A 71,826-nucleotide genomic window follows, 5' to 3' on the forward strand; every position below is an offset into this window, starting at 1 on the left:
GTCAGCAGGCCGGGCTTCGACTGTGGGGGGAAACAAAACAATTTAAATTATAGCGAGGCTCCCTCTTTGTCTGGCCACCCTTTTAACGGGATAATTACTAGTCTATTCATTCACGCTCGACCAGGGCGATATATCACCTCACTGCGCAGCGGCCCGCTTGCCGTGATAAACGTCCTTTACTGGGGGTGTGGGGGGAGGACGGGGAGGGGTGAGGCTGAGGGTTAACGTTTTGCCCGGTTGATATCTAGCTCACATGTCTTGCCTGCTGGCTTTCAACCCAACGCTAGATTGAATGTCCTCCTGCCAGAATCTGGAGAGCACCAGGAGCGCCGCACCTCGGTTTCCGGAGTGACACCTTCCCATGGGGCCCCCGTCGGTGAGGAAAAGAGCGAGAGAGGGAATGAAACGGGCGAGAGAGAGAAAGGGAGCGAAAAAGGCATCTATTATTCAGCACGGCCCCGACCCCTGCATACGCACGCCATTAAAAATAGGAAATCCATAGCGGAGACAAATGGCTTCTAAATGAAGCGCTACAGGAGGAGAGCGGAGATAGGGACCCCTGTCACATGCTCTTTAATTGTCTCCCGGGGCGATAAGAGGATTTATCAAACTCATCGTGCCAGCCAGGGCTGTTAGGCCTCGGACGCCGAGCGGCTGGAGAAGCGGCGCAGCACGTGTTTGTTTCGTTTCGAAGATACGCGCCATGAGACAGCAGTGGCGAACAATTAGAGCCATCATAAATTGTGCAAAGCTGAAACAACTCCAGCCGGAACCGACTGCTATTGTTAAATAAGAGGCATCACACGGCCTGGCCTGTTGTAAATTAAAGAAAGACAATAAAAGCCGGGGAAGGAGTTTCTCAAACACTCAACGTAAACAACAAGCGGTAGGTCAGGTGTGTGACTATTGGGTCAGGTCCACTTCACACACAACAGGTGCTGACATTATTAAATGACGCACAATCATCCCCCATAAACAGGGTTATTATCTTCCCCGGCAGCAGAAATACTGCCATGTCATCCGCCAAGCAGCTTCCAAACTCTGTGATGTGAGGAGACTCATTTGACCTTTCTGAGATCAGGAGAGAGAGAGCCCTCCCTGTAGAGAGCACACACAGAGAGGGGCAGAAGGAGCCACCGAGATCGATGGGTTTGTGAATATGCCAGTGCTATTAGTGTGGCAGAGTGCGACTTCGAGCAAAAGAGGACGGTAGTGTGTAAGTAACATGCAGGGTTCAACTCTAAGAACTCATTCTTCAAAAGTGACATGGAGTTGTGCGTCCGGGCTGTTGTACGCCTTGTTGACACAACTGAGGATAACTTATTCAACAGATGTTTCCCCTACAATTTTGAGAAAAGCTCTGTCAACATAACCAGTATTTTACTAAATATTTCCATTCAGACGAGAACAACTTCAAACACTGAAACAAGCATCAGTAGCTGCCGATAAGGTGAATATCAATCATCCCTCAAATACCAGAGAAGAACGCTGTCGTCCAAGTAATACTGGGCGAGGCAGAGGCCTGTGAACTCAGGTGATGTTCAGCAGCAAACTTGTAATTAGACCAAACAGTGCAGACCAAATGTAGAGAAACCGGTATATAGTGTCTGGCGCATGCACATTTTTGAAAATCAACCGTTTGGAAGGTGTTTGTATGAATTGCCATTTGAGTATGAATGAGAGGGAAAAAGTCAGTTTTTGCTAAAACATCCGGATTATATATAAAATATTGCCGAGCCGTGCAAAGTCATTAACATAAACCCCAACGGCTTCACTTGTTTTATTTTAATGCACAAAAGCATCATGTCAGTTTTGGTCGTTAGCGGGATGTGGACTCATAAGACCTTGATTCCATGTGCTGATCTATATAAACGTTGTTTTTCAAAAAACAAATCCCTGCTGTCAAGCTTGTCTCCAATTTCCATTTTCATTTCAAAAAGGTTACGTGAACTCTGCCGAGATTCTAATTTGGTCTCACGCTGTTTTTTGCATTTCATCTCCAGAGACACATGCATGCATTTACCTATATTTGCTTCCACAGAGCCATGCAGCACACATGGCTCTGTTGTTGAGACGTTATAAACGACCCCATTAAAATTAATGACAAAAGTAATTAGAATTCAATTAGATTATGAGCACTTTTTATGATCCTTACAATTAACCCTAACTGATGTTAGAACTGACCCTAGCTGTGGGGTGGATGGTGCCATTGTTCGGCTCCGGCTTTAGACGCGGGTGTGTTTTCCTCCGCTGCGATGACACAGTATGCCTCGAATCACACGGATATGAGTGCTCAGTATCAAATTTGAAATGGCTGAGATAAATAATCACAAATTAATGGGGTGATAAACCAATTGCAGCTCTCACTTAGAGGTGGATTTGGGAGGCAGTTCCTTCTCTGTGTTGCAATTGTGACGATTATGGTCAGGGGAAGGAGAATTGGAGAGAGAAATGTGTCGATAAAGTCTGAAATTGTTTTTGTTTTAATTGGAGATTTAGATGAAGGCATTAAATGTGTGTTTTGTTCTGTGTGTGTGTGCGTGTGTGTGTGCGTCTGAGTCTGAGGCGGCGCTCTGTCTTTTGTGATGGATGAATGACACTCGGCATGGCAGCTCATCTCCTCTCAGGCGGCTGGGTGACAGAGAGAGATGTTACAGCACAGAGACAGCGCAGTCGCCACACAAGCAGGCAGGTGTCAGACCCACACACAAACATGCACACACACACACACACACAGGCTCTCACACACACACACACACACACACACACCTGCATGCAACGTCACGATCCCCTTCTTTCCTTCCTGGCTCTCTCCTGCCTCCTACACTCCACAACCTCAGTCCACCACCTGTGTCTACCTGTCTACCCGTCTCCTGGACCCCACCCCCCTTCATGTAAAGTATAAGTGAGCTGTCTCTTTGTGGGCGGCGGCCTCCCTGTCCTCTTTGAACGCCTCAGACCTGAGCCTGTCAAACGCTTACTCCCCCCCAACAGCTCCTGTCCCAATCAATGGGAGTTCCATGAATATTTCACACACCCCAGGCAAGCAGGAGGAGAGGCAAGGGTAGGAGGAGTGTCCCCGGTCGCCTGGGGGTGGAGGAGAGGGAGACAGGAATGGGGGGGGGGGGGGGGGGGATGGAGGTGGAGGGCTGGGGAAGGATGGGTGATATAGGGGCGCCAGTGTGGTGAAGAGATGGGGCTTCTCTTCCTGAGTCAGACAGGGCCAATAACTCATTAGAGAGAGAGAGATGTAGAGGTGAAGATTTGGCAGAGGAGACGAGAAGAAAGGAGGAGGAGGAGGATAGGAGGGGAGATCTTCTCGCTCCAAATAGAGGAGGAGGGCAAGGAGATTTTTGTATTTTCCTCCATCTCTCCTTTTGCCTTTGTCAGTCCCCTTCCTTATATCTCTCCTCTTTTCCTTCTGACCCCATCCTCCTTATCCTTTTCCTTTTTTTATGACACACACCACCTTTCCCTCGGCAACTCCCGCTAACCCCTCTCCTCCTCCTCATCCCCCCCCATCTCCCCCTCTTCCCTCTCCCCTCCTCCTCTCCTCTCCTCTCCTCCCTCCTTCCATCTGTCTTTCTTGCTGCAGTGCCCATGCTGCCAGGCAGTATAAATCACATCTCTGGGCTTGGTTGCAATGGGCCTGAAAATAAAAAGGCATAAAAGTGTCGGGATGAGCTACGGGCTGAGGGGGAGAATTCCTTTATGATGGGTCTAAATCCTCCACCCACCCCACATCCTCCCCCCTACACAGACACACACACACACACACACACACACACACACACACACACAGATTGCTTGTAGACACATGCACATGCACAACATACGCCTCGACTCTGAAATTATCCCCCCAAACCGCAGCAGTTTGGATCGCTCACGCTCTTTCTTTCCCTCTTTCTCTCTCATAGACACCTGTGTTACCGTGCCAGTACACACACAAATACACACACACACGCATGCACGTGATAAGAATTGAGACATCTTCTTCTTGTACTCTTTCTTTAAAGGGACAGTTCAACTAAAACTCCAATGTGATGACATAACGTCTGTCCCTGTCTCCTGTCTTCTGCCCTTTCTCACATTTTTCTACAAGAATCTCAATCTACCCTTTTTTCTTACCCTGAAATTGGCTCCAGCTTAACACAATTGATTTGAACATTCAAAAGTAGAATGAAAGAGGAGCTTTGACTTTATTTTGTAACTTTGAAAAAGTGAACATCATTGCCTGCAAAATGATGGAGAAACTAGAAGACACTGGCGACAGTGGGATAATGCCTCCGCACACAGGAACTTTAATATTTTAGGGTCATCAAATGATGGATGTTGTGCACCTAAATGATATACAAGCGCTCTTCTAAGGTTTATACTAGTATTAAGGAGGGGTAAATAGATTTGAGAGTAAATGTGACGTGCATCAAGTACCCAGAGCGTCCCCTTTCGGTCTCAGATAAATTCTACAAAGGTTTCCACCCTGGATTATGGCACCAAGGAGAGTCACTTCACTGTGTATAATGGTAATTGTGGACAATTTATGATCTCTCTCGTCTCCATCTATGTATCGTTCTGAGTAAATAAACCAATAAAAAATGATTGAGCTGGCCCTGTTACATATTGAAATGAACCTGCTGGCAGAGATGCATTGTAAAGGTTGTCTAAATGATTACGGGAATGAAGATGGAGGTGAGTGAGAGCGGAGCGAACGGGCAACTCCATCACCTGCTCAAATCAACCTATAGCTGAGGGTTCTCCTTTAATCTACGTCCTGGTGTGCACTTTGTCAATTCTATTAGATCACGCTGTGTGGGGTTGGAACACACACACACACACACACACACAAGCACAGGGCAATGATGATAACGGAGAGCGCCTCCCTAGGTGAGGCCTATTCGGTCGCAGCGGGAGCCATCTCAGACCCAATTATGCTTGGTTTGGTGTTTTAACTGTATTGATCAAAACGCTGAAACAAACGAGAAATGCTTATCAAGCTGGAAAAGACGAGCCCTAAGGAGTTGTGTGTGTGTGTGTGTGTGTGTGTGTGTGTGTGTGTGTGTGTGTGTGTGTGTGTGTGCTCCCCGGGAGTGAGTGAGAATGATGACACAGGTCGGAGAGGTGGTGAGATATTGGTGGTTATAAAAAATTGCAATTCTGAGGTTTTGAGTTATTAATTACAGTCTCCCCTCCTTCACCCCTTTTTACCGGCTATTAGAAATACTGCCTCACACACAGACACACACACACACACATGCACCATGTACACCCACATATTTCTACACATTGACGCTCACATATGCAAGCCTAAGGACATGCACACACACACACACACACACACACACAGACACACACATCCTCTGGATAGTGCACGCACTCCCTCACTCAAATTAGCTCGTTCATACCAGCACTAAGTGCACAATACCCTGCTCTGATGAGCAAGCTCCCGTCGACCTTGGAACTCTCTGGAAAGACAATGCAAGGGGAGCCACGCTGCGAGAGGGAGGAGGTAGAGGTGGTGGGAGTAGATATAGGGGGGAGGGAGGGAAGGATGGAGAGAGGGGAGACAATGGATGAGAGACGAAGGGAGAAAAGGAGAGAAGGAGAGAGAGAGAGAACGAGTGTGAGTGGAGCTGCTCAGTATAGGGCAGGAGGGCACTGCTCCCTCCCTCCCCTCCATCTCGGCTCATCTTGAATGCAAATGTGGTTCCTATACGGTTCCTTTGTGCTGCTTCTAACTGCTCCAGAGAGAAGCAATTACAACTGCTCCATTCACTCAGAGAGGGAAAGACACGCATGGATAGAGAAGGGTAATTAATAAAGAGATAGGAGTGATGAAGGAGGAGGAGGAGGAGGAGAGGAGGTGGGCACATACCTGTGGAGGATCTTCACATATGGATTGGAGCGGGATATCGATTGTAAAGCTCTGCGATATTGACGGGCACCAACATCGACACAAGGCCGACCGGGCTCATCATTTCTAGCCAAGTGTTCTGCGAAAGGTCAAAGGTGAAGGGTCATTATCATTACAGTGTTATATAGAGTGTGTGAAATACAGAATTACACTCTGCAGCCCTCAGTAAATATGCTACATTTAACTCTCGGTCGTTATCCCCTGATCGTTTCTTCAGAGAACCGAACCCCAGAGAATTTATTGAATCAAAAGAACTCCATCCTGCATGACATCACCCCTCCATTCCCCTCCGCGTCCTTTTGCAGACGGATAGTTGCAGTGCCAGTGCCGTATCCTATTGCAGTCACAGTGGCCGGGCGGGCGCTGCAAGGTATGGTGGGAGTTTTTATGGCAGTCATTTGGGCCGCTAATATGTCATCTCCATTAGCCAACTTTTAACACTCGCAGATAGATGGCCCTGTGACATTTATCTGCGCACGGGTCGTATTTTAGCTGTTAAATGGCTGGTGATGTGCAAAGTGCGTGCAAAATGACTGTGTGCGTGCGTGAGTGTGTGTGTGTGTGTCTGTGTGTGTGTGTTTTAGGTGTGCCAAGGTGGGGTGGCGTAGGGAGAGTAAGACGCATTGACTTTTAATGATGCACTGTGCAATAGCACTTTAGAGGCAATAATCACAAATACAATGCAAGTCATAACCTTTGACCCCCCCCACCAGCGCCTCGCCTGGTGCAAAAAAGAAAAAAAAGATGGAGTAGAGAGGAAGGGGAGCCGGCGCTGAGGTCGAGACACAGGCCTCCTTCCTCAACAGCCACGACAGCTGAGATCCGCTGAGCCCGGCCTGCAGTGTCAGCAAGAATAAACACCCCACTACAAAAAGACAACAGCTAATTAATGTAGCAACCTACAGAGAGCGAGAGAGGGAAAGAGAAGAAACTTGAAATTGGAAGAGTGTAAAGAGGAAGAGTGATGGGAAGACACAAAATAAGCACACAGGCAGGTTGAGAGCCACACGGGCTAATTGCTCATATGGATTTTGCTATTGTTGGCTTTTGCAGGGTGAAGAGGGTGAAGTCGTTCCCTGCAGGGGCTTCAGGTGAAACTCTAAATGGGCTAATAAGTTAGACCCATAAACTAATGCTAATATTGATGGCCGCCACATATATCGAAAAGCATTAGAAAGAGTCCCGGCCGTAAAACAGCTGTAAATATGATATAAGATCTCGTCATTTAACTCGCCACATACGGCGGAAACCTTTCCCCCCCGCACATAAAACCGGCCGTCCAAAAGCGGAGGACGTGCTCTCAGCCCGTTTTATGTGTCGCCCGCGGGAGCTCGGTCACCCGTCCGGAAGCACATGAGTTGACTTACGTGACAGAAAATTCAACAATTAAAAATATCACACGGGCCCAGAGCCACCGCAACGTGGCCCGTTCACAACTCACTGGACACCCTAATTGCTTTGAAACACAATTGGGTTTGGGCTTTGTTTGGTGTTTTGGAGGTATGAAGCGCATCGTTGCACACTGGAAATTGAGTTATAAATTACCGAGCTGAAATAGACATGTACCGTGAATACTCAATATCCAAATGTGAGACGCTCTCTCTCCCCACCCCCCTGCGAAAGACAAAAGGCAGATGTGTGTGTTTGCCACAGCGTTTCATTTTGTCAGAAGAAATTGACTGGCTCCCAACCAAACAATGCATGTGTGTGTGTGTGTGTGTGTGTGTGTGTGTCGTGCTGTTCAGCTGTCAGGGGGATGTGGTGATAAGGTCAACCTTAACAGCAAAACAGAGATGGAGAGCGGCAACCACAAACCAGTGGGACTCGGAAAATGACAGAGGATGAGGAAAAGAGAAAGTGGTCATTCATCTACAGCTTTGCCACCAGGGTATGTACCATGTGTGTGTGTGTGTGTGGTCACAGCTGTCAGTGTGTTTTCATACACTGTGTGTGGCTATGTATGTATCTGGAGTGTGTGTTTGCCATATGAGTACAGCTGGGCGGCTGAGCTGTGAAGTCACTGACAGCTTCATTATGGCTTGTGCGGCACAGGGAGACAGCACCATCCAGGGGACGGAGGGAAGGGGACAGACAGACGTGGGACAGGCCAGGTTTAGTGCTGGGCCGGCCCACGTCACTCCAGCGGTTTAGGGTGGAGGGGCGGCTGCTGTCTCCTCTAATGAGTCTTTGCTTCTTTCATCAGCTTTCAATTTACAGGCCTGTCCGGCACTCCTGCACTGCCCCCCTCCATCCACACACCCACCCTCCCACCCACCCTCCCACCCACCCACACACACACACACACACACACTCACCAGCTTGATGCTGTCTTGTTTTATCTCAGCTGATTCCCAGGAGCAGTCTGTAATAGTTAAATTAATTTGCTGTCTTTCTTTAATTAGTCCGTCTCACCAGGGAAAGCTGTGACAGAGCTGAAATGTGACCAGTGCTGGACGACTTCTTGACAGTATCACAGTGCTGAAGACACTTATATCTACTAGATATGAGACATTAACAACTGTCCCCAGTAGCAAGAGAGAGTCCAGATGACAATAGCACAGCCTAATCTCATCAATTTAAAAAGGTCCAGTTCAACACCATGGAAAATTACAACAGAAATAAATAGACTGACTGAACAACATTATCTTTATAAAGGTCAAATTTCCAGTTGAGCTGTTTTGTGTCTGAACATGTTGGCGCCTCAGGACTTTTAGAGATAAACACCCGGTGGCTAAACATGGTCGATTTCCAAAATTTGAAGGTTATTTACCTCCAGTCTGAGTCACCTGCTACCTTGTAGCTATAATGTTAATGAGCTACAAGGTCATCTTCTGATGTATCCCAGGCCTAGGCATGTCCTGTTCATTCTTCAGGTCAGGGTAGTCACCCCAATGACAGCCTGTGTGTTTTGATAATTTCTATGAATTAGCCACTAATAAAGGCTTTTACATTCTTTCACTTGATTAATTTCCCTTTTGTATCAGTACTTATCTTTAGAAGTAAAATTTACAGTTGAGCTTTACCTTATAAAGTGGCCACTAGAGGTAAACGTTGGTATGGGCCTGTGTTTTCCTGTTGTATAAAAAGTCACATTGACAGTTTTGTGCACTTGTGATAACATAATAGACAAGAGTGCATCATGACTGATGGGAACGTAACCAGTATCATCTGATATTTTACATTTTAACCAAGCCGCAGTCTTAAAATGCAGTTGCAGTACACGACAGTGAATAGTATGACTACAATAAATGTTTGTGTAAAAGACCAATGTTTTTAAATGAAGTACATCAATAACGTCCACACGCCCCACAGTGCAAAAGAGGTGAGAATAAATTTTGTCAGAATGGGCCAACATCCCGCTGCTGTACGTTCAGCAGCTTCAGGTCCTGTGATGTCCTCACTCCCTCTACTGGGCTGTTGAAGCAGTGCGTGGCAGCACTAACTCATCAAGGTGCATGTCTTAAATTAGGATTAAATAATCCTACATTAGTCCCACTTTATGTAGAAATTTGACTAGAGCTGAAGAATAGTTATGTACTGGCATATAAAAAAGGTGTAGGACACAGTTCTGTGTTTCTTCAAAAAGTTTATTTATCCAAACAAATCATAAAAACCCTCAAATATTTTACTAAAAAAAAAAACCTGTCTGCAATTGAAAATAGCCCTCACTACAGTGCTGATAAAAATATATACATAGGAAATATTTAAGAAGTTGTGTAACAAATGTACAATCAATTTTTTAAAAACATGAATATTTTTTTCAAATACACACATTAACAAATGCCACTATACTCAAATGAATAAGGTACTGCTTTACGAGAAAAATAAACGTAATGGTTAAAACAAACTTATAGGGGGATTCATGCAGTCAGCAAATGTCAGCAAATGTAAAAGTTTTTTTTGCTCTTTGGAAGTCGACAGTTTGTAGATTGATGGTGTACATCCAAAGAAGAAGGAAGTTCAACTGCAGTGCTTTTCAGAATGGCCACCACACGGATTCAGTCATAAAAAGCTCTGGGTCGCTAATAGGACCCGAATATGGGGACTGGGCTACATCTCGTTACAGTGTCCACACTTCGTCCCAGACCTGACGATGAAGAGCTGCAATCAGAGAGAAGAGGAGGTGAAAGGGTCAACTCAAGAGTTCCAGACAGGGAATTGATTTATAACGCAGGTCAAAGCTCATACCTTTCGCAGTCTGAGTCACTGGAGCCCTTCTCCAATACTCTACCAACATAATGCCTGTTGGAACTCTGTATGGCCTCAGCCACCGTGTACCTAGTCTTACCAACGGCACACCTTTCGATCTTTGTGATCCTGAGGTCCGACTGGAGGAACAGATGGAGCCGACTGTCTGACAACAACAATGGTGTGTGAAGAACGCTAGAGAAGAGAGGATATGAGACAATGTCAAACAGGAAACTTGCTAGAGTCAAGTAGTTTGTGTAAGGTTGTAAACAGAGAAACAAATGCAGATGAAAACAACCTCAGAAAGAGTTACTCACTTTTCCAAAAACTCTTTTAGGCCCTTCATTCTCTGTGACACCTGTTCCGTGTTCTTCAGACTGAAGAAAGGGTTCCACGGTGGCAACTTAGGTAATTCTCTGGACAAGAATATAAGAGAAAAGTTTAAGAAAATCCACTTTGCATGGTTTAGTCAAGTGATGAAGGGAAATCGCATTAATGTTCAATGTCATGCAATTCACACAGTTGCCCGTTTATTAAGGTACAAATGGCAAAAACTAATGCAGTTTAATACAACAGTCCTGGAAGATATCCTACAATGAGGTTTAAAAGGTTTAGTTTGTGTTTTATCGAGGAGTCAATTCAACTTGACCATTTGAGGCTGTTTATTAAAATGTGTTCTAATTGATGGTCGACTAAATTGCAGACATCTTTTTTTAAAAGGCAATAGAGTTCAACAAGGTTATTGAAATACAAGGTGGAATCAACACGGTATGAACATACATGATCAGAGCATTCTGCTCCAGGCAATGACGCAGCCAAACAAATTCGCTGTAACGCCGTCTCACACAGGAGGTCTTCTTTCGAAAACACATGCTATTGGTCTACAAGAGAGAAACAGAGGTTAAACATAACTCAGACAAAACTAAGCAGCAAGCTTCCACCCCCCCCCCTCCATTAAAAGGTGGCACTTACATCTAAACAGATCTCGTAGTCTGCATGCTTATACCAGAGGTTGTCTTTTTGGAGCCTTGGATCTCGAACACAAATGCTGATAAACTCCTGCAAGATTAAAAAAATCACAGACGCATCCAGGTATTAAATGTCGATTTCTCAACAGCAGCTCATCTCTGATCGACTCGTGGGTGTATTGCTGAGGAGGTGCAGTGTGACGGAGCACGCTTGAACACTTACAGTTTTTGAGAGATTCTCTAGCATACTGTCCATAATGGGTACACACCTGGAAGAAACCAAAAAACAAAGTGTCAGCTGAATAGAACGATCAGGATCGGTTGCAACGTACAAGCCTCTTATTTTAGCTTTAAAAATAAATCCTACAGTCAGTGCTGGCAAATGGCCACACGCCATTTCAACAATTGGGATACATTTCTATTACCAGAGAACCGTCAAAGCTCATTGTTTCAATCCAAGATTAGTTATGTAAAGCTGCGGCCCAGTTGGCAATTAATACTTTAAGACTCAAAAGTACAAACATTTGGAGCTGACGCAGCATTAAGGGGAACAAAAGGGCCAACAACAAGGATTTTTCCTGCGAGGAAATCTTGTTTAAACACATTAACAATCACACAAATGACGAGAAAGCCTTTCCTAGCACTCCAGAGTCCGCTCTTTACACCCAGTCGCTGGGGTCACACGACATGCATATCTAAAGGCTTCAGCAACACATTGGCTCATCGGATTATTCATTCTGCAAAAAAGATACAACGGCATTTACAAGCTTTAGGTCCAAATCATCAACCAGTGACAAAGTCCTGGAGATTACCCAGAGAGAGACTCTGAAACAAAACCGACTGATACATCGCCTTTCTGGCCACTATGTTACGCAATATTATGAACACACTGCTTTTGGCTGCAATTCCACCCGGTTGGTGAAATAAAACGTATGCACAAAAAAAAAAAAAAAACAATCATCACTTCAACAAGGCATTGATGTCAGCACAAGCCACAGCAGCTATTTAGTCCCTTTTTCCACCAATGACTAAACTTACACAGCATATGCAGTTTCTGACACGTATGAGAGGATCATCATCAGTCAATAAATATCCTCCTCACTGTACTGTGAATATTAATCCTGTATGCTGAAAATCTATATACACGTGGGTATAGTACATAATGTTCATATCCATCCCCTGTTCAAATTTTTATACAGTTTTCATACTTTATCACATTGTACTACTTTAGTGGAACTTGTTCAGTTGATTTGTGTGCATGTACTCACACGGTGTTCTGAAATACTGCATATTTTCCTACTTTCTTTTCACATGCCATTTGACGGTACAGTTCACATCATCCACCACTTCATAAGTATTTTTGCACTTTTTTTTTTTTTTTTTTTTTTTTTAAATTGTGTTGGTGTTTTGTGTTGTTGAGCGAGATGGAAACATCCAAATGAACGCAGTGTAAAATCAGAAGCCAAATTCCCGGCGTGTTAACACACACATGGCCAAACAAAGCGGATTCTGATCAGTGTTACATCTGCAACCCTCCTGACACATTGTATATACATAACCCGAAAATTCAATTCAAACCTTATTCGAAGCGAATTAGAAAAAACGTGTTTTGTTCATGATCACGACAAACAAACTAACAACAATCGCGACAGGACCAGAAGTGCATCAGAAGCTCAAGAGAGACGAAAAACAAACTACAGCCTAAGTAAATGATTCAAAAAGTCCCCCCTCCATGTTTCCCTGAAGCCGCCGCTCCGTCCTACCGTTCCCGGTCCCTCCGGAGCTCAGTGATGCGGAGCAGGGCCGTTGCTCCTCGGCCTCAGCTCGGTCTCAGCTCGGCCTGGTGCGGTGCGGACGGAGCTGCACTGACTCGCTGTGACCTCCCGCTCAACACGCTGTCGCCGCTGCGCGTCACGGCGCAATAAAACTCTCTCGGAATAAAAACTGTGTTGTTGGTTGAAATAAATATAGTTACATGAATATTACGGGGAAAATGCTTTCTACCCGGTCGAGAGAACGACCTGACGTCCCGCGTGGTAGAGTCGTGTGGCGTGCAGCTTCGAGGCGCGCACCTGTTCTTCATCGGTTTAAATGCTCTTACCTGGTGGGGGGAGGAGGAGGAGGAGGAGGAGGGAAAATGGTGGTTCAACTGGAACCGTGAATATCCCATGTAAGATAATGTCTGACATCGGCCGAGCCTAAGAGGTTTAGGTGAAAGTGATTTACAGGCAGAAATTTTATTTAAAAATAATCCCGGTGATGTTTTCACTCGTGTGTCAATCATCAAAATTACATGACTTGTTGTTTTTCTTGACCCTAGAATGGACCCTTTATATTTGATCACTTTATATTTACATCTGGAGCTGGTCATCTTTAAGGAGGCCGCTGTGTTTTTTACAGTCGTCCAAACTGGACAAACAAAACACCTTTGGAGTTTTTAGGACAACTCAAGGCTGCCACAGGTTCTCTGTCATGTTTGGAAGGGGAGAGTGAGGTAAAGGGTATTCAGCTGCAATATGCAACATCACCACTAGATATCACTACATTCTGCACACTGAACCTTTAACTGTAAGTATAGCCTTACTTTTAGAGGTAAAACAAAAGCACGGGGCCAGACTTGGCCTGTTTTCCGTCTTATGTTCGAATCCCAAAATTGTGTGATGCCTTCTTCTTCTTCTTCTTCCACTTTTTCATGTTTTATGGCATTTGGAAATAACGTTATGTTGCATTACCCCACCTATTGGTAAGGAGTGTGGATCGGGAAACATTCACTCATTCTACCAAAAAATTTAGTAAAATAAAATAACACAGAGTTATATTCTCTCCATCAATTGTGTCCTTCTGAGCTTTTTAAAACAAAAAAAGATAACTTTCACTCCTGAGACTTCTTCGTGAGCAACTACGTAAAATATATCTTAGCTTTATTTCTTTAAGCTTCAGTATTAGTTCCCTTCTCTCAACTTCATATTTTGGACAGTAGATTATAACATGTTCAAAGTTTCACACTATCCTGTTTTAGGTTTTCCTATTACTAAAAATGTTCTGTTCCACCCTGAATGACCAAAACACAGATAGTATTGTTTCCTTTCTTTGGGTTCTACTCGTGTTCCGCATCATACCTCCGTTTCTTTGAATGCTTTAAAACCACCTTCCTGTTGCTTTTGCCACCTTTCTGTTAACTTATGCTTAATTGTGGTCTTCATTTCAATTTTACTACTGTGACATCAATGTGTTCCCAGTGTGATCATGTGAATTCTCAGACGCTAGACTGAGAGACTGAGGCAATCTACTTAAACTCACTTGTATGAACTAGTATTTACATGCTTTTTATTTTGATAGTATTTATCTTTTCAAATTTTAAATATTTTGGTCTGAATGTTGTTCTTTTATTGTTTAATTGTGGTTCTTGAATCTGTTGTTGTATTGCATTGCTGAGTATGATGAGGCTTTTCTTGCACTTTGAGTATTTAATTTGGCGAAGCACCTAGTAACTGGTTTTTGAAAGTTGCTTTATAGACATAAAGTTTATTATGGTTGCTGCTATAGCCTGAATTGCCACAAAACATAAATCTCATCTTTCAGAAAACTTAGAAATTCACAGATGGTATTCTAATAATTGTAAATATAATGGTTTGTAGAGCTTTCTAATTGTCTTTGTTGCTGATTTAGGTGCTAAAATATAATTTTGCCTACAATTGACTGGCTAGTAAATATCTTCCTGTAAGTGATTTATTTTTACCTGTTATTAATAGCAAAGGAATTGTGGATATAAAATAAAATCATTATACAGTATTTAAATCATAATGAATCACTTTATAAAACTTTTTGTATTCATACATACATTATCATTAAAAAAAATATATGACTACTTTATTGTGTGATTCTAGAATTTAAGAGAAGCTAACAAAGTTGCAAAGTTTAACTATGATTCATTCAGAGTTGCATTATCCATGTTGTTTTAACAGCTGACAATGGACAGGCAACATGATTTCCCACATGAAGAAGGGGACACTGCGAAAACAACAGCCAGAGGCCTTAAGCTTCTTCAGACAGACATTCTATCATCATCGGATAATGGTTCTCCCAAACCAACACCCACAACTTTCACAGTCTTGCCATTCATTTCTGTAGTTATCATCACTTTTCCTCTTTCAACAAGTTTCACACCAGCGGTTTCTCTCCTGAGGCCCACAGGCCAAACCACACAGCACCCTACCACCACCACAATGTAAGGACAACACATGTAGACATGGCTTACACTTATATAACAATAAAATCATAGAGTTCTTACGTATGTCCAAAGAGGTTTAATCCAAGTCCTGCGAAGAATGATCCAATCAGTGCGATGAGACCAGTAATAAAGACTCCGAGGGGGTAGGTCTGACAGAGGGGCAAAGGTTAAGAAGGGGGAGGCTAATTTGCATATAAAGGTCCCTTCATCACAGGGGACATCAGCAGATAAGTCCCTTCACTTGCTGCTGTTACAGTCTCAAACTGTAATAATTGGCTATAGAGCAGCAGTTTTTATTTGTTTATGAGCCTTTAGATAAATGAATTGGCTTTAAGTGGCCTGATTAAGAACAATCTGAGAAGAGCTGAAGGAGAAAACACAACAAACACAAAGTCTCAGATTATGTCCTGCTAGTTTGTTTAGAGAACACAAAGTCATCTCCTTCACTCACATTGACTGTATACATATTTGAACCAATTATTATATATGTAGCAAATTACATATTGTAAAATCAAGGTAATTCAAAAGCTTTGGTGTCCATTTTTCAACCATTATACCAAGCAGCACCATGAAGACAACCCGATTATAAACCTAAAGAATGCAGATTTAAGTGTTTGATCATGGGTAACTCCTGGTGTAGAAGATTTGCATACAAGTGGGGATTGCACTGATAAGACTTGACTTAATCAAGACATTCCAGAGTTATGATTTCATATGAAAACACCGGATTTGAATCCTGTCACCAAACTGAAAGTGTTAACATGAAGATGCAGCCTGTTATGTCATGCAAACACTTTCAGTTTCGTGACAGGATTCATGATGACTAGATGAGGACCAGTAGAAAACACTCTGAATATATTCTTCTTTACAACATTTTAGGCATCTGCACATATCATGATAAAAAACATTAAATTAGCGCTGTTCATTACAAATGTCAATCTTGAAAAAACACCTGTAAGATTCAGTCCGTTGAGGGATGATCCATGACTTTTCCATGGAAAGAAAAAAAGCCAGTTATCATGGAAACATCTGCACTAATGCACACAAGGTCCCAAGTCCATCTCCCACAGCCTGATACCAGTCAGGAGACTGTTCTTCATAGCACAGTGAAGGTAGCTGTGCCGTCTGGTGACATGGTACATTACTGCAGAGCTCAGTTGTTTTATAGGTTATGAGGTGCTGCGATTTAATACTAACCTAAAATTCGCCCTAAGCAGAGTGCATACATCCATCATGATCCATCAAACCTCCATGAAACCAAAATTAAATTCAGTAAATCCAGATTTGCAGACCTGCCCCAATAAATCTCCTAATCTTGCCTAATTAGTTTAATCAATAATCATGGTTTATTCAGAGAAATTAGGAACAAATTAAGGCCAGATTTACTGGTCCTGGATTTGAAAAAAATGAATGGGTTCTTCCTCGGGTGATGCCTTAACACTCCACAAATTGTTTTGGAAATCAGTTGAGGAGATTTGACATAATCATAACCTCCAAGGAACTGTGGGGGTTGAAATGATTTATTCAAAGAAGGCCAAAACTGGACATACGAACAGAGGAAAGTCTTGCATTGAAAATCTTACAGGAGTAAAGGTAAAGATGTGGTGTAGATTGGACTATATTATAAACCTTCCATGTGCAGGAAAGAGAAGAGAAAGACTTGCTTATCAAAAATTATTCAGGAGACGGCAGGAATATGCTGCTGAAACTCTCAAATCACACTATTAAACTTTATTACATAAACTATGCTTTACTGGCACCATTTCAACATCAAGGTTTCAAACCCTCACTAAAACGAAATGTTTCTGTAATGCATCTAGAAAAAATAAAGTAATAACTATAGTTAAATCTCAATATCAATTTTACCTTCTAAACCGTTTGAGCCACAACTGATGCGTGGGATTTGGTCACATAAAACCTTTATTAGAACTTCAAATGATATATACAAACAAAGTATACAAAAAGCACATTTAGAACCAAACATCACTTGAGTGAAACAAAAGCTTAAATGAGACAGTTATACCAGAGGTGGTTGACAGCTTAACAAAACCAAAGCTTATCAAATTTACAAAATTTGACCAGGTATGATTATAGGCAGTGGTGGGTATGGCTTCTAAACTGCCATCAACAAACTAATCAGAATATGAAACCGGAAGACTTATGACTAATAAGAAACACCATCACCCTTTTCTCTCCATCAGTTCAGCAAATATGTACAAATAACATGGCTCTCATCGACTTCCAAACAGTTCAAGTCTTCAAACATCAAAATAAAACTAAGCAGGCTAAAACTAGAAAGCATGCCAGAGAAGAAATGTCAGTCCTGAGGAGAAGGGCAAAAGTGGTGCAAAGGACTGCAGGGACATCAGGGGAGGGTTTTACTGAGTTTCATCCTCTGGACAGGAATGCCATGTCAGTCTCTCCTCGTAGAAGGAGATGACCACCTGAGGGCAGCGAGTGTTGGCCTCGCGGGCTGGGACCAAGTCTGCTTCATCTGAGTCTTTCCTAAAAAACAAAATTCATAATGTTTGATGTAAAATGCAACACTGGCAGACGAGTACAAGATTAAATTTAAATTAGAAATTGGGCTGTTTAGACAAATTAGGATTATTTCATTCTGGACTCACCATTTCATTAAAAACATCAACTCCCCGCTGCTGTCTGTTGCACCAATGATCCGCTCTGGGTCGAGGCTCCTAGCAAAGCCACGTGGTTTTTCAGCCTGTAAATGGTGAAACCAGAACAAGTGTGCACAATCAAGAAACTGGAGCAGTGGTTCATTGTACCAAACATAAAATATTGCGCTGGACCAGCGACATCCTCCAGGTGAAGGTGAATGAATATCTGGCTGCAGTTCAGACACTCAGGATGGAAAGAAGTAAAGATTCACTAAAGCCGTTTTCAGACATGAACTCTGGAGAATAGCTAATGTTTAAAACCCTAATGTACTGTGTTTTTTTCTTGTAGATTGTATATGTCCTCTTTGATACCTATACTTAAGAAAACATCAAATTTGATAGATTTTCACTAGGACCCTTAAAAGAATAGTTCACCCAAAAATGCACTCTTTATCTACTCACAACTATACCGATGGAGGGGTTGGTGAAGTGTTTGAGTCCACAAAACACTTATTGAGTTTCAGGGGTAAACAGTGTAGCATCCAGGGAACAATCAAATACAACTCATGATATTAGGGGCTTGTCTTAAGAAGTCAAAAAAACTCGAAACAAGTTTATTAACACCATGTTTTTAAGCATCGATGTCTGCCGATATCTTGAGGTGCATTCAGGGACTGTCAGAAACTTCTGGTGGATTTTTAGGCTGAAAACACAGTATAAATTACCTTGTTTCGAGTCGAATATGAATGGCGGGGCTTTCGGACATTTGGATGACGACACAAACGCAGTATGGAGGGATATAATGGGGGGGGGGTTCCGCCTGAAGATAAGCCCCTAATATCTTTAGCTGTATTGGATTCGGCTGCTTCACTGTTTACCCCTGAAACTCCATAAGTGTTTTGTGGACTCACACACTGTACCCACCCCTCCATAGTTGTGAGTAGATAATGAGTGAATCATCATTTTGGGTTAACTATTCCTTCAAGTTATTTTCGTGCTCCCAAACTTTACAACGTTGAGCAAAAAGTGTCAAGCCCAGTTGGTGAATTATTTTGTATTTGGTTCTGAGACGGCTATAAACGATCCCATGGTCACTCTAGGATAGGGCCAGGAGCTGCTGAATGTCAGTAACAGGTCTTTTAAATAAAGGAGTAACAGACTGGTGACTATTTACATGGAAAAACACAAATTAGAGTTTAACTATGTGTTGAACCACATTCACTCATCAAAATGTCCTACATGTGTTCAATGGACTTGATAAGGCTATAGCATGTGCTTCACAACCAAACCTTTCAGTTAACTTTGGTGCCCTATGGATGGGGCAGGGAGTCTGGTTAGTCCATAGATCCCCCCCCACCCCCCATTTGTCACCTTTGCTCATCTTACCAGGTGTGACGTCACAATGGTGCTACAACATTTTTGTGTCTGGTGCAACAAGGTAATGTGACACGTGGGAGGCGATTGTATTTGATCATTAGTTTGACAAATGCTCTGCATAGAAAATAATAGTCATCGTTAAGATTAATATGGCTTCCTCATAAAAATTTAAGTCAACTCACCACATCTTTCTTCTTTGCTTCCGTCTCTGCTGGCTCTTCAGTCGATGCCTTCCTCTTGACGGGGGCAGGCTTCTCTGTGATGTTCTTCTGTGCTTCCAAAAATCCTGAAATCAGCTCGGGGCAGTCCAGGTTCTCCTCTGGCTCCCAGGTATTATCAGCACTGAAAAGGAGCAGGGGAGGGAGGACGTTCAGCATTCAGATCTCAATACTTCCACCAATGAAGGCACAAACCATGTTTAATTTTTTTTTTTAACTAACTTGTATGCAGAACTGATGTTTCAATAATATGGACAAAAGCATAGCACTTTCAACTCAGCAGGGTTGGGGGCAACAGGTGTCGGAGGCAACTCACTCTGTAAATCCTTTCCACTTCAAGAAGAACTCCACTTTCCCATTTACAAGACGCTGGTCCAGCACTTTCTCCACCACAAACTCTTCAGGTTCCTCCTGTGGATCCTGAGAATCTTTCTTCCCCTTCATAGTCTGCTTTTTGCCCATGTTGTGCACTGAAAGCAAAAAGGTACAGGAAAAGCAAACAGTTAGAACAATGTACTTCGAGTCACATGCAAAACTAGTCCCGCTCTTATCCTCAAGTTTCGTATCGAAGCCTGTGACTTAAAACACGACGCAGACGAGGAGGTGCCTCTTTGTGTGTCCGAACAAGCCAACGTGTATAACATAAACACTGGTGTAGTGTTCATTTAGGAGCCGCGCCAGCTAGCTTAGCCGAGCGCTGTGCACAATGTTAAATCAGAACTAGCCCACTCAAGAGATAACGTTACGCGGGCTAGCTATCGTGCTACTCGTAGCCAATATAATCCAATGCCTGTAAATGGGAGATACTAAGTCTTTCACTTTGCATTGCCGGTGCAACGCTTCAGGTTCAGGAGCGGTGTTAGCATACAAGCTAAAGCCCGAGGTAGGGATTTAGCATTAGCAATGGAGAAAAGCAAGTTTAACGCTGGACTAAACCGCTCCGATCATCTATAAATGAGTGATGAGGCTACTGCGTGGAAAAGCTAGCTGATTATAATGTGCACAAAACACAACCGGATACTGTGAGATAGGTAAGCTCTTACTGATTCACTGACTCGTGTCCGAAGCTTTGATACTAAAGCAAGCTTGCTCTGTTAGGATAACGCCGTAGCTAACTCGAAGCTATAAGGGCTACGCTGATCAGCCGTGTTACAGTCAGGCGGCTTGTTTCAAAGTAACGCAAAGTAATAAATCGGTATACGTACTTACCGTAAGAACTGCACTGTGCTCGTCAGTGCTCCTTCCTCACCACGCGGTCTGCCTCCTCTATATCTGGGGCCTGCAGATTCGCGGGTCGGGCGCCAAAAAACCTCGGCTGTAATCGTTGGTCTCCTACGGAAGCCTGGAGGCGGAACGCGATTTGCTTCGCACCTTTTGCGTCTTGTGGTCGTCCGTTGCAATTGAGTAGCGAGACCTTGGCCAGAGAAATCTACCGGAGTCATTTATTAACATACACAGGGCGGCTCCTGGTACAGGCGACATAGGCGGTTGCCTATTGTGCAAAATGTTCGCACCGGCAGCGTAGTGCCGGGAAGAACCGGGAAGCGCCGCGGCTACACACACACATACACACGCACACACACACACACAAGCACTTCATCTCCTGTGGGGGGGTGGCGGCTACAGGCTTGCGTAGGTCAGTCACCAGCATCATTTAACCCTGAACAAGGGCGGTGAAGTGATGATGGTGATGAAAAATTACATATAAAAAAGTTAAATATAAAATTAAATATAAAAAAAATTGAATTAAATTAAATTAAATATAAAAAAATTAAATTAAATTAAAAAAAATTTAAACTGCGCGCGCACATCCTGCGCAGAAGCCCATTGCGCACATCCTGCGCAGAACCAAACTGCGCGCATCCTGCAGAAACCCATTGCGCACATCCTGCGCAGCAGCCCTATAGACTAAGTAGCAGGGGGAAATTAGCTTTTAATAAATGAATTGATATGACGACCAACAGAAAATTACCCGTCAACTATTTAGATATTCTCGAAACATTTCATTCTGCTTTTAATTTACTGTTGTGTTTCTATTCATTATTAATGTTGATGACAATTCCTTGATAAATGGGTGGAGGTTTTATTACCTCTGCTAAGGAGGTTATGTTTTCACCTCTGATTTGTCAGTCAACCGGTTTATGTAATAAACTACTGGACCAATAACCGCACAACTTGGTAGAAGGAAGCTGCATGGATCAGAGATGAACCTATACGGCTCTGTTGAGCTCTACTGAGTGCCAGTCTAGTGAATGAATCTGGATTCTTCTCTCAAAAACACCCCCCCCCCCCCCCCCCCAAAGGGTTTGTAGTGTGAAGCTAATGAGGTGTTTTATAAAGATGTCGAAAATGTCAGACCAAGTGAAAACACTTTATTTCAGCATGAACAGAGAAAAAGATCTCACCTCACTACAGTGTCTCATAGCACCATGATGCATACAAAGAGATGCTCATTTTGGCAGCATAGTAGGGACATTTGCTGATGTCACCACCCGTGGCTCCGTGGACAGGCAAGCCAGCATCTAAAACATCCTCCTGGATGGCTCCCTGTGTGAACAGTCTGGCGGCTGCTCACACAGAATTGGCGCTTACGCCTCAGGTGTGTCCCTGACGTACACGCTGCGGTGATAGACTGCGGTTAGAGTCAAAGATGAATCAAAAAAAGATTAAATTATCAGGTACACAATTCAGAAAGCACCGCAAAGTAGAGGAGAAGAAAGAACAAGATAAAGGTAAGAATCACCCCGATTGTGGACATCATTGATGTTTATTTGTGTGGACATGACATGATATGCTATCAGTACAGGACTCTTTTTTATATTTTTTATTATATATTTTTATTGTTTTTTATAGCTTACAAATGTGTCCGCCTGTGTGTGCATCTGTATACAGTCCAAAAGTTCTTTGGGATCCATGACAGTTTGCGTGTGTATGTTCGGGGGCGCCAATCTGAAATTTCGCCTAGGGTGCCAACATTGGCAGGGCCGGCCCTGAACATACATATGACTTTACTGGATCCCACAAGCAAACAACCTCAGTGGATTACAGACAGAGATCCCAAGACAGTGGCCCCCAAAAATAAAAACACAATTTGTTTCACTTTATTTTATTCTTTTTTTAATCAGAAAGAACAACGCCTGCAAAAAAACAACAAAAAAGCACTTTTGAAATTCCCTAAGCATTTATAGAAACAGCAAAGTAAACTTGGGCAAACCTGGAAATTAATCACAAATTTGTGAGGGTCTAGGGATAATAAAAAAAAGGTACTTAATGAGTCACACTTTTAACAACTACATGCAATTTTCGTCTCATTTAATTCACTCACTCGGTCGACGTATAAAGCAACATTTCCATGAATAACACAGGAACTTCTACTGAATATTTTACCTCTCAGATAATCTCAAATACATAAAAAGCAACATCCGTAAAACATTCACTCATTAAATAGAGTTGGTGATTGTATTTTTCAGAAACGGAGCGGTTTAAGTCCATTTCAGATCATTTTAATAACAAAGGATTGGTGGCTAATGAGTGCACTTAAGTTCCCCTACAAAAAGCGTCTTTTATTTTATTTCACCAAAATCTATACGAACCGAGGCGTGAGGTAGAATATAATCTTGTCAGAAGTCTTTTAGTAACCCACAATGAAAGGGATTCAGCAGAATTGTGCTTGAAACTACTGACTGAATATTAAATTTAAACATGAAACGTTTTTTTCTTTAAAACATTTTTGTTATGATGATGTGCATTCGTTTCTAATATGCACACACGCTAACCAAAACACTTATCAAATGCTAATTAAGGCCTTGTCAGTTTAATCATTGGTATACTGTACATCATAAACACAAAGAAAAGAACAATTTCAATTATCTTATTCAACTTTTCAGCTCCATTTCTGCGCTACATGCCACAAAGTATCTAAAACAAATCTGTAAACTTTAGGTAATGTCCCCATATTCTTAGCACTATGCAATAAAGTTTCCGCTTTCAAAAAAAACAACCAAAAAACTGCCTTTGACAGTCTTGTGATGCACATAAGCATTTCAGGAATCTCAGAAACTTTAATAAATACAATCTTTTACCTTCTCTTCAAACTGAATACACTGAGAAGCAAGATAACATGGAAACAAACAAACAAATAGAATCATCCTTAAAGATTTCTTTCCAGTAACTGTCACAATGCTGGCTATGTTGGATTTTAGAAGTGTGTGGCAAGAATTATCTGCGGAAACAACATGTGAGTTTAATGTTAATGCACACAGAGAAACTGGTGGCTTTGCCAGCATCTGAGCTGTGATCCTAATCGGCCTCTAGTGCCTTGTCCATCTTTAAAGAGCAAACTTTGTGTCCAGTGTGTGAGCTACATTTTTCCCATGAGATATTTTATGTACAGAGATTATTTTTTGTGTATTCATGTTCAGAGTTTTTTTTTTTTTTTGCAGCTTTTGCCCAGTTAGGGTCCCAACAGCGGTGAATCCACACACACTTATACAGAATGAGATCCTGAAACCAGAGTCTGGCAAGTCAAGTTCAGAAATAGTCAAAAAAAAAAAAAAACAACTAAAAACTCAAGTCTTATCTGGCAAGTACTGCATCACTGCTTTTTGTCCTTCTTTCTCTTGTCTGTTTTGTTGCCAGTTGACGTGGAGACAGCAGGCCGTCTCAAAGGCTGAACTACTACTCTACCATTAGCCCCGCACTGCAGGGTGAATCTTTCTGGGTTGAGGGGTTGTCCCGAATCGTCCCTCAGCCGGGCCAAGACGTCTCTGGTCAGTTGCTTTATCTGCTGGCCCACAGCCCCCATAGTCTTGGCTGTGAGCTGTTTCTCTCTCAGAAACCTGTCTCTCTGAGCTTGTAGCCTTTCTACCTGCTCCTGGAGCCCTGTGATGGCATCCAGCTTGCGCTTGCGGCAGTTCTGCGCTGCCAATTTATTCTTCCCCCGCCTGCGGATGTCCCTCAGGAGTGTGACTTGATCAGGGGAGAAGCCTTGACCGTCAAGAACCTCCAGGAACTCCTCCACGGGCATGTTGACTATCTGCAGGACAGAGAAGGGGATGTACATGGCACGGGCCCGAAGCTCATCGCGACTCATCTCCCTGTCCTCCGACCTTGGCTCGTCGTCTTCGCTGAACGGCTCCTCCTTGATACCTTTGTGGGGGAGTGTTACAGACGGCGGGTTGAAGAAAGCAGGTGATGAGTAGCTGTGGTCATGCCACACACTCTCACTCAGGTCAACGGGTGACCATGCTGTGGTGTAGTCCGCAATGCCTTTCGAGGGGAGTGAATCCACATCACTGCTGTAACCGGTTGCTCCACACTCATCCTCACAGTATGAGCTGGATGAAGATGACATCTCGGATGAGCCTGTACAAGGGAGGGGTTCGTTATTGTGTTAATATTTATAACAAACAATTTCTTGACCTTATTTAATTTAGTGGGTAATGGGTATAAATTAGATTTATGATCATTTGTAGAGATTTGGACTAACCTGGGGAGACTGGACCTCCAGAGCTGCTCTCCAGTGAGAGTCCAGAGTCAGAGTCCAGGTCCTCGAGGGCCTGTGGCGCTAGACCCTCGAGGCAGCCCATCAGCTGGGAGCCGATGGTGTCGAGGCCTTCAAAACCCAGCTGATTGATCTGGTCAAACACTGCCTCATCCAGACAGCCACCCAGTGCACTCTGCGATAACTCATTTCTAGTTAAATTGCATACTGTTGCAAAGGGGAGGGCAGCCAAGCCTACCGCCATCCCTGGTGACACGTCGGAGTGCGAGGATCCTGTGGATTCAAGTCGGAACAGGGCTCTTTGTTGGGGGACTGGTCGGGCCTCTCCTCTTTCTGACGTCATACCAAAGGCACCAGCAGTGGCAGCCATGGCATCATGCAAACTGACGTCCTGGCTGATGGCACTTGTGATGTCAGTATCCGCAACAAGAGAATCCAAGTCCTACACATGAGACAAATTTTGGTTGATGTTTATTTTTCACAATGAGACGGAGATCACAATCGGACATTAAAACCTCGTTCAGAGTCGGTATTAACATCAACCCAGAGTGATACGATCACAACTGGTCAGCGCCAAGTACAGGTCTGAACACACTCAATGTAGGAACACATTTGGAGGTGGTCTGGGATGCATGTGGTCATATAGTTTTTCCTGAGTGAATGCATATCCTTTCTGACCAACATTGAAAAGACCGCTTACTCAGCTGACGTCCTTTGACCAGCTGCAGTTTTACAGTGAATCAAACACATTTTTACTCTTCTCAGCGTCCAATCGTGGATTTGTGTGTAGCAGCGATGGCAGATTCAAAAGGGGTAAAGTTTATCTTTATAGGAGAGCTCCACACATTATCAATTCATTCAGGCTTTCATGAGGAACCAGTAACGAACATGGACAGACTACTTACGTCAAGGTCAGTGACAGACAGAGAGAGTAAACTGCTCCAGTGCTGGTCAATATCAATGGCAGGAGGAGGGTTGCTTCCTGGGTCAGACAGTGCAGTGATACCTTCAAGTAAACTCTGAAGTAGGAAAACCATGCACAGAATACAACATTAATTCCTACGGTAAATATTGTCCAAGACTGTCAGAGTTTAAAGGAACATACTTTAATATGACATGAAATTCATAATTTTATTCTTAAATCCTAATATATATGAATGACCTTTCCCTTTCATAATCTTTATAGATTAGTACATAAAGGAACTAGAAGTCTCTCTGTGAGAGATGGTAATTATTCTACTTCCACATCCTTAATCCTAATGCACTGGGATCAGAATGGCGTGACTGAAGTGATGCAGTCATGTAAGACTGTGACATTACAACACAATTTTTCACACCATCACGTGATTGTAAATTTGGTTCGAATGTGACAGACTGATAAACACTGTGTTGTGTATTCTTGCAACCAAAACAGTGCAGCTACTTCTCAGAAAACTGTTTGATCCAGTGTGAAACATTTTCAACAGTACACAGCAATTTATGACATCAACTGGAACAATCAGGATCATACCTCTTGCTCCAGTGTGGAACTGTGAGCCAGCTGAGTGAGCGAAGCAGGTTCTTCCTCCTCTTTAATTTGGATGTCATTTTCCTGGTAGGATGAAGAAAAGCGGATGGAGAGAAAAAAAGCAGAGATAGAATTGGGGTACAGGAGATTCAGAGGATTTGGGATAGAAGAGAAAGAAAAGCCAAACACAGTTAGTTAGCGGAGTGACCCTGAAGACCCGTACACTTTTTGTTCAGTGACCAAAGTCCATCTATTGCAGATAACTGGATATCTTCAGTGGGGATTAGTGCTGTAACAAAGATCACGTTTGTCATAACAAACATTAGCTTTTACTGCAGCAGAAACTGAAACCCACTAAATTACATTAAGGTCAATTAACTTCCGCTCCTTTTTGGCACATAAACAATGTGCAAGTTGGTGTATTAAGATATGAAAGTGTGTATTATTTTAGAACCCTATCAGTCAGGCTAATAATCCTCAGAGATGACCTAACCATGAGAGATGTTGTAAGACCCTTCTGGTACATGAAGAACAGCATTTGATGTAGGTCACCAGCTGTCTGCCACAGACACAATATTCTTCATGTCTCCACTCACAGGGAGAAAATTCATTTCTTAACTTTGAAAGGGAGACTAACTGCTGAATCTGGGGTTTTTATGTTTCTGCTGGAGGCAAAAGTATATCACACCAGCGGAGTTCTGCCTGAGCCTGTCGACTGTCACTTGAGCAGCTTTTCATGCATCAACTGCTGCAGTGAATAGCTATGGATTTTTTTTTTACTGTCAAATATCACAGCTGTGGTCCTCTCCTTTGAATCATTGTGTTTCCACAAACCACAAAATCTCGGCCTACAACTATTTAAGCTGTTATTTATTTTACAATGAGAGGGCAGAGAAAAAAAAGTGTCAACATGAGAGTATCGATGGGAACAAGATCCATGGGAGGCAGTGTTCAAGTAAGGACCACCACTTTTGTGTAAGCAAACAGGGTGCGGATGTAAGCTTCACTACTCCTCCTCTTGAGGCTCACAGCTGGCGATTGGTTCTGGGATACAGTTACACAATTAACCATAACAACTGCCACCAAGCAGCTGTTTGAGCCCCCGAGCTAGAAAAACTGGATGAGTGAAAGAGTTGAATAGAAAGGTCTGGGTGTGAGTAGAGTCTTGTAAAAACTCATAAGGGCAAAGACTTTATACAGAAGTTACACTGAATATGATATTTCAACCAAACGTTTGTGACGATATGCGAGTAAACAAAAGTGTTTTGGTCCAAGCCAAAACACTGGTCTCATTAGTCTTTGCTTAATGAAGTCAACATCTATTGTTGGTTTAAAGAGACAGAGATCCATGTGGAAGTGGGACAGGTGCAGCAGACGGCTGTACAATACAATCGGTCATACAAATGGGACAGTGAATGGACACCTCGAGTTTAACCACCAGCTTATCACACTGCTGGTGGTGCACCAGGAAATGTTACAGAATAATAAGTGACTCGTTGGACAGACAGCCATCATTGTGTAACCTGGGTTAGGGGTGCTAGTTAGCTAGCTGCTCTGTCTGTCTCTCAGGAAGTTTTATCTCCAGCTCATTTCCTCCTTTAGTCAATACTGCAATATATCGTTATTTAACTTAGGTGGATGAGTCCGGGTAACTTTGTGTTGCACTTCACCCACAAACACACAAACACAAACACACTTGCCTCTTTGGGAAAGCCACAGGCTCCATTGCTACAAGGCCCGAGTTCGGGGCTTGTTTGTCGCACCTCTGGGCCATCACCAGGCAGGTGCTCACGGTCCTCCCCGGCCCCGTCCCCGGGACTTTGCAACCCCGAATCGGTGCTGTCGTTGCTCGAAGGCCCACAGTCAGCCTTGTCAGTGGCAGACACTTGGTGGACGAGCCATGTGTTCAACTGTGTGGGGAACCGCGGCGAGCCCAGGGTCTTCACCTCGTCCAGCAGCCGGCGGCTCGCGAAGAAATAGTCCAACTCGGGACATTTCGGGTGCACGGTGTATCCGTCAAGAGTGTCTCTCAGGCTGTGGAAGGGTGTCTGGGTGTAGGCTGAGCTGGGACCCAAGTTAATCTCTATCAGAGGCGTGTAGTAGCCGCCTAAGTAGCTGTCGATGTCCACGCGAACTCCAATCAAACTGAGTAAGATCGTCAACTGAATCAGGCCTTCTGTGAAATATTTTTTCGCTTTTTGCATTTTCCAAATACTTTCAGAACTGCAGATAAGTGCGAAAGCCTGACCCGACAGTTCCCCTTTTACCCAGTGGACAAAGGGAGAAGCCTAACAAAAGAGCACGCCTTCCCCTGTCAGACAAAGAGGTCCGCCTGTACCGGTGAAGTGCTCAGATGGCTATGCTAGCTGTTAGCACTTTGCTATCAGCTTCAATTACCTGTTAAAGGGGAGCCTCTCGGCGCAAACATGGCGGACACGCTGCTCTTCAGTCCGTCACAGTGGCGGTGATTTGTCGGTGGAACCTCACTATCAAAAGCACACTGCCTCGTTACTATTCAAATTGACATTTAAAGTGGATGTGAGGAGCTAAATGCTAACACCCTAGTTGCTGCTACTGGGGAAACTTCGTTTCACATTTGCTCAGCTCATGCAGATTGGACCAAAGCGCTCACCGCATGAGAGCGTGATTGGATAACAAGATTGTCACTCATCGTTTTGACCAATGACAGCAGGGTACAAAAAGTAACAACCGCAGCCCCACCCCATTTCTAACCAAAAACATTATTTTAATGAAAAATACCACAAATTAACGTGATATGTCTCCAGAAATTCACATTACACTTTTAAGATTACATTTATACATTGTATCCTTAGATCCAGCTGTTCCTTGAAACCTTCCCCAGCTGCTGTTCCCTGGCTGTGCTACTGACCTGCTTTTATTCCATGAGACTGTCCCCCTGTCGGTGGTTCAGTAAATTACAGTTTGAACTCGTGCAACTAACTTGCCTATCTATGTAAGCTTCATTAGGAAAACATATAACAACCTTCTGACATCTACATAACTCTATAACCACTGGATATCCTATATAATAATTTATAATGTATCTAAGAGTTCTCTGGGAAATTGTGAAGTCCACATCTACTTATAGTTTTTAAATGGGCTTCTTAATAAAAAACCCTGCCAAAGCATTATCCAACTTTTATATATTTTAAGATCAGTCCAAAAAGGCTCATTCTACATGATGGGACATATCAGTCCATTTTCTGAAAAAACTCTGATGTTGAATATAGGATTGGAAAACAGATCATTAATTTATAATATTTGCTTAAGTCAATAAAACACTTTCAACAAGAATGGAACCTTTACCGCCAAGGTCCAAAAGTCCTGTGATGAATCCACATTTATTTGCATTTACACCAACTCATAAATATCAGTCCAATAAATATGCCTGTTTTCTTTGATCAAGATCAATAAATTATTCTCTGAGACATAAAAAAAAACGTTAAAAAAAAATCTCACAATGTTAAAGAAGGTAAAAAATCTAATCTAATCCTCGATCCACCCCCTGATTTAGATCCACACCAAAATTGAACTGACTCATACCACATCCTTCCACCAGGACCTCATTGGCAGAGGTACTAGATCCAGCACTTGTCAGGATGGAAAGGTGAGAAGAGGGAATTTTATTGTAAAAAATACATTCTTTTAAGTAATTTTTGTAATATCACTTTCGTGGGTCTAAGGTAGGGAACACTATTACACTGAACAAAACATTATCACATTAAACACGTTCATTAAAAAGAATTGAAATGCTAGTCGCTCTCAGATGAAGATGTTGCATTCAGACTTATGATGTTGTTGGTACTATAATAATAAGGTCATCTTGTCTTTTTCCTTGAGGCAAGGATGTTGTTCATCCAATCTGGAACATAATGTTTATTCACAGTTTGTGGCCTCTTGAATTATAATGTCGGCTTTTTGTATTCAGTCCTCATGTACATGTTTTCTCTCACACCTAACCTGGTGAAATGTGATGAAGTAACATTTTGAGGTTGTCCCCTCCAGCTGAACAAAACCGGTGTGTGTCCTGTAGACGTTCTTACTGCAACAGAGACAAAAACTGAAAAAGATGAAATAAGAAGTGGAAAATGCTATGTGGTTTATTTTGCTGTTTGTTTTATACACCTAATAACATGACTGCATTGGAGCAGCTCAGTCTATCATCCCAGCAGAGGACTGAATAAAAGCAATATCATATTTCACAACACATCTGATACACAGAGACATCCAGGCTCTTTGTCTGGCCTGACTATCGCCTGTTTGCTGATTTATCCAAGGCCTATGTAGGCTTGTGTCTGTGGTGTGTACAGCCTTGAGTCAAATCAGAAGAACAGAACTAGAAAACAAGACAGCAGATTAAATTACACACACACTGGTTTCACCTTTAGAATATCCTTTATTGGAAATATTAAAAGGTGTACAGTATCTAGCATATACGTCAAGTAGTAGACGCATTCCTTATTTCTTACATGTCAAGTCATATAAATAAAGATTGGAGTAAAAATACAGATGTAAGACCAGCAACATGTGCTAAAGTATTCGTTATGCAGTTCTACTATATGTTTATTATGTCTTAATATGACATTAAAAGGTTGAAGCTTGGTCAAAGTGGGGTGATTGTCATAGTGGGTAGTTCAACCTATAAGAACCCAAATCCTGTTGAATGTCAATATTTCCAATGTCAGATAATTATCAGAGATTGTGATAAATGTATTAAAGCATAAGGATGAAATATTACCTCTGCACATTCACTACACCTCCACGTTTAAGTACTTTCCCACTACTGTGCACACATATGACACATTTGATCAACCGAAATACATGTGACACGTCCATGTTTAATATGGATATAAACTGAGTTAACAGTGCTGGTCATCTGCTACAACTCAGTTCCACACAGCCAATGATCCGTCCGGGTGGATGATCGACTGAGGTGAGATATCTAGCTCAACAACGACCCCTGCTGTCAAAAGGTGGTAACAACAAGGGATAACCATTTTTAGTGTTTCCACCAACATTGCACCGACGTGACTCATATTTTGAAAGAACTAAAGAAATAACAATTATAAATAAAACAATCTTGCAGACGTTTAAACCAATTCAAACGAGAAAATCTGTATACATTATTTCTTTTGATGCATTTAAGTTAAATTATGTGAAAGTTAAGTTTGATAAGTTCATAAAACAAATACAAATTTGTGTATATATACTTAATTTTTTCTGCAAAGGTTGCATTTTAGGAAATAAGAAATACTCGGGTGATATTGTTTTTGTATTTCTTAAGTTGAAGTGGCATTAATATAACTTCCAGTTATCCATACCAGTTGTATACAAAACAAGATTCATAAAACAATCTTGCAGACTTTTAAACCCATTCAAACTAAAAAAATATGTAGTATCATTTGAAACATCATCATGCATCATTTAATTTGTTGCATTTAAGTTACATTTTAGTGTGATAAGTAGATAAAACAAAGATACTTTATTTTCTTTATTGTTTCTGCATTTGAAGAAATAGGAGATAATTGTTTTTGTGTTTCTTTAGTTGGAATGTCATTAATATAACTACCAATTATACATACCAGTTGTATAAAATAAATATATGAAGACAAATGCATTCCTTGACGCTGTGATAAAAAAAAGAAAGTGAGAAGAGCTGTTGAAGTGGAAGCTGTCCTCTCGGTCTCTACACTCTCCTGTCATACTTACTGTGTACTTCAGTGATATGAAGCTCCACAGTAAAACCTTAACAAACGCATCCTCACAGACTTAAACGAGCCCTTGTGCCACAGAGTAGTAAACTCGTGTTAAATTGTAGGAACCAAACGGGTGACGGTCCATAATACGTCTGGAGCAAAACAACAAGTTCAACTCACATGGTCTCAGTCAGTTCGACTGTCTGTGAGCTGCCGGCGAGACAGTGACACCGGTGCAGGGCTGACAACTGGCTGCAGGAAAGCAGCTGCAACACAAACACACAACAACTGCACCGGGGTGACACGCACACAGTGGCCGCATCACTAATCCTCCTGCAACACTTGCTGCGCTCCTGTGTACACGGATTACACGTATACCACACCAACTAAACAAAGCCCATTGACACATCAAGAATCCGCCGGGTCCAGGTTCCCCTTGGTGGCCCCAAGTGGAAGAAAAAAAATAAAACTGTGTACAAATGGCGTCGCTTTAACGAAGCTGTGACGACTAATCTGCTCCAATTGACGTGACGCCAGCGCGCAGTCACTTGATTAATCCACAAGTATTTTCATAACGATGTGAAACACGTTTAAATCAACTTTGTGAAGTTGTGACAGATTTATTGGGGGAGAGCTCTTAAATCAACCCCACGCGCTCCTCCGAGGAGCGAGCTGATTGGATGGGATTGTGCGACATGCGCAGGGGGCACGGCGCGCATGCGCCAAAAAAGGAGGTCCGCGCAAAGACTCATGGGAAACTTCAGGGAGCTCCAGGGGGCTTCATCGGGACTGTTTTGTTGTTGTTTTCTGTCTTTTACTGAAGGAATTACACATTTAAATTCGCGTTTGAAGCCATTTTCACACACCGGATATAAACTGAGGCTTTGATGAGTACAAGCAAATTAAAAACCGACTCTCACTTTATTTTATTATATTATTATTATTATTATATATTTGTTAACTCTTCTTATTAAAGTAACTTTTAATTATTTGAGGCAGACATCACTTCAACTCTTAATAGAAAGGTAAAATATTACATATGATCACTGACCTAATTGTAGCTCCCTCATAAAATACTACTACAGTGATAGATAATACTGGTTGCAGAAAAAACGGTTCTGTTACATTTGATTGAGCCAAGAAGATGCATTTAATCATCGATTCAGTAGGTTTTGTACTTTAGAAATTATTTCTGACATTTACAGTTATTGCTAATAATTATTCTAATAATAACAAAATATTTAAGAATAAGCTTATTCTCAATGAAATATCAATGCAAATATCTATCTAATAATGTGTCAAAAGTTGGAGCGAATTTAGTTTTAATTATTTTTTTAGATTTGACATTTCTTCCCTCAATTAACGTGAAATGCAAATAGAAATACCATCATTATGACACATTTTATTTATTGCAAATATAAAATTCATACCCAAATTGAATAAGTAACCACTAAAATGTATATCTTCACACCTATAATTATATTATTGTTATTGTTATTATATTTAGCTGTATTGTTATTAGAAGTAGTAGTACTAGTATTATTATTTACAATATACAAATAAATAAACACATATTGTGTTTCATTCTTACACAGTTATTAGGCTTGTGATGAATCTAAGATACAACATACAAGAAGTAACGCTGTAACACAATTACATATACCTTTAAATATAGTACATTTATTTGAAAGGCTACATATTTATTACACATTAAATGTATATAGGTTATCACGACCTTTACTATTTATTTTAAATATTAAACCTAATTTTAGGAGTTCTATCTCCGCTCAATAGTAATAGTAAAAGTGTTTTTGTGTGTGTGTGTGTGTGTGTGTGTGTGTGTGTGTGTGTGTGTGTGTGTGTGTGTGTGTGTGTGTATCTGTGCCTGTGCAGGAGCTCCGTCCTCTGGAGAACAAAACAACAGACTGGCCGCTTTCAGCCTCCAGACCCCATCCGCGCTTGATTGACACCCGGGTGTAGCCAATCAAACAGAAGTATTCAAATCTTGCCCTCTCATTGGTCCACGGCTCCTTTTCTTTTTTGAGCTACACACCCTAGCCAATCACAAGGCTCGGAACCCTATCAATAGAAGAAGAATGATGACAGACTCTGTGGCGCCCCGCAGCGGAGCCATATGGAATTAATTTTACATCACGGTCGTTCTCTGCAAATTGAGCTGTAATAATGAAAAATGCACCGCTCTTTACTGTGCTTTATTTCCTTTTTTATTTCTTTTTCAATACAGAGTGAACAGACGTGTGTGTGTGATCTGTTCCACTCGGGTTTATCCAGAAGCTGTGTCTCTGCTTTTCGTCCACCAGCAGTAATACAGCTCTTATTGACAGCTTTATTGGACTGCTGCTTTTATTATCACGGCAAGTAAAATAGCTTTAAGCCCACAACTTGTATAACCTTTTATTCCCATTTCCAGTGTGTGATGTCTGTAATATGATTTTGTAAAGCTGTTCATACATTTTATTTTGCCCTGAAAGTGCTGGAGCAGCTTTGGCCACAAGGGGGCGCAAATGTCAAAGTCTTGTCAATCATATGGCCTGACCTCAGTGACCACTCCGGAGCTGCAGCCTGTGTTTACTAATTGAACTGTTGCTCGTCATGCTCTGTGTGAAGGGAGACAATATTATGATTAGTAGAATTTCACCTAGATTTTAAATGTATATAAAAGGTGCTTTTAACCAGCATTGGATTTTACATCTCCTCTCCACTTTCTCCTCCCTTCTTTTCTTTCCTCTCTCTCTCACCATCTCCTTTGAGTCCAGATACTCCAGGGGCCGGTGGTGGGGAGAGGCGCTGACAGATTTTTCTCCCATTTTTTTTTCTTTCAGCATGAGAAGCAGTCGGGGATTTGATGTCAGAGTCTTGAGATGGCCGCCTTGATAAAGTTGGTCTGGCTCGCGTTGATTGGCAGGCTTCTCGTTGGAAAAGAAAACAGAACGGGCCTACACAAACAGAGGGAAAATGGCCCCGGCCAAGCAGAAAAACAGCCCTGCGTGATATGACCTGGTAACTTTGGAACGGTATCCGCTCAGACGTGGACTGCGCACACGCTCTCTACGTGCACACCATCATTTGCAGTACAGAGATGTTAAAATAATCTCTTTGAGTGACAACTAGGGCTATTTTAATCTTTATGCATGTATCATATGTGCTTGCATACAGGATGTGTGGGTTTTCAGGTCTATCTTTTTCTGGGCACAGAGGAAACCTTCCCACGTCCACTCTGTTCCTGCCGCTATTGTGTCTACTCCACTAATGGACTCCTCTCACCCTGTCTCCCTTCTTTCTCCCTCTTTCTTCCCCTCCCTTTTCTCCCATATCATATCTATGTATTCCCCCGGGGGCTGATTAAAAGGCTTTCTAGCCGGGCTGAGGGAAGAGGAGAGGAGAGGGGAGAGGAGAGGAGGTTGGGGGGAGGTGGCAGCACAGAAGAGTGGTCCTTATTACCCCATATGTCTGGACAGGAGAGGGTGGAGTGGAGGTCCTCTCCCAGTTAATCAATAGAGATACCGTCCTTCTAATCTCTCTGTGTGCGTCTCTCTCTCTCTCTCTCTCTCTCCCTCCCTCCCTCCCTCCCTCCCTCCCTCCCTGTCTCCTCTTCCTTTCACCCTCCGACTCTCTCCCATTAGAGATAATGTGTCTGGTATTGACACTGCGAGGTCTGGCTGCTGTGACAGAAATACAGTTCTGCTCACCAAGGCCGAGTCTCACGTCAGAACTGTGTGGTCACCACAGCGACCTGAGTCATCGACTCGCTGTTCAACCAGGTTCCCCGCTCGTCCGGTCCCCTCATTGCTCGCTTTGGAATGGATTTCAAAAGCAGTTCTTCATATTCTTCGATATCTTTAGTGAAACTAATGAAACATTTAAAGTGATTTAAGGTGTATAGAAAATGCCAGGAAAGGCATTTCAGTATTGAGGGTGGCTTATAATATCCCCCATGAAAACTAATGTCAGGCCATTACACTTGACTGTATTGATACTTTTTCTCAGCAAGGTATCCGAGATCTTTTTGTATTTTTCCAGGAAACTAATGCACGTGAACCATTTGATCCGATTAGCCATTGATCTTCATGGTCACACAGTCACTTTTTCAATATTAATGTCATGATTAATTGCTTGAAACAAACCACTTGGTCACTTTGGTGCTATACATACGTAGATAAAGCTGAACAGATATTTTCATGGTGATGTTCTGTCCATCAATCCTGTCAGATGTAGAGAGAACACATATTTTCAACATGGTGCAAAATTTTTAACGTTTAAATTACAAAGAAAAAGTGCAAGATACAGGATTTGGGAGATTGCTGAGCAAATTGTGGTGTAACCTTCGAGCAATCACATTACAGAGCATGTTCTGAGTGGAGCCATTGATTGATTGAGGGGGCATAATTACAGAAAGCAGAGTTGCCTATGAAAATAAGAAACAATTAGCCTGCCAGAGAAGAGTGACAGGAACCGGCCATTGTTGGCGGAAGCCGGGAGAGGGATCGCTGTGCCCCCTCGGCTGCCCGAGGGTCGTGTGGGTGTCGCCCCGCAGGGCAGCAGGGCTTCAGAAACAGGGCCGGAAACTTCTGAGAGATGCCTGGGGTAGCAGTGGGGAGAACGACCTCCGACCTCCCTGACTCGGTAACCTACCCCCCCCCCCCCCGGGGTCACAGCGAGAGGGGCCGGCGCTACAGGGGATAGGCTGTAATTGATGTGGGGAGGGTGGGAGGCCCAACAGGGGGGAGCACAGAGAGGGTTGGAGGAGAAACCTGAGGCCCCAGAGAGAGAGAGGCACGAGGAGAGCTGATGAGGGCTCTGGTCTGCGTCCATGGCGCTGGTTTGAGTCCCGGGGGAGGGAGAATGGCCGAGATGAGTACGGCTGAGTATGTCACAGATTTGATTGTCTAAAGAGCAGACAAATCTTATTAGTTGAAGTAAAGAGGCCGGTTAACTAATCAGGAAGGAAGAAGAAAAAATCCCCCAATCAAAAAGTAAAATTCTTTCTGTTGTATATAACAGCTTAGATTCCCTTGCAAGTAAAAGTGATTGAAAAGAATACACAACTATTCTGGTCGTTTTTTTAATTTATCCCCAATTATCTAAACCCTTGAAAAGACTTAGTAACCTGAGGGGTTTCCACTCACATTCAGCAGTAATTACTAACTCTTTCCTGGACTGTGATCCATGAGCCAAACACGTATTTACTCTTATGATAACACAGATTTATCCCCATACAGACAGGTGGCTAAATATGCCTCCACTCTTGTTGTCACAGAGTTGAAGTCTTTGCTAGTTTTCTGGCAGAAAGTCACAGTTGCTCTTTCTTCGGCTGAAGGGTCAAAGGGCACGGTGAATTGACGGGGTCCGGGGGGGGGGGGGGGGGGGGGGGGGGGGTGGACGAGTGCAGGCAATGGCTGACAGATGTTTACAGAAGCCTTGCTGCACTTGAGTGACCATGAGAAGGTAGTAGGACTTTATGTGTGCGCTTGTGCTATACTTCACGACCACCGCTACCACTAAAAAAGAAACCCCAGTGCTCTCCATCTCTGCTGTGAGGGACATGTGGTGAATGCCCCTCTTTGCTGTGGCACAAAAAAAAACGCCAAACACTGGGCTCCCCTGTCAGCCTCCTCAGCCCCCTGTCCAGATGGCTCAGGTCTATCTTGCCAGGGGCCCGGGCCAAGTGGGTCCTGTGTGGGCCTCCCTTTTTTTTTTGCCATCCATCCCATCGATATCCACCCGCCTCGGCGTGGACCGGTTCCCTGACTGGCTCTCTTTCACAGCCGTGGGATCCCTCAGAACGCTCCGTGTTCTCGCGGGCTGCTCTCGAGTTACCGGCAGCCCCGGCACGGATCGTGTCAAAGCTGTTATTTTAGAGAGCTGCTGTGAGGAGAGGGGAAAATGTGTACGAGGTTTGTGAGGCGGAGAGATTCAGAGTTTCCTGTCCACATCATGGCACTCGCGAGGGTTCTTGTCCCGTCACGGCATTGAACATAAACATGTCTTCCCGAAGCTATAAACACAGGCTAAAAGAAAATAGTTCGAAGGTGTATCGGTGAAGATCGCAGTGGCTAATCTGGTCTGTGCTGTTGCTAGCCCGTCATCCTTACGGGGGAATTCAAAATTACGGGGGAATTCAAACTTGCCACACTCGCATGCAAATTGACATTTTAACAACTCCCATTTGGGTCGTTGGGACGTTTCTCCCCCCCCCCATAACTTTCTCTCTGATGACACCTTTTCTTACGAGACACTGTTTGGAAATTCACAAGCAAAGTTTGGTACACAGTGAGTTAAAATTTAAGTGTTGGCGAAATTGCATTACCTCAAACGGACCTGGGCTCACGCGGAGATTGCGGAGTGGGGACTTAGCAAACGCGCATATTAATGATGATGACCCCTGATTTGCCATGCTCGACTGGGAGAAAACAGATGGTGTTATGAGGGAAAAAAAACTATCTGGCTCGGAAAGCATGTTCCCCGCTCCAAGACCGCTGGTTCGTTAGGCCACTGAGACAGTCTTCGGTTCGCAATGTAGTTTGCAACGCCCATATTCCAGAGTGGAAAAAACAGCGAAAAACAAACAAGCAAACAAAACCTCATTGGAAAATATAACCACTCAGCCGGCCAGATCTGCTTCAACACAGGGCCTCCATTGTTTTTTGCATTGGAAATTGATTTAATTTCTCGTCTCCTAGAGATGGTAAAAAAAAACGGGACCCCACAGAATTTCTAGTAAAGTGAAATGAAGTGGAAAGAGCGCTTTAACCTATGATGAAAACCAAAACGAAACTGCAGAACCCATTCGGAGGGGATTTAAGTGCATGCAAATTGAAAATGATGTTTAACAGGCACAGGTAATTTAGAGTATTTGTGCTGCTACATTATTGTCCTTACACGGCGATTTGAATGGGGAACGCATCAAATAAATAGAGACAAAACTTCAAAGGTGTTCATCTGCTGTTGTTACATGATCGGCTGCAAACGCACACCCCTCCTCTCTTGTTTTAAAGGAACTGATCCCCATAGCTAATACCCATGATGGAGCACTCCCTGGGTCCCTTCAGCCTCCATGAGTGACAACATTGTTGAAGGGAGGAGGAGGGATGTGAGGGGACACAGCGTTGGTTTCACGGGACTGTGACCAGTGGAGTGTAACGCTGATGAAGACTTCATCCAATCTGCTGTGTCCATGATAGGAGAGCAGAGAGAGTGACCCCTATCCTCTTTGGACCCCTCCACCCCACAGCGCACATCTCTTTTCTTCCCTCTTCTTCTTCTCCTCCTCCCTCAGTTCCGTCTTCTCCTGCTTTAACCCAACAGCGTGTCTGACTGTAGAATCACTGTCCACAAACCTACCCAACCTAAAAAAAGTTCTCAATCAGTGTCATCACCATATAATTTACTGCGCTTTTAGTGAGCTTTGATGACCTAACTTCTTTTAAGGAGGTTTTTTCTTTGTAGCCAAAGATGAAATCATTGTGAAAACGCTGTTGCATGGTTTCAAACATGTTCATGCACACACACACACAGAGCAGCATCTACCACGACACCTAACCCACTCATTAACACCATGTATGCAAGGATCTATGTGCTACATGGGGTGTATTTCAGCCTGTCTTTGTTTGTGAATGGTAATGGTGGCGCTCCTAAAGGGAGATGGAGTGGGAATAAATGGAGGATTTTCAGCTTGTTAAACAGGGCATTAGAGGGCTTGTGACTAGGAGTTGTAGGCTATAAAACCGAACAGTTCGGCTGCACTCATGTTTTAGTGCATTGGCTCATGGGCTGACAGCTATGCTGTTTGGGTGTCGTTTTGGGCCATGCCTCAGGGCATGCTTTACACTGCTCATTTGGCACAGGGGCATTTTCAGGACCCACCGGAGACAGATTTAGGGAGAGACCGAGCCCCACATGGACACCAGCTCCCCTCCACCAATCTGAGTGATATAAAACTGTGAGCAGCAGAGGAATGTTAAACATATATCTCGCCCTTGCAGGTCACTTATTCCGTGGAGACTGTTGTCTTGTGTTTTTTTTTTATTCATCTCTATGTTGTCACAGGATTTCAGCTTCCAGACCAGATGTAAAGCTAATCGTTTGTGCTAGATATGATTTGCCATCAAGCTTTCTGAGAAATGAGCCGACATGTGTTTGAAATCTGCACATCTGAGCTCTGCACAAATGCAGAGGCATACATGTGAGCCGTCATGCATGCACACACACATTTATTATTTTTCTCCGTGAGGCCTGGAGGTAATTTTAGGGGTGCTTAAATGATCTAGGCTGCCATAATGATGTCCGCATGCTGACATATTCTCAGTGAAGTATTTCTCTTGTCTGTTATTCATGTAGCACCGAGCCATCTGGAATAACAGCATCGCTTTAAAGCTGCAGAACCCAGGAGGAAAAGCAGATGAGGGAAAGAAAGGAGAAAAAGAAAGGAACAGTGAAATCTGCACAAGGAGCTCATGATATCTCCGCGTGTCTGCGGTGGAACATTCCTACTCAGCAGTTCTTACAAGAAATCGCCAGTTTTGTGCGTGCCGTGTATCATTTTTATTGCCTCAAAGGTTACTGCCATAATAGCAGAAATTTACAGTCATCAGCCTGGTTGCTGTTCAGCTCGTACATCAAGGCGTAACATTCGAAAAAAGTTACATGAAGCTGCATATGAATAGCTGGGTGTCCCTTTTGTGAGGCGGCAACTTTATGTGATCCGAGTGAGACGTAACTGTGTGCAACAGTGTCCGGGCAACCATTCTGAGCCCTCGGAGCATCCTTGCAAGGCGCTCAAAGAATCTGTGGACTGTCATGGTGTGTGAACGGACTCCTGGCTGCTCTCCGCCGATGGACAAAAACTGTCAGCAGGCAACACATCACAGGCGGAGGCGAGGACATTCAGCAGAGCACCCTGTTCTCTGCAAAGAATGTCTGCGTGCCTGCGTTGGATTGGTGCAAACTGAAGATCAATGGGGTCATAAAGAGACAATAAACATTTCCCCTCTAATATTAGCTGTGAAAAGCCGGTGGGTAAACTTTAAAAAAGCTCCTAGTTCCCCCCAGACGTAAAAATACAGAAAAACATATTTAGCTTTAATTAATCTTAGCCATATCAAAGATGTCAGTCCAATACACGTAATAAAAAAATGCTGGAATGTTATCCCTGCAACATCACAGAGGCCTTTTCATCGACTTTAATCTGTGTTGCCAAATGTAAGAGTGTGTCCCTTTATTTTCTACCACAACCTTTGAAATGTCACCTATTGACCCCAATACAAATACTCAACCACAAACCAGTGAGACAGAGAGAGAGGGAGAGGGAGAGAAAGAGAGAGAGGGAGTAATCAGACCTCAGAAGACACAAGTGAGGAGCGAGAGAGAGGGATTTCCTCTCTAAGATGATACAGTCATCCGTCATAATAGCTGTCACAATGATATGGTTCAACAGTTCCCATTTCCCCATCTGCTGTGTGTGTCTGTTTGTGTGTGTGGGAAGTGAGGCGGCATGAACACACACGTGCCTGTATGTGTGTGTACATAAGCCTGATGCCATGTTATAGACAGTAATAATAATACCTGTGGTGAGAACTACGTGAATACTTTTGTAAAAGAAGCTGAGTATTTGCTGTGTAGATATAGTACCTATTAAAACACTCACAGTAATGATATATTATTATCTGTTAAATTAATTTAATTATAAATAATTGTATATGTATAAGCGGAATAAGGAGCCAAATTATATTTTAGTGCGTAGTATAGTTAATATCAGTTGGTCTTTATCATATCATTTAAGCTAGTTATATGTTTTGTTTTTCAATAAAACTAACAAGTACAACAGCTGTTGCATGAAGTGTCATAAGAAATAATTTTTTTAATGAAGTCAAGTACAAGCGTAAAGAACAAAAAACCTGAAAGATACAATTTAAATACTTATGATTAATGAATGTACTTAAATATAATAATTGAGCAAATGTACTCAGTTACTTTTAACCTATCATCACTACTTAATTAATTGAATCAGTGGTTAAAGATGTCTTAAGTTTATTTACTGAAAACACACGAACTCCCAACAAGAGAAACAGTCCAGCATTTAAAATTGTACTGAAGTAAAAGTAGAAACTACTTTTTCTGCTTTTGTTAAGTTACACCTTTAACAATAGTGTAAAATATTATCCCATTGAGAACAAACATGAAATGTGCAAATAAAGCACATTCAATTCCCTGTATAGAAAATACTTTTGAGTAAACATACTTAGTTACCAAGTAAACATTGGTGAAAACTAAGTCAAATGTGGCCCTTCTGGTTGACTTACTTCTATTCCACCACATTTCAAAGGGAAATATTGTTCTTTCCACTCCTTTGATTGACATCTGTATTGACAAGATACTTTTAAAATGAAGATTTCACCCTTTCACTCACTGTGCAGCATGTCGTCTCAGAGTAAACCGGTGGTTCAACTTTTGTGTTTATGTGTAGTCTGAGTCACAATGCAGATGTCAGTGACTCGTCAACAACTCAACCACACAGCGCCTCTTCCCTCTTAACTCCTTTCAGTTTTATTTCAGTTGTTGAAATGATCCCATTTCTCCCCGAAAATAATCAAAGATTAGAGAAGAAGTCTAACACTAGAGACAGATGTGTGGATCTAAACTTTTTATTCTTTCCGCACGTATTAATAATTTCACAAACCCTCAGCTGTATATAGTTTCCCTGCATTTTGCGGCTACTTTAAAAGAACTTATCATGCAGGACTTATAATGGAATATTAATACACTTTTGCATAGATACTTATGCCCAAGTAAGTTATCTGAATAGTTCTTCCACCACTGTTTGATTCATGTCATTCGCAGCAGACTTGACTTGTCGCCCTGAAAAGCACAGGGTGACATTAAGAATGACTGTTGTGTCTCAGGAAGCCATGACAGTGTAACTGTGAGTAATGGAATTTAGTCAACATTAATTTGTGTGGCTTTCCTGCTGTGACATGTAAAAATATATTCGGTGAAACTATGGGGCCCGTACACAGGGACAGAAACATTGTGTGTGCACGGCCATGACTGAAACAACTTTTCATATATCACACCTACTGTGAAGTGGCTCTGAATCTGTAGAATGCAGAGCAGTACACAACTTCAGTTTGTGTTCATTTCCCAGTGAGCCGTGCACAACAACTACACAACAGACACACACACACACACACACACATATGAACCAGTCAGCTCACATCTCTCTGGTTTGTTTGTGCCAGTGCTCCAGTCAAAGCGTTGCATTGTGAACCAATAGAGAGGGACAGAGTAAATCGTACACACAAGCACCAGAGGTGTTTTTTCACTGGACACTCACTTCATCATTATTCACAAGATGGGACTTTGTCTCTTTTGTTTTAGTGACCATGTTAAATTAGCCCAAAACAGATGGGTGCTGTCTCACTGCCAAGACGTCTCCGTGTGAGCTACGTGTGTGTCCTGCATGTGTGTGTGTGTGTGTGTGTGTGTGTGTGTGTGTAGGTAAGCGAGACAGGGTTTATTCATGCACTGATCGCCTTCTATGTTTGTGTGTGTGGCTAATTGCAGCTAAGACGTATGCACAACTCTGCCTTTCCTCTTTGGCTGTCTAGCTGTCCAGCTGTCGTATGTGCAGATATCCATGTGTGCGAGTACACGTGCATGCGTGTGTGTGTGTGTGTGTATATTTGTGTTCTGGCGTGCAGATGTCCCCGAGTTGTTGTTGTCCTCCCGGTAACAAGGGCTGTTGGGGAGCAAAGTGGAGGGGAGGACAGCCAGGGGACCGGCCAGGCCGTGAGGTGCCATCCACAGGGAGTCGAGCCGTGTGTCCGAATGTACACGTGTGGTGACGGCCGGAAGAAAGCTTTTGATGGAATGTTATTACCATAGACCAAATGTAGCATGTGTGCGTGTATGTTCTTTGTCACACACACACACACACACACACACACACACAGATACACACTACATATGCGTGTTCCAAACCCGATCTTGGATGATGTCATATGCAGCTGCTGCGTGGCTGACAGACAGTTTCCGTACCACAACATGGGGCCCTGTAGTCCGCCTGTCAGGCCAATTGACAGGTGAATGACACCAATGAGAGCCAGCCATCCCTCCCCCTAGGAGCCAGGCACTGAGTGACAGCCAGTCAGCAGCCAGAAAGAGCGTCTCTGAACCTGAAAGTAATCTCTTTAGCTCACTCTCTTTCTCTTTTCCCCCCCGCGCTACTCTTCACTCTCTCTCGCTCCGTCCTCTTGGCCGCCTTTCCCTTTTGCCTCTCGTTGGCTCCCTCTCGCCGGCTCGCCCTCTTTTCAGACAAGTCTCCCTCTCTTTTTCTGTCTCTCTCCGTGGGTATTTTTTGCCTCCACTGAAAGCCTCTGTGTTTTTTTTTTTTTATCACTGTCTCTCCTCCTCCCCTCTCTTTCCCCGTTTCACTCTGTCCGTCACCGCTCTGTGCTGTTTTCTATCACCGTGTCACCGGGTCTTAAAGAGCAGCTTGACTGCCTCTCAGTCAGAGCGTATGAGACAGAGAGACCTGCAGTTTGTGTGTGCCAGAGAGGAAGAGAGAGAAGGTTTAGCTACAGGGGTGGTATCCCTCACGTCACACTGTTTATACTGGGTATTAATCCTTCTCATCTCTTTTTCTCTTCTCTCCACCTGAACTTCTCCACACACTAAAAGTACTTTTCGCTCAACGTAAAAAAAGGCCGCTCCACTAACGATTCTGAGGTTTCTTGGCCTAGGTTGTCGGCTGAGATTTTATTGGAGCATCACATTTTTGAAAACATTACACGGGTGGGTCGCTTTAATGCTCAGTTGGCTTTAGGGAAAACCCTCCAGTGTGTATCTCCACCCTTACCCTCCGGACCTCCATCTTCCTCCGTGCTCCTCGCTCCCAGCCGACGCACCGTAAGCCCACCCAAAGTGCCTTTCAGCCTGGCACTATGCCCAAGGCCCACGCATCCATGTGACCCCCGTAGCCACAGGCCCCTTGCCCTGGCCCCCTTTGCACCCTGTGACCCCCCTCACCTCTTGACCCACTGTCCCACGCTCCCTCTGCCTTTTTTGCCACCTTAGCCAACCACCACCGACACCCGCACAAGCCTTCGACCCCTGAAAAGCACAGAAAAAGCTTGTTTTGCACACATGCACTGAACGTCTTTGAGTGATGACATGGTGTTTTGGGTACATATGTATTCTTTGGATGTCTGGCGCTGGAAGAAAAATCCTCTCCGCTCTCTCCTCTTTGCTGGCACTTCCACTCTGCACCCCCACCTCTTTATCTCAACATGTTTCTGTCTCATTTGTCCATCACATCCTTTCAGTCCATCTTCATCTACGTGGCACCTCACTCGGCCGGCCAGTCAATCTCTGGGCCTGCACGAGCACTGATGTGTCTCCCGGAGAGTCTCTCGCTGTCTGTTCCTGTCTTCCTCTTTGTTGTTTTCCTCTGTGTGCCTTCCCTTTCGCCTTGTGAGAAAATCTTAAGGGCCTTTGTTCTGAGCTCGAGTCACTTCCATGGTGACCGGCATTGACTGACAGCTCTTAAAGAGGTCTCTTCATCGCAGGGGCCGGGGAAGGCAGGAAGGAATGTGTGTGTGTGTGTGTGTGTGTGTGTTTGTGTGTGTGTAAAATAGAGGGAGCCTATGTGTTTGTGGGTGCATTTTTACATCGGAACACATACGCGTACACATGTGTGAGTGGTTTCTTGCTCACCAGTCTGAGCGTTCTTCCTCTGGCGGGTTCATTTTTCTTGTCAGAGGGTTACTCTGATGTTTATCTCAGTGACATAGACAAATAAACCAGGGCTGAGTCAATCTGAGCCGAGCAATCAGTGCAGGGCCTTCTACGGTTCTGCAAGTCTGTTTGTTTACCCTCCATGTTTCCTTTGAACCCCCCCACCCCCACCCCAAACACACACACACACACACACACACACGCACACACATATATATGAAGTTATATAACCCAAAAGAAAGACGGAAACACAGGCGAGGGTTAAGTGTACGTGGGACAGAGAACAAGGGACATGCACAGAAAGATGATTTATTGACGTAAAAACAACCCAAACCTTCATCTGATGATGAGTGATGAGGTTCATCCAAAGTTAATGTCACCGTGCAGCTTTTTGTGGCTGAGGGTATTTCAGTCCTGCAGGTATTATCTCGGAAATCTGACAGAGGGAACAGAAGGAAGCTTTTATGCGAGTATTTTGTAGCAATTATTTAAATCTTCAAAATGTTCAGACCAGCAAAAGACTATACGCTCCGCACTGCATTCACTTTATCTTGGCTGGACTTTCTTCTGGCCTCATTCCTCTCTGTCAGCCATTAGGAGTTGAATATCTGTGCGGCGATTTTAATCAAAACGATAGCATCAGTTGCTCTGTGGAATGGAAAACAGAATTGTTGAAATGAAAGGCCACGCTATAACTTCTTTAAGTGGACTGACGTGATAACGTGAGGCGGGACGGGGCCGTGGGCGGAGGTTGACCTTTTGACTGACAGCTGCCCCGCCGTTTTGATGGACAATGGACCTTGCGTGGCTCCAAGAATCTCGGCTTGAGTTTTAAAACTGAAGAACGGCTTTTCCACGTTTCTCCGTGTCCGCGCGTTCTCTAAAAATGGAATTGAATGTCCATACGCCGAGCATCGACCCAATTCAAACATCAACGCCCATGGCAGTCCGAAACTCAAATCCATACGATAACACTGGACATAGACATTCCATGGCACCCAAGCGAGAGGGCTTGAACTACTGCAAAAACATTCACCATATAGGGGAAACCCGAGAAAAATGCGAGGCGAGGGCATTTGATATTTTTAAGAGCATTACTCCTGAAACGATCTGGAGCTGGGAAATAAAAAGCAAGTCTTTTCCTCCTCTCACTTGAGGCTTGCAAAACCGCATTACCAAAATACCCAACTGTCGAAAGAGCGGATTGTTTTGTGGTCAATGGCTGACAATCAAAGTGGTCATACGGCTTAGAAAAGCAGCAGAGGAAAACCACCTTGGACTGGCAGCGGTAACGGCACACTGCAGATCGGCGGCTGCCCGTTTCAGTGCCGCGGTATTTTCAGTGTTTAGTGGGAACCGCCATAATTTGGGAGTAATGGAGAGGCGAGCTCATTGGGCCGGCGGAAAAGGCAGACTTCATCCTGCGTTATTTATATTTCTCGGTTGCCTCGTTATCGTGAAGTCTGTTTGAAGTCAGCAGGCCTCCTTTGAAAAGATGCAGCGCGGTGTTTTGGACAGAGATGGAGCAACAGATCGGAAAAAAAACGATGAGTATCACAGTTTCTTGAAAGTGACAGCCTGCTGCCCCATCTCTCTGAGCTATCAATCTCCGGGGCATTCTAATTATCCATAATTGGTCATAATTGGATTTAATTGCCTCTGATTGGCTGTAATTGGGCCGTTGGGCTAATCTGATTGGAGATCAGAGGCCTGAGGGTCCTGTGTGGTTTGTTTGAGCGAGTATTCCCCTCGCCCCGTCTGCTGACCCGAGATGTACACATCAAACGTACGCATTTGTAACACAGCTGATTGCTACCAGTCATTGCCGTGTGATACTTTTTTTTTTTTTTTTATGTTTAGCCACAACTTCCTTCACAATGTCGTCCGTTGATAGGGATTCCAAGTGGAATAAATCCCTCCTGGGTGCATGTGAACATCATGTGTGTAGGTGCATTCATGCATCCGAAGACGAGGCGGCCTCCAAAGAAAAGCTGAGAGGCTGTGAGGTGCCAGGAGAGATGATGAGTAAACAGTAATGTAATACAGCACTAATTTGAATCACATTTTCTTGCCCAGAGCCGCTGAATTCCTAATTGTGCATGAAACTGTCCAGAAGTCGTGCTGAATTATAATATCGCGCACGGAGAGAGAAAAGTGACTCTGCAGCATTTTGATTTGGTCTGACGAGAGACTCTGAGCGGAGGAGAGGGGGGAGGGGGGGGGGGGGGAGGAGACGTGTTTGTGTTGGAGAGAAAAATCCCTCCTGCACTCTGTCTTTTTTTTTTCTCTCTCTCGCTCTCCCTGTCTTTTTGTTCCCGATCTCGGTCTGCCCGGTGGCTTGACAGGCAGATGGAAACGATTACACCGTAATAATAAACCATGGGAGGAAACCATGGGAGAGACGGAGAGATGACAGAGAAAGAGAGAAGGAGAGAAGGGGAGATCTCCGGAAAGCGCTCACGGGCCAGCACACGTGTCGATCGGGCCCACGGATCAGCGCCTGTGCTCGTTTCCATCAGCTTGACGAGTCAGACCTCCATCGCGCCGCCGGGAGAGGTTTCAGGGAATATGGCCCCTTTGCCCGAGACTTCCAAGAACTCCTTTCCCAGAGATGCGAGATCTTTGATCACAGCTTGATTAGACTTGATTCAGTGTGCAGATGTTTCAACACTCAGAGGCCTGGTCTTGAAAGACGGACTCATTCTCATTAAAGCAACAAAACAATTTCTCCTTCCTTCATCCCTGTCTATCCCTCCATGGCAGGTACTGTGTGGGCCTTTGGGGCTGCGGTGAGGTTCTGCCGGTAGCCCTGTCTCTCGCTCTGTCTCCCCTCAGTCACAGTGTGTTTAACATCTGCCCCTCAGGCCTCCACCTCTCACAGCCTCTCAGCACCCTTGACGTTCCAGGTCCGTGATGCCCTGCAGTCACACCGGTATCAACCGCGGCTGCGAGTGCCATTTTGGCTCTGCGTGGCATCACCATCCAACAAGGACCAGTGCTCGCTTAATGCCATACATCAGCCGTCGTGTAGGGAGAGCAGCGGACTGAGTAAATGTCAAAGCGTGACCGCAGGACAGATCTGGGAAAGACATGAAGCACCTGCATGAAAAGGCGGGGTGAATAATGTCGGCATTAAACAGTGAGAAAAGTCTTTGTTGAAAACAGGGAGAAGTGATTGGAGCTTGAGGGGACAGAGGTTGAGTGGGTTAATGTGTAGAGTGTGCTTATGCATGAATGTCAGCATATATGTGTGCGGGTCTGAGTCAGAGGCAGCTGGCGTGCGGACGAGGGAGAGAGCCAGCATCCAGAGGCAAGTCTCCTCCCCCTGCAGCGCCACACCCTCCCTCTCACCTCTGACCTCTCACCCTTCACCCTCACAGCAGCATAATACGTCTGTTGAGGGATCGGGGGTGGGCAAGGTGGCTTTCTGCTCGCATCAGCATCCTCTCTGTCCTCCAAATTGCCTTTGAAAATCCCCGAGCGAGATCTGGAGGGCGGGGGCTCGGACCCTGTTTTGCTCTGTTTCCCATGGTTTCAGCCTTCGCTTGGCCGACACACCAACACTCAGTGTACGAATTGTGGAAAATTTGTTGTGTAACCCCACTGAGAACCAGACTGTGTGGTCAGGGGGGAACAGAGCTCCAGTGTTACAGGTGCCGTGGTGGCCGATGGTCAATGGAAAAACATGAGTGGACAATGTTTCAACTTGAGCAGTAAAAATTTACATTTATTCCGAGGCTTTATGATTCTAGCACATGGTGTTATAGAATCAAAAGAAAAAAATGAGGGCAGACATGAGGGAGTTCAATGTGAGTGACTTCTCTCAGTCCACGTGCACAATCTGTACATATGTTGCTGGTTAAACACAACATGTGTACATTCAGGTTTTTAGGGAGCTTGAAACGAGTAAAATCCAAGCAGCCAGTTTTATGTAAAGAAAGTTAGGCAATACTTTCTTAATAAATTCTAACACATTTCAGCCACTCGGCAAATTCATATTTTGTCTTTTTTATTTTCATTTTTATTTCATCTGGCGTTTCATCCAGCACCTTTTCCAGTGTTCTTAAAACCCAGTAACATCTGGCTTTTGTCTGCGCTGGGAATGGATATACGATCCACATACACTTGGTCAAATGACTCTGCAGCAGACACAGGTTTTTATCGGCTCCTGCTGCAATTGGCAATGATAGAAACATTACACCTGGGTGAACACGTTCATTTCTTCTTCTTGATTTGGCAGTCTAGATGCTGATGCTGCACCTTTTTCTTCAACGTGCATGAATAGTCATAAACAACAGCGATTTCCACATTTCAGCCTGGACCTCTGTTTGCCTTTAAAACCAATGGAACTGAGTTAAACTAACCTGGACTCAGATTTTTCACTTTGTTTGCTAGAATAATCCTCTGTTTGAAAAATGTCTTTCTCCTTCTTTCAGCTTTTGTGTTTAGACAGTTTTTTTTATTCTGTCTCACAATCTCCTGAGAACGTGCCTTGAGTGCACTAATCCTATTGGTATAAGAAATGGAAGAGGTTTGATGGTCACAAATAAACCCACCAGTTTGTGGAAATGTACTGGAACCGAACCTGTCCCCGCTGACGATCATGTAAACAGACGTTCGTGTTCTTTCCCTGCCCCGGATCAGCTTGGTCTCCCGGGGTCAGGTCCGAGGAGTCACTGAAGTCATCACACTAAAGCAACCACGATTTCGCCCAATATTCCTGTCATGTTTCAACAGGCTGTTTATTAAAAACCCTCAGCTGGCCAGCCACCGCGCTGCGAGAGCTCCACGGCGGCGCCCAGAAACACTCTTTCACATCACACCCGTCGCCTCCAATTTCCGTCTTTCCCCCTCTTTTCATGCTACAGCTCTTATTTTCCTTCTGCTGTCCCAGCGCTGGTTTCCTAAGAATGACATCATCACTCAGCGCCTGAGTGAGGGCTTGATGACCCACGTTGCACTTCATATGCAACTCCAGTTTTTTATTTTTTTTAAAGGAACATTCCTCAGAAAATTGTATGCAGGGGTGTTGAGTCATGGACTGAAACTTGTGTGTATTTCTGTCACATCCATCAACAAGACGTCAGTCACTGAGCTCCAGACAAAGACGCTGAAGGCCGCGCCTCCCATTCAAGACAGGATTCTACAGTAACATGGATTTGGGAACAACTGAGGATGGGAATGGCAGTTTTCCTTTTCCTCAGATGAATAGATGTCCGATTGGCACTGGAGCCGCCATGAGGCCAGCTGCACAGTATCAGACAGGCACTTCCCAGACCAGGGTTTCCTTCCTGCGACGACAGGGGCCCGAGCTCTGATTAAAGAGCAAGAGGAGTGAGGGACACCTGAAAGCAACAGCAGCTAATCAAAAAGGAGACGCACACAGTAATGAACGCACAAGAGAGTTCACACAGAAGAAAAGTTAACATGTCCTGACACGCTGACAACACCGGGAGAGAAACATGTCATCAGCAGAAACATGCATCACACAAGTCTACATAGCCTTTAATCAGGTTCAGTTCTTTTCTTGTCAAATAATAGTGCGTGTGAGTGTGTGTTTGAGTGTTTGTGTGTGTGTGTGTGTTCAGCTGAAGTTGATTTCCCAATGCCTGCTGCTCCGGATACCACAAAAACACACCACTGCCTCCATTGTCCGCCTCCAGAGGAATTCCCAACCTCTCCCATCGCTTGATTAGCAGCTCGGCCCGATCGCGTGATCCTCGCACCGCTGTCCGTTTCCCCATGTTGAGAAAAACACGTGTTGTTGTAGCGATACAAGATCCGAATTCTGAAAAAAAGGAAACTTGCGTGGCGGTGATGTCCAGCGAAATTTTCCCTCCGCAGATGAGCGGGGGTGCATGGGAAAAGTCAGGACGTTGCAGAAAATGTCAGGGTATAGAAATCTCTTCAGGATGTGTTTTCATTGACTTAGATGCGTGTGCAAAGGTCCCCTCGCACACACGTGGGCATGTAGACGGTGCCTCGGTTGATGAGGCCGATGTGTATTGATTGCATAGCAACTGCGTGTCTATTTTGATGTGACTGTTTGTGTGTCTCGGGCAGGATACCGCCGGATTCTGGAGGGGGAAACGTTCAGGTTCAGCAGTGGATCAAGCCTCTGCTGCGCTCGGCAATCCCCCCCCCCCCCCCCCCCCCTTTCTGAAGGTTTTTCTTGGTCTGCTCTAATTGCAATTTACACCTTTTCCTTTCAACTTTCAATCGTTCCATCCCGCCAACCATCTGGTGCCCCTTCCCTACTGAGCTGAGTTCGCTACTAACAGCCCACAGCTGGCTCCACACACACACGCACACACACCCACACACACACACACACACATACACACACACACTGAGACACACATCCATTTATTCTAAAGTTAGCAGAATTGTCCAGCAGCAAGCGATCCCCAAGTCCATCTCCTAAATGCTTAGCTTGTAGGAGACAGGCTGGCCTGAGGGTGGGTGGCACTGGGTAATGTTGTCCCTGTGTTACTTAGGCCTTGTCAGGGGCTGATCGCTGGCAGATGCTGTTTGTGTAATGGCAGAAAGGTCAGAGCGGGGTAAACCGGGGGTGACAGGAGCGCCGCAGATCCGCAGAAAATAGAACAGACGCTGTGGCCAAGTGGAGGACGAAGGCTGAACATAGAGCAGGTCTCTTCAGTCGTGAGCTGAGATCCGAACCCTAGTTCCTTCTCCTGTCAGGACCCGGGGGCCTGGACACTGTCAGCCACCGGAGGCACTCACGCACTCGCACACAAACAGACACACACTGATACACACACAAGAGTGTTTTAGTCGAGTCCTTGTTGGAGCCCTTCACACCTTTTACAGCCGTTTCTCCAGATCCAAATCTAACATGTCAGGAGGCCAGAGGATTAATTGTTAATCTTAACAGCCGTCATTATCTGGGATAATTTTAAATTCTTTCATTCTCGTCTTGCCAGCACATGTGGCCGGTACGTTTGACTGCTGAGGAGATCCAGAACACTTTCTTCCTCCCCTAACTTCACCCCTTTTCTTTCACTCTCGTTTTTTCCTCTCTCTTTTTGTCTCTCTTTAGGACTCCGTCTCCCTCCTCTCGCTTCCTGGAGCTAATTTTCAGAATGATTTCATGGCCGCAGAATGTCCTAATTGCAGAGAGCTGGTCTCCTTCGCTGCGGGGCTACTTTTTAGGCCTGGTATTTCAGTATGTGTGTTTCCACATGTGTGTGTGTTTGTGTGTGTGTGTGTGTCTGCAAAGGAGGGAAACTAGGTTTTGGGGTGGGTCAGGGAGTTATAAGGCAGGGGTACCTGTCATTTTGATGGACGTCTGAGGGACCTGACTGCCCTTGCGCCCCTGACCTCCTTCTCCAGCTCTCCAACACGCCAACATCTCACTCTGTCAGACAGTTAAACCCGGGTGGGGGAGACAAGACGTGTATTTGTGTGCGTGTGTGGGTGTGTGTGCCAAAGAGCGACATAGAACAGGGGCTCCTTCACAGGGAGACCTCAAAAGGACGAAATAACACACTTAAACTCTGCTCACAATGTCTCGGTCAATGCCTTAAAGTAACACAGGCCTATTTTTGCATGTTGTGCCCAAGAGAAGAACGCACACTATCATCCTCTGTTTGTAATTATGTCATTTGGAGGCAAGTCTATTTATTCAGTTCACCTTTTCCCATCGCTCAGTTTGAAAGTAATGACTTTTGTCTCCCCGGCTTATGCAATAGCGTACATACGTGTGTTTGCGCGCGTTGGTTCACGTGTGTGTTCTCCGTGTTACACGCCATTATTTACACACGCTCTTTCTAATTTCACACTTCACACACTTTCTGTCATCGGCCCGCGAATAGAAAAATGGAAAAAACAGGCGGCGGTGGTTGATGAGAGTGAAATTGAAAAATGAAAAAGAAGTGGGGTCGCGGAGGAGGAGGGAGCGCTGTCGATGGCTCGGCCCTCGGACGCGTGATGGAAACCAATCACCGTGGAAACAGCACGAATCAGCAGACCGCATCATAACCCCTGGTAAACAAACACATACAGTACACAACGCGCTCACACACACACACACACACACACAGACCCACACACACACACACACACGGGCGCAGTAACCTCAGTATTGCTTTTTGCCTGAGATCTGTACAGTTAAATGAACATGATGGGCTTCCCCCAGCTGCTCAGAGGTTCCATTAAACACACACACAGTCAGTCTGACACACAAGCACGCACAGACATGAGACCGGCGCAGAGGCCTTCCATGTATCTCCCTGTGCGCCGTTCTTTGGCTGCCTTTTCTCTTTCTCAATCTCAAATCTGCTTGAATTATTCTCTTCTTCTTGCCTTCCCTCTTCTCCCCCGGCTGCCCCCCCACACCCCCTTCAGCCTTTCCCCCATCACATGGTTGTGGCAGGGACTAGCAGCCAGGCAGTGGGGGTCCTGTGGTGAAGGGAGAGGGTGTGAGGAGGGGGGGGGGAGGCTGTCCATGTCTGTGCCTGACAGGAGCGGGGCTGCCTTTACACTGTCCAAACGGGCCGAGCCGTCACTCCTGATTAGCCCTCGTGCTGCACAGAGCCGGGGAGTCGGGGGTCTCTGGAAGCCATTACTCAGCCCGTGAGTGAGTACCCTGTCCCCTCCTCTCACCCTTCAACCCCCCCACCCGCCGCCACCGCCATCACCCGCCCCACTGGATCAACTTAATCACTCACAGCTGAGGGGAGCTCGCCACGGAGGAGGGAGGAAGAGGCAGGGGTGGAAGAGAGCGAGGGGGCGGAGCCGCCGCTCAATCAGCAACAAGTACGATTGATTCCTCTTTGTGAGCGCGAGTTTTCATTCTCACCGGTAACACACACATTCACTCACAACAGGAAAATTTGCCCCCCAACGGTGAGCTGCCATGTTCTTTAAGAGGAAAGTCTGTCTCACAGGAGCAGGAAATGAAGGAGTAGACACATATACAGGCTGCCTTGTGTCACTCTGGGTACCAACACACACACACACACACGCACACTGGCGTTTGACCACCCTCAGCTGGAGCTTGTTAAAATTGAGACTGCTGGGCCAGCTTGTCTTTGTCAAGAAGTCTGATGTCACATACAAACTGATGGCTGGAACATTTTGGTGTGTGTGTGTGTGTGTGTATGTGTGTGTGTGTGTGTCTGTAGGCAAACTTGCAATAAGGCCAAAGGACGCTGAGCAATGGTGACACGCCAACCCCAGGGCCTCGTGTTTCCCCGCAATCCTTCTCTTCCGTAGGCAGCTACCCATGATGGCTGCTGGGTGGGCAACAAGTCAGACAAGTGAAACCTTAGCCTGTGTCAAACATGCGCTAATCAGCCACATGGACACAAACAAACTCAGAGTTAATATGAATCAACACAAAGAGCTGAGGCCCAGAAAGTGGTCCGGCAACCAAAATAATGGACAGTCATTTATTTTAGACCAGTTATGTCCTTTTTGTGTGTTTATTTATTGTGTTATTGTTATAGATACTATAACCAGTGCTCTTGAATGGTAAAAGGAAACTTGGAGGACCTTATGGACCTCCTGCAGCAGCGGTGGGTTTGATTCCAACATAGCTCTTTGCTTCAGCTTCCCCCATTCTTCCTCCATACTATCTTCTCCATAAAGATGAAAATGCCTCAAATACTACTTTGAAAAGGGAAACCGTCCTTCCAAAAACGCCCCTTCATCGTAAAGCTAGGGTTGGTAATCCTGGCAAAACCAGCAAGCTCAGGCTACACTATAAAAAATATGCAACCAAGCGCACTGCCCGCCAACCGGTCGGAAGCCGACTTTTCCATCAGAAATTGTTTCAGAAATTCCTAACATAAGTAATCATTGTAACTTTCTCAAAACCTTGCTTTAGTGCTGTCAGTCTTATAGCGGATTTGCTTTTCCAACAGTTCAGTGACAAACAAATGTTGACCTGTTGAAACTGCAGCAATATGCATACATGCTTAAATGTGTAATTCAGGAGAATATGGACAAACAACTTCATTTGTCATTTCATGTGGGTTGAGTTGGGTAAAGGGCTGCAAAATTGGAAAAGTCTGCTTCGATCCAGGGACACCCCACAGGATTGAGGAGGGGCGAGTGGGATGCGGCTCAGGGGCTTAAAAAAGAAGACCTGTGTGATGATGGATCGCATTTCCCTCCCTCCTCCACCTCTCATCCTCAGCCTACTGCTGTCCCTCTCCTTTCATCTTTAAAGTGCTGAGCCCAGGTGCAGAGAAAAAGATGTGTTTAACTCTGTGTGTACATATGTGTATGTGTGTTTGCGTGCATGTGTGAGACACCCACAGAGAGGCAGAGAGGTGAACGAAAACATTCCTCACCTGTCGGCAGAGGAGCACGGTTCAGCTGACAGCTTATAAAGTGTGACCACAGATCAGTTTGTTGCTCTTTGGGGTAATGGTTCAGCAGTCAAAGAACTGCGAGCCATAAACCTCGGAAAGGGAGGCTCTCGGGGAACGAGGGAAATTGAAGGTTGGGGCAGAGGAGGTGGAGGAGGAGACGCTCACAGAGATAGTGGAGCAGATAAAGGAAGATTGTTTATCTTCCAGGTCCAATTATTGAAAAACCACGGCTGCATTACCCAGTTTTATGTGTTACATTTCATTATCTTTAGTACCTCGGCACGTCCAGATCCATTTAGCTTCAAAATCCATCTGCAAACAGAAATCGCTCATGAAGACACACATTCTTCATTAGTGTGAACATGACAGTGAAGCACATGTTTAATCCCTGAGTTTTTACAGTGTAGTTTTGCAGTGTTTCCTGGGACTAGATTGTGGTTTTTCACACCAGAACCCCACTAGTAGGAGTTTTTTTGCTGCTTCCACAGCCACATATCACACACCCTGTTGTACGAGCCCGGACAATCAAGTTAAAAGATATTTATTGTTACAAATTGAAAATCATAAAACTCTCTCCCTCCTCTCGTCGCTCTCACCCTCTGGGGGCTAGCGGGCAGACAGGGTCCCTGGCTGCCGTGTGACTCGCTGGCCAATTAGTGCAGAATTTGAGCGTTGTAACGAGCCTCCGGGGAATAAAGGGAGTTTGATTACAACACCTAAACCTTCCTGTCACCCCACCGCCCCCCCACATCCCGCACCCCAAATGTCTCACTGACAGCCGAGTCACAGCCGGAGACACCGGCGTACAATACTACAGCTCACACAGCCCCTCTCGTCTCAGTGCGGTTTGTGAAGGAACAGCCGGTGACGTAAAAACAAATGGTGCAGTTTTTCTCATTTTTCCTCATTGTTTGCCTTTATTACAGCGCTACTACGAAAAAGTTAAATTCATCTTTCAGAACAAGAGGCTCATTGAGGGAGCCAGAAGACAGAAAAAGTGAAAGATAGAGAAATATACAAAGCGTAAGTGCCTGTTGTTTTCCTACGTGCCTGTTCGTGCTCGGGCCCTCATTCGGAATGCATGGCGTAAAAACCATAATAAACTGCCGGGATTGAATCATTCAACAGCACTGATTTGCTTGGCCAAACACAGGGCTGGAGTTTATTTGTCTCTGCTGTAGTGAATCAGAGACGGGGACGAGGGCTAGATTTAGTCACCCCTGGTCAAAACACAATTCAAACAAACACAGCGCTCCCACTATTTGGAAATCTCTCCAAACAACATTGTAAAAACTGAGTGGATTGGCATCACATCTCTGTGGAATACATGATTCTTTTGTTTTTTAACCAACATGAGCTCTTTCAAGAGGTCCAGCTCTGATTAAGTAAAACTCCCTGCAAACCATAAGATGGGAAAGAATAAACTAGCATCCCTTGTCAAGGGTAGTTTCTGACATTGTGGCTGAAAGTAGGCCATCTGAGGGTCTCCGAGTTTAGCCACTTGTGGTTCACACACACACACACACACACATCACATGGATTTGTTCCTTGGACTTGGCCCAAACTCCTGCAAGAGATATTCACGGGATCATCGGGGAAACATTGTGCCCTCGAAGCGACTCAACCCGGCCACCTCACATGTCATCACCTTGCACTGTAATCCCGATGCTATACCGGCACCAAAGGATTCGGTTGATTCCAATATTATCCTCAATGTCAACTTGGATCTGCCGTCAGCCCTGTCCTAATGCACAGTGACAGGGGCCCCCGCTGTGAGGACCCCACTCTGTCTTCTGATCAGGCAGCCAGATGGACAGCCCAACCGCAGGAGGTGACCTGGTATCGGTGTCAGCAATCAGATCTCACCCTCCGAGAGCTTGTTTTTGTGTTTGTCCGTGGGTGTGTGTGTCTGTGTGGGAGAGAGAGGGAGAGAGTGCCCAGTGCCAAGTGATTGTTGGGAGCATATGTGCTGACGGCAGCCAGAGTGTGTGTTGAAATGAAGATTAATGAATAAGAGACCTGAACGCGAGTGTGTGTGCGTACAAGCGTGCATGTGCATTTGTGGACAAGACTGAAGGGTCAGTGGGAATGTGTCACCGAGTGTTCAAACTTGAGCTTGATAGCTTGTGTGTGTGTGTGTGTGTGTCTGTGTGTGTGTGTGTGTGTGTGTGTGTGTGTGTGTGTGTTTGTGTGCCAGGCTATACTGTCTCTTTTAACTTTTCACCACCTCTTGTTCCACAGCTGCGAGGCACAGAGTGACATGAGAGAAACTCACAAAGCTTCACTAAAACCGCACAAATCAACAAGTTCAAAATGTCTGCTTTACTTGTGGGTGTGATTTGTGTGTGTGCGTGTGTTTGTCTCTCATGTCTGTGAAAAGAAGAAAAAAAACAAGAAAAGTGAGCAGATGATTACTTGCACATGTGCATTTGTAACAATCTCGGCATCAAACTCACTGACTGACAAGTGCTGCTCCGCGTCCATCAATGTGCAAAGAGAAAAAAAAAAAAAACATGTTTCCCCATGCACAGATTAAAAATGATAGCTACAACTGTGATTTACACCTCACCGGGAATGAATCAGTCCATGCATCAAAAGAAAATTACAGCTAAAACTGAGCTCAGTATCGCTGGCAGATGGGGCCGTAAACAAACTGTAAATCAGAATAACGTTGAATAACCCTTGAAGGGAGCTAAACTGCTCTGCCAAAGCCAAGGAGCATAAACTATAAAACTTTATCTCTCTACCACAAATATGTTGTTGGTACAGGAGTGGAGTATATACAACTTTATATGGATGCCGTAACGAATGAGACCGTGGCCCTTTATCTGATCCTACCACTTGACTTAAGACACTTTCATGACCTCTGACCTTTGAACGACGAGCCTTGCTGTTGCTTTTCTTCTAATGTAGCTGCTCTTCTGCTGCACATTCACCCCACGAGTGATTCATTGTGACAGATTTTACATGCATGCGCCCCAATTAACAACCACTTTCCCAAACTTCTCATGCATCCTCATTAAAGCGTCATAACGGGGAACTGCCGTGACTTTTTTATGATTTTCAAACCGCTACCTTAAACCTTTGCACGGTAACAGCAGATGAAACACTAATTTGGTTAATAAAGGTACTTCAATGCCGTGAATGAGACGCAGGCAATAACATTTTGCAAAGTTGCCTCGGGTGTAAATCCGCAGTGTGTAGGATTTGATGGCCTCTTCTCAAGGGAAGGACCAAAAAACAACATTTAATTTAAATGTCTGAGTGGATATTGGCTGTTTCGGGGGTGGGGGGAGGGTTGCAGTAGCTCGAATGAAACATGCAACAAACTAATTAAGAAGGGATGAATGTGAGAGAAGAGGATGAATGGATGTGATCGCTCTTCCCTTGCCTGGAGATCTTCTGGTAATGTAAAATGTAAAAAGCCCGTTTCTAGAGTTTGTCCATTCCGTAGAAACCTGGTGGAGCAAGCAGACCTGCGCTTGATAGTCTCAGTCTCAGGAATATTAAACGATAGAAGAAGAAAATTAAGTGGAAGCGCCTCACAGGATCCCAAGTAGTCCTCGCCTTCGACAACATAACACCAGACCAGGACGTCTGACGTGGCTTGTAGTAATGTAGTACAGATATCACAAAGGCAGCGAAATTAACTAAGTGAATCAATTGATTCATTTTCTCCATTCAAACAGGACAAGAACACTTTTTTCTATAAACTTTATTTGAAAAGAAATAAGTGAATACAATAGCCGACGTCAGATGAACACCTATCCTCCAACCAATCAACATCAAGAACAGGTAGACGCAGCCCAGCTAGGTGATGACAACAGGAAGTACGTGTGTCACACATAATCTTTAGTGTGCTCCCTGAACTACAATGTGATACCAAAGCTAACTGAATCTAATTTATGCAGCGTACCGAAGAACAGTGGTTCGGACTTTCAGGTGAGAACAAATCCTGTCACAACTCATGTTGTAGGTCCACAGAAAAATCCTAACTTTGAAAAGCAATTTAGACGAAGAAGAACTTGCACTGGAGGAAAGTGATGAAAAAAACTTCCAGTCACTCTGAAGTGGATCAGCGATTTTAAACCGTCGTAAGTGTTGACAGTTACAAGGCAGAAATGAAGTGGGGCTTGTCTGTCTTTATGTGATGCGTCTGTGGCGTGCTGGATCCGCGATGGATTCGCGCTGCAGCTGATTACTATTACAGCCGCGACAAGACAGTTTGTCTCAAGTGACAGAAGACAGTAAACCGAGACAGGCAACCAAAACAAGCGGGTGCAACACCAGGGACATAAATAACATAAATATCAACCCTCGCAGCGAGACACTGACAAGAGCCCTTTGAGGGTTGGAGCCACGCAACGTAATTATGAGGTATTAGTCAAACTTCCACCCGCTCTCCTCCCCTCCCTCGTGTGCTCGATGGGGAGTGTGCGCCACGGAGAGCGGCTGCCTTTGCTCTCTCTCCCGTCAGCCAGAGCATTGATAGATGTGACAGGTCGAGGCAGGGAGAGAGGGAATCCACCCACTTCAGAGTCAGATGGCTCTATTGAGGGGAAGCAAGGGAATGCTAGCTCTCCTTCCCCCCCCCCCCGCCACCCATCCTGCCTTTTTTTGCCCCGTCCAGTCGAGTGGAACAAATCGGAAGTCCACTCCGAGACAGGAGAGCCAGGACTAGTTCAGACGCTGGTTCTCGTCTCTGCTTCGGGAGCATGTCAACACTCCGGGCCTCAGGTTGAGGCGTCGAACGTGTGAAAATAAATCACTTTCAACGCAGTCACTCAGATTTAGCGGTTGTTGTTTTCATCACTCACTGGTTCAAACACACCATCTTCTCTCTGCTGTTGCCCGAGAGATCATCTATCTGTTGCCTCCATTTGTCTTTCTTCGCTTTTTTTTCGTCACTTTGCGTCTTTATTCAATTGTCCCCCCCTTCCCTCCGTCTGTCAATCCGTCCATTCATCTGGCGGCATCTGTCATTTCTCTTGTCACTTAAATCATCCGTCTTTCAAGCCGCACACTCCTCTATTTTTCCGTGCATCCCTTATCTGTCCATCCTGCCTTTTGTGCGCTGTGATCTCGACTCCTCTCCGTTGAGTTACGGTGACAGATTCCACGTAGGAAAATAGCTCAGCTGACAATGCGTTCACGTGCTTTGGTGCAAGGCCAAACACACCTGTGTGCCTCTCAACGCACAAACACACAAAGGGGTCACGCATGTTTTTCCCATGACCTTGTGTACCTGTTTCACAGCCTTACCTGCGGGGTGAGCTACTGCAGCCTCACACCCAGGTGAGGATTTCCGTAAACAGGTTGAGTTTCTGAAAAATGAATCTCAAGCTTCATGAATGGGGAGGATGAATTTAGGTTTGTGTGTGTGTGTGTGTGTGTGTGTGTGTGTGTGTATACATTGATTTAACAGGGGGTTAGAAACCATGGGGCCTCTCTCTGCTTCTCTCTTTCGTGAGTGAGTGACATTTTAGGCCTGGTTGTCATGTGCCTGACAGAACACTCCAACTAAGCAGTCAACAGCCCTTCCTCAAGGAAACAGAATGCACACATACAGGTTTGCACAGCTATCCTTGTTTGAACTTTGCATTCTCTTCCATTTATTTCGGACAGCCTCATCAAAACCTTATTTTATCCAGGAGCTCAGAAATGACGTTTTGCCTCATTAGGAACGAGCTACTGGAAACGCTCCTGAAGAGGTAACCCAAACGAGTACCCCCACTCACACACAAAAACAAACAGATCTCCCATTGCACACTCCTTCCCCGTTACGTTTTTCCTGAATGCTCATTCTGTGATTTCCTCCGATTTCCCCACATTCTCTTCTTGTACTCTAGCTCTTGTGTCTGCATATCTTCAGACAGCATGTTCATACATGGCGGCGGCTCGGAGCACTCGCAGCTCCGCCACCCTCATGCTCGGGCAGGTTTACAGCACTCAGACTACACTGTGTATTTGGATTTGCCTGTGCGAAGCAGCCGGGTGGCGCAATGTCAGCATTTGTCCAGGTGAAGGCCAGGTGTCGACAGGCGAGGAAAGCTAAGCGAGGAATCACACAGCGGAGGGAGGTATAGGGATGAGAGATGGTGGGATGGAGGGAAGAGGAATATGAGGAGTGACAGAGGACTCTAATGTTTTGTCTCTCATTCATTTCGGTGTTCTCAGCTGTCAGGCCGTCACTCTCCTTGCGTCGGCGCTCTTTATCTTTGGTCTCTTTATCTCTGGTTTCTTTAGTTCTTCTGTGTGTTTGACAGCTGAGAGGTCTGCCACCATGCCGTACCTGTCAAAGCCTGTCACACGCCTCTTTCTGCCCCTGCGGGTATGCACACACACATACACACATACACACACGCACACGCACACACACACACACACACACAGACAGTGAGACAGAGAAAAAGGGATGGAGGTAGATGGAGATACTGAATGTACATGTACAATAGATAAACTGGCAAATTGTCTAATCCAGTCAGGATTCATGAAACAATGATATCCAGACTGTCCACAGAGCAGAGTTGTTGCTTTACACACTATTGCACATGTACCCACAACTGTCATCACATCGGCCAATCAAAGTCGCATCTTGGATCCATCTCTAATGACCTCCTTCACGCTGAGTACCCACAAAGGCTGGTTTATACTTCTAGGATTGGTGATTTGTGCTTTGTGTGTCAGCCTACCCCTGTAATCATACTACCAAAACTAGTAACTAAGTAGAACACGTAGCTCCACCAAAGCCCAAAAGTCCCCCTTTGAAACCCCATTCCTAACACACTCACTCCCCTACACATACTTTTTTCCATGAAGATCCTTCTCTGAGAAATCAAGGAAATTGTTGAAAAACACCCTTAGAATGTAAAAAAAATGGACTGGGTACTTTCCTAACTAAGAGATCAACCAAAAATACAAACTAAAACGAGTGATGTGAATTGTTTACAGTGTGTTGTCTGCTGTCCTCATGTTTTTTTATTGAAAATTGTTACAATTGATGCAGATCCTTCATCAGATATGGAGCAGATACATAATAATACCACGCAGATGCATAATAATACAACAAATACAATCAGTCCTGGATGCAATAAACTGTATATCAACAAATCTCTTTCTTGCAGAATAATTTATTACATCATAACCACTGTAAGCATAAAGATGAGCTGATCTCCTGTGACTGTGAATTCCATTTCTTTAGGGCTGGATCTTGGTTTTATAAATAGAAAATATATAAATATATATTATGCTGATACATGTATGTGTTGGTTCACAGATCCTGTGTAAACATACAATCTCTGACCAGTTAAAGGTCACCTAGGCCCCGGGGGGAGGATCCGCGTTGGTCTTCGGGGAATCAGCTGACTGAGAGACTCCTTCATTAATCTGAGGCCTCTGACAAGTGTCTGTCAGCAGCTGAGGGGGATTTCCACACTTTCAGTCACGGCTTCTCTCGGAGAAAAAAACCATTCATTAGCTCAGGGCATAAATCCCGATGCGGCATCTCATCAGTGGCTGGCTTGACGCAGTATCCCGAGTTAACTCAGATGTTTTCCATGTCCGTGTTTGAACTGTAATCTCATAAACGTCATGACAGTAGACGGACACGCCGTAAATCAGGAGGTAGAACGGGTCGTCCACGAACCAGAAGGTCGGTTGTTTGATCCCCAGGGCCCTGAGGGCTATTCCGACATGGAATGAATGGTGTGTGATAGAAAAATGTGCCGCATACTGTACACGGCGAAAGTGAAAGAATGCGACTTGTTAAGTGCTTTGAGTTGTCAGTATGACTGGACAAGCACTACATCAATACAGTATATCCATCATGTACCTCATGCATTTGTCTCACACCTACATGTGTACAGTCGTCATCAAGTCCCTTTAAACTCCGGGTTAGGAAATCTGCTCCTCTCACTGCACAATCAGTGACTGTAAACAGCCGGTGACAGAAAATAGACGACGCACAAAAGCTTTGAGCGCACACCGTTGACACATGGAAACCGTAGAGAGCAAACGCTGACATGTCTGACACAGCAGCCGACGACAGGCAAGTGTTGGTCCACGAGTTAATCCTGTTAATATTGTTCTGTGCCCGGACTTTGAAGTGTGGCTGGCTCCTAGCTACCAACTCTGTCTGCCTGTCAGTTTGAGCTCACAGTTGTTTTCAAAGAGCTTTCTGCTAAAAACCCAGACGCCTGCTGTGGCTGAGAAATGATGCTGATCAGTGGGAATGAACCACGACAGTAAAGTCGGGGCGCCATTAAACACTGAGGGTTTGTCACGATGAGCGACTTCTCCCACACAACACACAATGAGTCCATCCCCAGTTGAATAAAAGTTTTGATTAAAACAGCTATAAGGGAAACCGTTGGCGCTCTTACTGAAATGAAACCAGATGATTCAATAAGAGTGATCAAGTGGAGGAGGATTTGAGAAACACGGAGGAAACAAGCCACGCACCATCTTTTGGACTCATTTCAGTTCAGCTCATTCAGTATAGGAAGTCATGAGACTTTTTGTGTGACCAAAATGTCCAGTCAGGCCTAAAACTGAGCATCTATCTCTATAAGCGTAAAACTCTAACGGTAGTTTTCTTTTATTTAGGTTTATTGGGTAATACATATAGGTTACAACAATATTTGAATGGGAAATCACGTTGCTTGATGCTAAATGATAGATATGTGTTCATGAATAGCATTTTCATTCATGTGGGCATCAGTGTGCGCTTGCTTCCATGTGGTTTCAAAGCTCTAGTTGCACATCCCGGACCTGGATCCATCCATTATCTACATTGCTTATCCTTTAAAGGTCATGGCCGGAGCTGCAGCCAATCACAGCTGATAATCTGCGAGAGGTTTATCATATGGAGACAAATAACCATTCACACTCGCATTCACACCTACAGATCAAATGGAGTGCAAACCGGCACAGAAAGCTGCAGGCAAAACTGGGATTTAGACCAAGAACCTTTTGGCTCTGTGACAGTGCAAAACAACTTGAATATTCACTCTACAGCTTTGGAGGGATCTGTATCTCCATGATTCTACATGTCTGAGCTCAATGTTTTTGAAGAGGTACATGCAAGATACTCCAGGAGTGCATCCATACTACTATATTTTCTAATTTGAAGATGCATCATCTCTACTGCAGATACTCTTGGCCCCCGCACTACTATTCGACATGGACACAACTGTGGTGATTGGGTCTTCTTGGTCACGACGTAGCTTTCGCTGATCCATTGGGCTCCTCTCATATGACCCCCTTCCAGAATAAATCAACTGGCATTAACCAACACCGTTCAGTGTAGATGTACAAGAATAATCAATTAAAAGTGTTGCTGACCCTGTCGTCTTTCCTCACAGATGTTGTGCAGGTTAAATTCTGTATTTTACAACGAAACAACTGCTTACATGCATTAGAGAGGAGCTATTATTTGCCATTACTATCTCCCATTTGTAGCCTAGGCCTTTCTGCAACTAACAAGTAAATTCTGCACGTGCATGCCCAGTTTACATGAGTGGTCATGTTATATTCATTTTAAGGCACGTTAGGAATGTTTGGGATTAGAACTAAAACTTAGAAGTATAAATGTGGCCTCTCTTGCTCTCACTCCTCTCTTTGTTTCTTTTTGCGCTGCATGATGAATGGCCGCCGCTATGTTGCAGTTTGTGTACATCTGTGCTTGTGTGCTCTACGTATAGATGTTTGCATGCATCCACACTCCCTTTCTGCCCTCCTTGCCCCCCGCTGCTGTAGCAGTTGCTCTCTTTTCATTATTGCTGCTTAGAAAAACACAACACGTGTTCTCGTTCCCAAGGTGGGAGGCTTTCTCCAGACCTCTGCCGTTAACGCCTGATTCAGTCACCACCTCCATTGTGTTGGCTCATCTTCATTCATATTTTCATAGCCCTGATTCTAATATTATGCTGGTTGATACCCACACTTCTGCATTTTGGAAGTCGGGGGCTCCTGGAGGTACAGGGGGTCCCCTCTCCCACTCACTCTCACCAAGAGCAGATGGCCCTGGCTGGGCTGGACTGCGTGAATGAGCCCCCATTGTCTCTGGATGTAGCGTAGCCGCATAGCCCAGATGGCTTTTGTACCTTTTGTGTGTGTGCTGACTTTCTGCAGAGTGAGACCGTGTGCGCTGTCTGCTCCAGTGGGTGGTAGCCCTCTGCTCGCCTCCATTAGCCTCTCTATCTGCCTCTCTTTGTCTCAAACTCTCTTGTTTCTCAACATGTCAATTCGGCTGAATACAAATTAGCTTTATTGGCACAGGGGTAAAGAAACGCTGCCAAGACAAAATAATGGATGTTACAAGTTTACCACAACTTTTCGAGGAAGTCATACAGCTAAAGTATGTGGACACTCGAATTAAGAAGTGGAAATGATAACATCTATATTAACCTGAGTTGAACGTCAGAGTTTAGTCAGTACATGAGGGACGTTGTCATGTTGAAACAAAAAATGGTCTTTGAAGTGGAACTTCTCCTCATTGGACCCAAACCATGAAAAACACCCGCAAATCAAAACCACAAGCAATATATACAATATATATATATGGATAAATGTGTTCACCTTATTTAACAATAAGCAACAATATATTCATTAAACAGTGGATATCTATCAAACATTTGATTTAATGTTGTTAAAGTTAAATTCTCTGGTGCATATTTATAATATATAACACCTTTTTTTGTTTATAGTTGTTAATGAGGATATTTTAATTTCCATTGAAGAATACAGTTCACAGGTTTATTTTATTTTAGATTTCATCAGAACGCAATGTGTATTTATCAAAAATATGTGTGCTTACAATTTTTTGGGATTTTTGTTACAAAAAATCACGGCAGTAAAATATCACAGAACATTTTTTGACTCACCAATAACAATGTAGATATAACCTCCAGATTATAAGCATGAGTCGGACTCAAGTTACTATCAACATGCATCAAACTGTTATTTTTGTCATTAAAAGTTTGAAATGTCTCATCTCATCCATCATTTCTTAGTTCGGGAGCATTAAACCACGTCACATGGTCTCCGTCAGGGGATGGAGTTTGCTCAGTTGTCATGGCGATACATCTGTTGACATGTAAGCTCAGCAGCTGTTATGATTTCATCCACAGCGATGACTTTTTTCAGCTCAGCCTAAAAAAGGCCCTTCGATCCAGAACATGTGATGCGACTGAAAGCTCAAGAAAAGCAGCTTAGCCAAGTTACAGTGGTGATTTTAGTTCATAGTCAGGGAAACAAAAAGCTATTCAGTTCTCATTAGGTAAAGAGCTTCATTACTTATTAGGATGTTGTTGGCTCAACTGCTTTGTTCAGTTTGTTATTGTTCTATTTGTATGTGCAAACTACTTTGGCAAAAAATGTACATAGTGTTAGGCCCTGTTTTTTAATGAGCGTTATTAAGTGCTGGAAGCATCTTTCCTCTGCGTGTGATTGTGTGTGTTCACGCACAGCTGTCTCAACATGTTGTTTTGTTTACAGAGTGATCGTGGACTTCGGTATTTGTGGTACTGATTGTTTGCTTTGCTTTTTACGGAGGTACTTTTCCCATGCTCTGGCTTAATGTCAAATAATACACATACACACTCAAAAACGGCTCTGTGTGTGTGTGTGTGTGTGTGTGTGTGTGTGTGTGTGTGTGTGTGTGTGTGTGTGTGTGTATGTGTCAGTGTGTGAGCAATGGGTGCTGATGGCATTGGGAGATCATAGTGGTGATCTGGCCCTCTAAGTATCTGTCAGTTGAGAGAAAAGGGGTCCATTCAAATTTTATGACATACAAGTGTGTGATTGTGTGTGTGTGGGTGTGTGTGTGTGTGTTCGTGTTTCTGTGTGTTTTTGTGTGTGTGTTTGTGTGTGTTTGTGGGTGTGTGAGGGTGTGGACTCATGTGTGGGTATGTTAGGGCGTGTGTGTGGTTTGTGTCATCGTCACCGAGCCGCAAGAAGTCACATCAGTGCACCACTTCGCTGCTCCACTAATTTTCACGTAGCAGCTAATTCACTGCTCAAATCAAGTCGAATGTCTAATGAATCCACACGTCTGTGCTAACACAGACCTAGGATGACCCCTCAGTCTGTCGCACACACACACACACACACACACACACACACACACCACCATTAGCGAGCACTAATCTTGTCACAGGGAGGCATCATGTGTTCCTTCGTGCCCTTAGGGGCCCCCGCAGCACAATGCCAGGCCTCAGAGTGTTGGTTAAACCCCTGCCAGAGACAGTCAGCCTGTCTGCCGGGCAGCGTGGCACTTCTGCAGACTGTATTTACAGCAATCCCTAGAAGAGCGGGATCTGATTACTGCAAGGAATATATACAACGCATCCATCAGCGGGCAGGGGCAGGGTGGGAGAGAGACAACGGGAGGCAAACAGAGACAGAGGGGAGAGAAAAAAATTGTTCAGTGTTGTGGGTTTTATTGGTGCTCTTAAACATGCACACACACAGACACACACACAGACACGCAGACAGCCACAGGGTTAGTCTGGAAGGGGATGTGGGTCCAGAGAGCAGTCTGGTGTTTCAGCTTCAATCTCCCCCCTCGGATCAGATCAAATGCGCCAGTCGGCAACTCGAAATGATGTCACTATCCCACAGCTGTCCCGACCACTCAGTGCTTCACTATGCAGTGTGTGTGCATGTGAAAATCTCTACTGATTGGACTCTCTCCCTGTCTCCCTCTCTTCTTTCAAAACTCAAGGGATGCCACAGGGCCGTGCTGAAAGCGCTGGGCCGGCTCAGGTTCCCTCTGTGTGCATGAGACCCACAAAGACACACACAGACACAGACACACACGCTCCCTATCTCACACACACACACACACACACTCACTGTAAACCCCAATTGTAGCTGCCGGGAATGGCATGAGAAGCGAGTGGGAAAGGGAGGGGAGACGTGGGAGAAGTTGGGATGCTTTTACAGCAGAACCATCACAAACCATCAGAGGATAACATCGTTTTATTCACACATATCTGTTCTCCGAGCATGAGCGTGTGCGGAGATGGAGGGTAACTCAATATGCACAGTGTCGTAGTTGAGTGCTGTTTGGAGGCCTGCATGCCTCTCTCATCCTGTTTTGTCAAACTTAATACCTTAGCTCTTCTGTTTCAAAGCAATTTACTGGTTTCCCTTAAAAAAAAAAAAAGAAAAGGAGGAGGCTCAATGACTGCCTTTGGTCATGGTGATAAAATACATGGTGATAAATTACAATTGAAATTAAATTACATCACAAAATAATTGTGAGGATTTGAATTGATCAAAAATAGAGCGGAAATAGATTTAATCCCCGAGTTTCCGTGGACGCAGTTTGTCTGTTTAATAAAGTAATGAATGAAGCGTGGTCGTTCCCGGTGGCTCGGACGGAATTCTGCCGGTTTAGAAACAGCTGCAACTCCATTTTAAAGAATGTGAATGAAGATCTTTCAACTAAGTTAAGTTTCTAATGTAAAATGTACAATGTTTCATAAATTAGGAATCACTCCAGCTCGTTAACAGGTTAAACCCTTTCTTCTTTTTCTCTCATAAGTCTAATAGTCATAGTGATGGATAATATTGCATAACAATGATTATGGACAACCAGCAGCACCGTGCAACCTTGGTAGCCAGTTTTTTTTTAACATATTTCAGATTTACCCTTAAAGCTCTGTATCCCAATCACCAGAATTATAAAAACTTCCACCATCACCGACATTACTGATCTGACGCATGTTCTTCTGCAATATGTCGTTTAGAAGTGTCCTGGTCACCTGTAAATGTTGGAGATACCCTCTTAGATCATGATTTGTCCTATATATATATCTTTAAATGCCCTAATTCCAAAAATGTACTGACCTGTTGTTGTCATTAACTTTTAGAATATGATGTACACTTAAAACAAATATTGAATTGTTTTATAAAAGACTATTTTCGAGGAAAGAAATATGTAGGATAACAAAATAGCATGAAGAGAAAGAGCTGTATCTCCACACTACACACATTCAGTACTTATTGTTATTATTTATAAAGAAAAAGAAGACATAATTTTCTATTCATTTTAGATTTCCTTTTTCAAAAGAGAAAGAGATTCCATGTATCTACACACAAGTCACAACAACACAGCACATTTAATACAGCACGACTGCTTTGTGCTCTTTATTTATGGAAGTTAACGCATCCGAGGTTGAAAGCTTCCTGGAAGTGAAACATGAGTGTTGGTGCTGTAGCTGTAAACAGACGCTGTTAAGTGCCTGCACTTCAATATTTGTATTTAAGCCCTTTCTAGAGGGCTGTTATATCATATCTGCTTCAATGTGATTATTGTTTTTGTTGGCTCCTTCCATTCCAATACCCCAGGTATTAAACTACATACATTAACATATACCCTGGTGCAAACAGAGCCACAAGTAGCATTACTTAACATTGCAATAGTTGTATTCAGCCTTACTTGTGCATAAACTACAAAATTAGGCAAAGAATGTAATTTTTTGTAGATTCTTATAGTAAAAGTAATTGCAACTTTTTTTGTCAAATATACTTTAATCAAAGACAGAACACATCAGCTCCGTCAGTGTTTCCAGAGAGAAAACAAGGTGAAAGTAAAAAACTAAAACAAATTACCGAAGATATCTTTAGCCAAATAAACACAGAAATACAGCAAATAAAACATGCAGCAACAACCCCCTCCCTCCCTGCCTGTCTTCCTGCTCTGTACGAAGTGACCTATATGACAGGGAAAGATGAAATGGAAAATAAATGAATTAAAATAACACAGGTAAGGGGTGTCAAGGGAGAGTGAACAGTCAATCACACCATGGAAGTCCGCTGTGCTTTACTTTAAGTTAACAGACAAGAGGCTGACAGATCGTTTTGAACGGTTTATTCTTTAAAGAAGATAAATATAAAGGGAAAGTATGAAAATGAAGACTTTCGACTGAAGCTATTCTCTGGTATTTGCTCTTCCTGTTTCTTCCCGGCCTCCTGCTGCCTCTCGAATCAATACAAATCAGTAAATAAATTAGAGCAGCACATCGTGTCCCATCGCTGTTCCAAAGTCTCATGAATTCAATTAGTGATAATCATTGTGGTTCCTGAAAAATAAACTGATTCACTTGGTTCTTTTTCCACATGGCAAATTGGAAAAAAACTCAGAAATATATTTTTATGGGGTAAAACAAGTTTAGATATTTCCGTGTGTGTTTGTGTGTGTCTGCTTTGCTTTAGGCGCTGTGCAGGGTTCAGCTGCATGGCGGCGAGGGGGTTGGAGGTCACAGCGCAGCTCTCCGTGTGGGTGTCTCAGGCGACCTTTGACCCTCCCCAACCCTCTGAGCAGCAGCCAAACTGGTCATCAGAGAGACGCCCCCGAAGGTCAGGAGAGCCGCCGAGGGAACCAGCCTCCGTAGTGTCAGCCTCCCATCACAGTAAACTGCACTGATGCTATTTACAAAACCATTAAGTATTATTATCTAACAACAAGAGCGAAGTAAAAGATGCTTAT

The 71,826-nt window shown here is 44.2% G+C and overlaps 3 protein-coding genes across 5 annotated transcripts; all 3 read right to left on the minus strand.

The window, feature by feature from the left end:
- Nucleotides 1-9,933: 9,933 nt before the first annotated feature.
- snx10a (sorting nexin 10a) lies at nucleotides 9,934-11,323 on the minus strand. Its single transcript, XM_053447451.1, has 6 exons — nucleotides 11,291-11,323; nucleotides 11,072-11,158; nucleotides 10,880-10,980; nucleotides 10,417-10,515; nucleotides 10,100-10,294; nucleotides 9,934-10,012 (listed from the first exon to the last, which is right to left on the minus strand). Exons 1-6 carry the CDS (start codon nucleotides 11,321-11,323, stop codon nucleotides 9,934-9,936), a joined length of 594 nt encoding a protein of 197 aa, XP_053303426.1.
- A 5,877-nt stretch (nucleotides 11,324-17,200) lies between these two features.
- On the minus strand, nucleotides 17,201-20,976 carry cbx3a (chromobox homolog 3a (HP1 gamma homolog, Drosophila)). Of its 3 annotated transcripts, none has more exons than XM_053446499.1 (5): nucleotides 20,717-20,976; nucleotides 19,828-19,981; nucleotides 19,476-19,635; nucleotides 17,926-18,020; nucleotides 17,201-17,803 (listed from the first exon to the last, which is right to left on the minus strand). In XM_053446499.1, coding segments are annotated over exons 1-5 (537 nt in total). In that variant the 5' UTR covers nucleotides 20,718-20,976; the 3' UTR covers nucleotides 17,201-17,676. The 3 variants fall into 3 exon arrangements, with proteins under 3 accessions (XP_053302474.1, XP_053302476.1, XP_053302475.1); XM_053446501.1 differs by having other exon boundaries at nucleotides 20,721-20,880; XM_053446500.1 differs by lacking the exon at nucleotides 20,717-20,976 and adding an exon at nucleotides 20,555-20,693.
- Nucleotides 20,977-22,601: 1,625 nt separating this feature from the next.
- On the minus strand, nucleotides 22,602-29,116 carry nfe2l3 (nfe2 like bZIP transcription factor 3). Its single transcript, XM_053446977.1, has 5 exons — nucleotides 28,222-29,116; nucleotides 26,525-26,605; nucleotides 25,920-26,033; nucleotides 25,000-25,456; nucleotides 22,602-24,875 (listed from the first exon to the last, which is right to left on the minus strand). Exons 1-5 carry the CDS (start codon nucleotides 28,723-28,725, stop codon nucleotides 24,106-24,108), a joined length of 1,926 nt encoding a protein of 641 aa, XP_053302952.1. The 5' UTR covers nucleotides 28,726-29,116; the 3' UTR covers nucleotides 22,602-24,105.
- Between the last annotated feature and the right edge of the window lie 42,710 nt (nucleotides 29,117-71,826).

The sequence above is a fragment of the Pleuronectes platessa genome, chromosome 18 (assembly GCF_947347685.1).
Source record: "Pleuronectes platessa chromosome 18, fPlePla1.1, whole genome shotgun sequence".
Lineage (NCBI taxonomy): Eukaryota > Metazoa > Chordata > Actinopteri > Pleuronectiformes > Pleuronectidae > Pleuronectes > Pleuronectes platessa.

What these genes read in the sequence shown, in the direction of transcription:
- cbx3a (XM_053446499.1), bottom strand. An exon ending in AAGTGGAAAGGATTTACAGA is followed by an intron (nt 19,636 to 19,827) that starts GTGAGTTGCCTC and finishes GCTCCTTTTCAG; the next exon opens with TGCTGATAATACCTGGGAGC. An exon ending in TTGATGTTTTTAATGAAATG is followed by an intron (nt 17,804 to 17,925) that starts GTGAGTCCAGAA and finishes TTTGTTTTTTAG; the next exon opens with GAAAGACTCAGATGAAGCAG.
- nfe2l3 (XM_053446977.1), bottom strand. Translation starts at nt 28,725, where the DNA reads ATGCAAAAAGCGAAAAAATATTTCACAGAAGGCCTGATTCAGTTGACG. An exon ending in GTTCCACACTGGAGCAAGAG is followed by an intron (nt 26,034 to 26,524) that starts GTATGATCCTGA and finishes TTCCTACTTCAG; the next exon opens with AGTTTACTTGAAGGTATCAC. An exon ending in TGGAGGTCCAGTCTCCCCAG is followed by an intron (nt 24,876 to 24,999) that starts GTTAGTCCAAAT and finishes TCCCTTGTACAG; the next exon opens with GCTCATCCGAGATGTCATCT.
- snx10a (XM_053447451.1), bottom strand. Translation starts at nt 11,323, where the DNA reads ATGGACAGTATGCTAGAGAATCTCTCAAAAACT. An exon ending in GAGCAGAATGCTCTGATCAT is followed by an intron (nt 10,516 to 10,879) that starts GTATGTTCATAC and finishes ATTCTTGTCCAG; the next exon opens with AGAATTACCTAAGTTGCCAC. An exon ending in CTAAAAGAGTTTTTGGAAAA is followed by an intron (nt 10,295 to 10,416) that starts GTGAGTAACTCT and finishes TCTCTTCTCTAG; the next exon opens with CGTTCTTCACACACCATTGT.